This window comes from Lonchura striata, chromosome 8 (genome assembly GCF_046129695.1).
Source record: "Lonchura striata isolate bLonStr1 chromosome 8, bLonStr1.mat, whole genome shotgun sequence".
Taxonomy (NCBI): Eukaryota; Metazoa; Chordata; class Aves; order Passeriformes; family Estrildidae; genus Lonchura; species Lonchura striata.
This window is the reverse complement of record NC_134610.1, coordinates 38,158,960-38,230,227: the sequence shown is the minus strand read 5'-3', so window position 1 is coordinate 38,230,227 and position 71,268 is coordinate 38,158,960. Positions and strand designations below refer to the sequence as shown.

At 48.6% G+C, this 71,268-nt stretch overlaps 1 protein-coding gene across 2 annotated transcripts; it reads right to left on the bottom strand.

The window, feature by feature from the left end:
- Positions 1–50,665: 50,665 nt before the first annotated feature.
- On the bottom strand, positions 50,666–56,263 carry ACKR3 (atypical chemokine receptor 3). 2 transcript variants are annotated; one of them, XM_021536079.2, is made up of 2 exons: positions 56,186–56,263; positions 50,666–52,618 (listed from the first exon to the last, which is right to left on the bottom strand). In XM_021536079.2, exon 2 carries the CDS (start codon positions 52,589–52,591, stop codon positions 51,497–51,499), a length of 1,095 nt encoding a protein of 364 aa, XP_021391754.1. In that variant the 5' UTR covers positions 52,592–52,618; positions 56,186–56,263; the 3' UTR covers positions 50,666–51,496. The 2 variants fall into 2 exon arrangements, with proteins under 2 accessions (XP_021391754.1, XP_077641338.1); XM_077785212.1 differs by having other exon boundaries at positions 56,169–56,204.
- Positions 56,264–71,268: the final 15,005 nt, after the last annotated feature.

The window sequence follows — 71,268 nt, the reverse complement described above, 5'->3', positions numbered from 1 at the left end:
CGGCTGCCACATCCAAAGACGGTGACCCAGCCCTGAAAGCCTCTCTCACTCCCTCCATCCCCTCCAAGAGGAGTCTGCAGGAGTTTCAGCTCCATCCCAGAGCTGCAGGACCCTCACCAGGCCAGCATCCAGCACAACCACATCACCACTCCGCTGCAACCCAGCAAAGCAAATCCCTTTCATCAGGCATCCCAAATATTTTTGCCGGGGTAAATCCGTGTGATTTTAAGTGACAGTGGAATCATGGGGTCACACTGAACTGGTGACACAGCTTGTCCCAACCTTGTTTGTCTCTCTGGAACATCAGCAAGTCATGCTACAGCTCCTAGAGAGCAAACCATGGCTCCTCATCCATGTCCTTTTCCCAATGGGTTATTCACCACATCCCAACACTGCCCAGCAGGCAAAACTCCTCAACCATCTTTTAAAGGTTCATCTTTAAATCCTAAAAACCTCAGCTGAATTTCCACATCCATTGAGAATTATTTCAGCTGCCTCTTGTTCTGCAATCCCTTGTGGACAATGGATAAATGTTGCTCCCAAAACCTGGACACCATCTCTCCCAACATCATCACTCAAGGACAGCTGGAGCACTGACATACTTGAAAACCCCTCTTTTTTTCTTTTTTTATCCCTATTTTGAACATTTTATTTAATACTTTGTATCAATGTAAGTATTATTTAATATTCCACCCCTCCTTTCATGTATCCTATAAAACACAGGAGCTGGCAGACAGCAGTGGTTCCCTCACCTTCTCTGCATCACTCACTGTTTCAAAAACCCACTGTGGCCTCCCTTACTCTTCTTCTTCCTCAGTGCATTAAACATCCCTAATCTGTTTAACCCCCTGTGGAAGACTTTCCAAGCTCCTCATCCTTCCTGCCTCTCTTGGCTGGCCCTGCTCCAGGCATGTTCCCACCTGGCTTTGGGTGCAGGAATGCTCCCCAAGCTGACTGCACTCCTGTCAAGTCACAGGATGTCACTCAGATGCCCTCAGGGATGCTCTCCAATCCTTAAAGCTGTCCAACACCTCCTGGGATGGGACATGGAGCATCTGGGAACAACCACTGCCAGGGCTGAAGGTGGAAATCATTTCAAAGCTGGAAATGCCTGATATGGGAGGAAGAGGTGGAAGAGTCAAACCTGCCTGTAGGATGCTCCTTTTTGGGTTAAGAGTTAAAGGGTGATGGGGGAATGACCATCTCTCCTACATCCTCTGCCAGAGAGAGCAAATATCCCAGTTTCTCCTGTTTGAGGTTTCTTTCAGATGGTGTTCGGTGCAGCCTTACAGCTGAAATTGAAAATATTACCTCTGGAAGGGCAAGAACGCAGCACCAATGCACTTGGCAGCATCCACGAGGTCCTGGCATTCCTGGTACCTGGAAACATTCAGGGACTTCAGTTCCAGGAAAAGGATGGGTTTGGCAACCCTTCAGGATTGCCAAACCAACAGTAATTGGATTAGTCTTGATCAAAAGTATTTTGCCATGCAGCATCCCTACAGCTGGGGAGAATATTTTCCACTTCCACACTAATTTTATCAGGTTTTCCACTCAGAAAACAAACCATTTTTTAAGGAACGAAATGAAACCAAAAGCAAAACCATTTTCCCCTTTCTCTGGTGGGGAGTTGGAAAATTGTACGAGAGCTGGGAGGAAAAAGTATGATTAAGGAGAATAATTATTCCTCATGAAAAACTGGTAAAAACCAGCACAACTTCATCCAAAAGAGCTGAAATTCCATGCCTCTCCTGGGGTCACCTCCTCCTCTAGGCCTCCTGCCCTGCAGGGATCCGGATATTTGGGCTTTCCCGCAGCTCCACGATTTAGAGGCGAAAGGCAGAGGTTGCAGACGGAGGGAAGAGGGAATTGGATCCCTGCAAAGAGAACTCCTGCCTTGTGGAAACTCGGATGGCTGAGAGCCTCTCGCAGCTCACTGCACACAGCAGGCGAGCTCTGGTGGTCTCCAGCCGAGGGTGGGCAGATATCCAACGTGGAGACCCCCATTCCCGAGCGACGGCAGCTGCTGGGCGTGCTTGGGGCAGGGAGAACACCCAGGGATGGAACACCTGGAGATGGGACTCGAGGAAGGGTCAAGAGGTGGCCAGGGCTGTTTTGGCACTGCACAGTAGCCCAGGGTGCGCAGAAGACAGTCCCTGGATGAGATCCAGACGTTCCTGTAACAAACTGCTGGTTTTCTCTAAAGCTTCCCAAGAGAAGACCACACAAAAGAAATTAAGGATGGAGTCCAAGCCCAAGCAGGATCTAACTAGTCCAGTTTAAATTCTAATGCAGCATCCAACTGGCCTTCATCCCGAGATGGGACGTGCAACTAAATCTGCTAAAACTCCAGGACGTCCGTGGGTTGGGGTAAGGTGTCCCTTCTCAGACAAGGTGACACCACCAACAGATGGAATTCTGCTGCCCAAGGCTCTGGGGCCAAGCCAGAGAAAGCTGCTGGAAAACCAGAGGGATTTTCCTACCTGTTGCCAATCCCTTTCTTGGGGTTTTCCATAACTCTCCATGCATTGGAGGGGTTTTTCCCCCTTCTTTTTCAATTACATATCCCATTAACCACCTGCACCTCCTGATTTGCTGAAGATTTCCCAGCTGAAGAGGGAAATAAAGCAATGATCTATTGCTGCTTCCAGCTGCCACGGGATGATGCAAAACTTCATCAGTTGCTTGTGAAATGCTTTCACTAGCAGGGAAAAAAAAGACTGGGAAAAGAGCAATCCCTTGCTGAAGATAATTTCCACCCCATCACCTTCTTGATTTGCTTTTAAATAAGTGTGTGGGGAAGTAGAAGTCTTCAAAGCGTGTCCAGCTCTAAGCTTTCTGCTGGAGTTGGCTCCCAAACTCTTTCCAGCAATGCCAGTGCTGCTTTGGTCACCACAAACAACCCAACTGCAGGAAGGAAGAGCCACCCTTAGGAACCAGGAGATCTCCCTGTGGTGGGATCTCTGCAAGACGTGGTGGTTTGAATCAGAGACCTGAAGGTGATGCCCTCAGGCCTCCCTTGGCTCCAGCTCTAGAAGTCCTCTCAGGTCAGCTGTGCCCATGAGAAATGGGGCTCCTCAGGTGGCCTTTTCAGAGTTCATCAGCCCCATTCCTTCCAGTGATATTTGCTGCAATCCTGCCAGGAACAACAGCTCTCTGTGGCTACTCCTCAAAGGGATGGACTGAGTAAGGCACCCCCCTCCAGTCCACCTCTGCTGACCCAGGTGAGGAGGGGCTCCACGAGTCCATGAGGAATGTGGCCAGTTCCTCCCTGACCATAAAAATCTCTCCTCTCCCCACCCCAGCCCACGTGAGTCGCGTGTGACATCTCAGAGACCACCCAGCTTGAGCTGCAGAGCGTTCAGCGGCTGATAAAAACAACAACTGCATTAAGCGAGTCCGTGCTCCTTGCCAGGAAGATCAGCAGTGGGAAAATTCCTCCTTTAGGGAGTTCTGCAGCCAAGGATGGGTCCTCAGGGTTCATGACCGACAAGGTGCCCCACACACACTTAGCAGTTATGGGGGAAACGTGGGAAGAATGATGGGGCTGGGGAATTCCAGAAAATCCTGCTTGTGTCCTCGTTCCTCAAAGGGAGAGCGATCCGGGCAGTGATCCCAGTGGAATGGCCGCACCAAGTTATCACTCATCAAAGATGCACTCACTGGAGCACCTTCTGTCCCTCCAGTCCACTTGTTCTGCAAAACAAACCAACCTGGAGATGTAGGAGGAGGAGGGGGAGTCACCTCATTTGTCTGTCAAATGGATTTCCACCAGGGATCCCCAAGGACAGGGCCCTACGTGCCAAGTGAAGAGCGGGGTGGATAATGAAGAGCCATGAGCCCAACTGTGGATCATGGAGGGAAAAATTCCACGGAGGTGAAAGATGAGCAAGTATTTTCACTCTGCTGAAATGCAGAGAAAGGAAAAAAGAAGCTTGAGGCTTGTCCCTGCACAACTGCCAAGTGTTCAAATGCCCTGTGGGGCTTAAATGCCGTGTCCACCTTCCAAACCTTCCCAACATTTGCCCTCAGGAATGTCTGTGGTTTCATACCTGTTTTTGCTGGAAAGAGCACTTCAGCACTGGACCAGAGAGAGTGTTGTGATTTATGCACGGAATAGGATTTTTCTGGCAGTATTTCACCCTTGGAGTCTAATCAAATGTTACTCAAATAATTTTACAGAGTGAACACAACATTAATGCTACATAAAAAAAAGATTAGTCATATCAGAATCCCAGGAAGGGCTTGCACAGCCACTAGCTCAAGATGCAGAACTGATTGTTACATCAATTACTAAAATTTTTTGGTTTGTTTTCTCCTATTAAAGTTCCCTTTCCTCATCTCCAGCCAGTTTCTAATCCCTGCTCAGAAGCTGCCTTGATACCTGGTAAAAGAACAGCAAAGTGATGGGACAGGAGAGCAGGCAACAGCAATAATTAATGATTAAAATGATGTCTCTGCACCTCAGACTCTTAGGAACCTGCCAAAAATTCTTCCAAGTGAGTTTAGAACCACATGGGATGACAAGGGTGCACAAATAACCATAACAAAAAAGGCATCAGAACACTTTTGAAATTAATTAATTTGTTCAGCCACCATCAAAGCTTCTCCTAAGAGCCCCAGGGCCCAATTTTCCTGCTTTGGATCTTTTTTAATCACAAAGTTTATTTGTCCCTAGCAAGCACCCCAAATTGCATTGTTCTTGGCCTCCTTTGGATCCCTCTCATGAGATTCGGGGATGGTGCCACCCAGCCAGATGTTTCCAGCACCTTTTGACAAGAAATACATATTTTTCTTTTATTGGAAACCCTGGCCAGAGAACCCATGTGGAATGTAAACTCTGTGGGGAGAGATATATATTTTCTCTCTCTGTTTATAAACACAGAGTCCAGTTCTTCCCCCACCAGTGTTAGATGAGCCCAGAATTTATCAGCGTTGGAGAACATACTCCTGATTTACATAGGAGGAAGAAGGGAATTTTTTTTTCAGGAGAGTACAAAAAATAAATTAGGCAATTCCTATTTGCATATGGGTTTGAATACACATGTACCACAATATTTAGATTCTTTACAATAAACAAACTTGCCTCAACACCCACAAGAGCAAACCTGAAATCCAGAGGGGAAGTCGGGGAAAAATATTTTTGTGTTCCCCAGATGGAAGCAAGGCTGCTCGGACCTGGAAAATTCCCTTGGCAGCACCTTCCTTTGGCAGCTGCTCTGAGCTGAGCCAGTCCTCAAATCTTCTCTTGGAGTAAGCTGCTCACATGGAAGGGGTTGGAAGGGCAGGGGTTGGAATGAAATGGTCTTAAAGGGCCATTCCAACCCAAACCATTCTGGGATCTGTAACTCCAAGTTCCCTTTCCTTGCTGCTTCTCCTGCCTCGCTCCTGGACCTTGTTTTTCCCCATGGGTTGATCCCAAGAGTGACCAAAGGCAGATTTGTTAGGCTGGGCCTACCTTCTCCCACCCAGCTGCTGTCCAAGCCTTTGACACTTGCCAAAATCTCCTTGTGATTCCAACAGAATCAGGCATGTGGCTTCTGGTCATGGGCCTAAAACCAAAGCACATTCATTTTATAATTAACCCTCATATAGATGAGGCAGTAAGGATGGTTTGCATCAAGCATCCTTACAAGACATCAGAGAAGCCACCAATGTTTTGACATCCAGAAGATTATGGTATTTGTAGGGCTGAGCTCTCATAATGATGAATTTTAGGTCTGAGCTCTCGTAATGATGAATTTTCTGGCTCCAGTCCTGCTGTTATTGTTGAAATAACACAAACTCACTGGTAACAGATTAAAACTCTCCCCGTGTACATTTGTATGTATACATTTATAAATGTACAAACACAGAGAGGAGGGGAGAGATAAATATCTGCAGGTCACAAGGGAGCACTTTTAGGAAGCTTTGGGACATGAGGGAGGATTTTGTTTAGAGGAGGATTTCCCCCTTTGTCCCTCCAGGATGAGATCTCCAACATCTGTCCCCTGCTGCCTCCCGGTGAAGCCAAAGGGTGCTTCGAGCACAAAGCCATGCACAGAGGGGAATTCACCCCATTTGGGATGGGTGGGGGGCTCTAACTGAGCTCACCCCCTGCCTGGTGGGGCTGCAGAGCTCTGCCAGGGTGCTGCTCCTTTGCCACGTTGGTTTAAAGGGTTGGGGAGGACACCTGGCCAGAGACAAGGGCCATCAGTGGTGCTGCATCCCCCTCCCTCCTTCCTCACTGCTTCACAACTCTGTCTGCACATGGGTGGAGCTGCCTCACTCCTTTAAGCCATTTTTTAATTACTCTAATGAAGGGACTCTGGGATCATCGAGCCTAGTGAAGCTCAGCATTTTTAGAAGAGCAGTGGAGGGCAGAAAAGGATAAATACACACACAGTGAAGGCCCAGAATGGGGAGGAAGGACAAAGCAGACACTGCTGGGAGCAGGAGAAGGACCAAACGTGGCAATCCCAAGCAACTGAGTGCCAGGAGGGCACCCCTGCAAGGAGCAGGCAGAAAAACCCCAAATGTTTTAACAGCAGAACCAGAGTGAGATGGGTTCCAGGGGAGGACATGGAGGGAGTCTCCGTGGCCCAGGCTCAGCCTTTTCCCTACAAACAGCGCTGCCACCACATCCCTCACGTGCATCCACGTGGGTGATTCATCCTGGGACACCAACAGCCTGCAACATCCCAACATCTGGTGCCCTCAGGACAAGCAGCTGGCCCTCAACCAGAGATTAGGAAAGGTGCCCCAGGAAGGGAAAGCTGTGACAGCTCCACTTGGAGCCCAAGCACTCCTCTGGGAGATCAGGATCTGCCAGCAGCAGGAAAAGATTGATACCAACCACCTTCCCTTGCTCTGGAAGATTTCTTTGGGGATGCAGTGCCAAGCCACATGGAAGCACAAGCTTCCTGCATGCCAAGCCTCCCTTCAGGCCAGCCTCCAGCACGGCTGCTCCGAAATCCCTGCTGGGTTTGAGCAGCAATCCCAGCCGTGAATCACACAAATTCCTGTCATAAATGTCTGGCAGCCTGGCTTCCTCAGAATGACAAACGCCTGCCATTTTCCCAGGAACCAAGCACCAGGGCCCTCCTTCCTTCCATTCTCCCTTTGTGGGCTCCTCTCGCTGTTCCAGACTGGCTGGAAGCAAAGATGGGGCAAAGATGTGAGGATAAAAAACCCCAAACCACAACAGTATATCTATTGATGAAACTCCTTTGTTGCAGCTGACTCTCGATCCCAGCCCAAGGCCATTTTTCCCTTTAGCTCCAGAGAACAAGGAATTCACGTGGGCTGTTCAGGGACACTACAGCCCAGAGGATGAGCTGGACAATCATGGCAGTGGCTGTCACAAGCAGCCTGTCTGCAGGGCTTTGGGCAGACCTTCACAAGGGAAAGGCCAGATAAATTATCCCACAGGACTCAGGGATGCTCTAGGAGTCCCTGGCATCCAGTCTATGCTCCAGGGACAGGGTAGGGGTGCAGGCTGAGGGTTATTCCACAGTTTTTATGCTTTCCTGAGAGAGCCAGACCAATGTGAGGGACCAGGGGTGCAGCTCCCTGCAGTGATCCGAGCTCGGGGACAGTGCCAGGCACCCCCAGAGAGGTGGCAGGAGCAAACGTGCTGGGAAAGCCACTGGAAAGCTTCTGCAGGAAGAAGGTTCCCGACTTAAGAAGCATAAAATCAAAATCCTTCCCTGGACAATATCCCTTTTGTTTAAGGAGGAAAGTAGTCCTGAAAAAGCAAAGCTTTTCTGTTGGAAAACTTGAATAGCTGAGTCCTGGGAGCCTGCTGAACTCTCTTTCCACAGCCATCAGGAGGAAGGTGAAGCTGAAATTCTCCATCCAGGAAAGGAAAACAAAACCTATTTGTTCCCTGACGATTTTCCTGCTCTTTTTTTTTTTTTTTTTTTTTTTTTTTTAACCTCAGGAGGAGGGGACCCTCCTGCTGCAGTCATCCACATGGGGAGCAGGGCCTTTTCCTACTGGGCTCCACCCTTTCCCTGCCAACCTGGGAGCTGCACCATCCAGCCCTGTTCTTTTGGGGACACCTTTTCCCTGGAAAAGCCACCCAACAGGGACCACAAGTACAGCAAATGCACCTTTCCCAGTTTAATGGACACAACTGTCCTCATTCAAACCCTCTGACCAGGCAGGAGAAAGGGGAGAAGGGCCAGAACAATGGGATGAGCTCCCTGATCCCAAAGGAAAGCACAGCACCCTGGAGACATGCCCACATTCTGAGAACCACATGCAGGGCTTAGGGATATTTTTTCCACGGGGTCAAGTGAAATACACCACCCAAAAAAGTTATCTGTAAATAAATAAATAATTAGAATCTCTTTCCAGACCAGCTCGAGCTGAAGCTAGAGATGTTCCTAGAGGATGCTGGGGAAGAACCTGCATTTTTGTGAAGCCGATTATCACACAAATCCCTCATCTGCACATCACAAACACCCCAAGGCTAAACCTGCTTCCAAAGCAGGTGGGTTCCTCACTCCTTTATCCCCAAAAACCAGGGGGGAAAAGGGAAACAAACAGGAGGGGGTGCCATGGGAAGGGAGGGAGCAGAGCAAGGGACAGGAGCAGGGACCACCATGAACCCAGAAGGATTTTCCCCACCAAAGCTCCTACTTGGCAAATGGACCAGGACTCCACCTGGGCAATATCTACAAGTTTGGGAGAGCCAAAGGACTCATTCCCTTGGGAAGCCAGCAGGACTTCTACCATCACCACCAGCCACAGCAGACTCCAGAGCTGGGCTCCTCATCCAGCCACACAGAGCTGTTTTAACTCAGACACAGCAGGAAAAAGGAATAAAAGAAAAATCATTTGGTGTTTTTGTTGGCTCCCTCTTTTGCCAGGTTAGCGACTTAAATCAGGGGATGACAAGTGCTGAAGCCAGTTCTAGATAAACAGGGAGAGCAGGATTAGGGCAAAGATGATAAAAAAGGGAAATCTCCACCTTTTTTTTTTTTTTTTTTTTAAGACACTGCATTGTTAGATTGCTTCCAGCTGCCTTCCCCAACCCAAACCCTGGGAGCCAGGATGGCAAGAAACAGCCACCAAAGCCACCAGTCAGGAAATGCAGGGATTAAGAAAGACAAGAATCAGAGCCAAACACAACCTGCCCAAGGATCCAACTCTGGGCTGGGCAGCCTGAGAGCTTGATAAAACCAGCCAGGAGAGATAACCCATTCACAGAGCAAAAAGGGGCTGTCTGGAACCACTGTGTCTGGCCTCAAAATCCAAATTCCAGCCCCAAACTCTCCTCTGTGGGAGGAAGAAAGCAGCTGGCCAAAATCAGAGGGTGGAAGGCTCTTCACATTTTTCAGGTTGACCCTCAGAAACACAACCTGGGAAACCCAAAAATCCCCCTCTTGATACATCCCCAGACACCTTCTCAGATGATAGGGAGCTGATCCCTGATGGTGATGGAGAGGGCCTTGCACAGGCTCCTGGACCAAAAAGGGAACACAGAATCCAGCAGTTATCCCTCTTCTGGGTTCTGGCATGCACATGTGTGACAGATAAGAGTAAAATAAGTCTTTTCCAGGGGGCTGGAGACAGGAGGCTCTCCTGGAGTGCTTCTTCCCACCGTCAGATATTGCTCAGCTGGACTCAAAGCAGCAGCAGTGACATTTGGGGTGGGGGGAACAGGGGAGAGGCAAAATAAAAATGACTGAGAAATGGTGAAATACCTTCAAAAATAAAGCAGAAGAAAATAATTCTAGGAGCAGATCCAGGAGGTTGTGTCTCCTCCCTGACTCCTTCCAGCTTCACTGGGGAGGGACAGACCCACAGCTGCCTTCACTTCACAAAATCCCTTTTCTCTTCTCCAGACCAAGCAAATCCAACATTCCCAGTCCCTAACTTGACCCTTCCACCTGTGCCTACCCCCACCAGGCTCCTCCTCAGCAGCACTGCTTAAGGGGTGGGGAGCACCAAAGTTTTATTTATTGGCAGAAGGACCTCTTATCACAGGTTCTTAAAGCATCTGCTCCCCACATCTGAGGTGCCACTACTTGTGCTACTGCTGAGCATCTCTTGGGCCACCTGAGGCAGATCTTGGACACCACCAGCACCCAAAAGTACCATTATCGCTGCTTTGTAATAAAGGAATGGGGTTACTCTTGGGTTAAGAACGATTTATTGCTCAGCTAAACGTTAATTTCAGAGGTTGTGAGATTTTAAAGGAGTAATTAGTTGGCTATAGATTAAGGTAGTTGTAATTTCTTTGTTGCAAGGCAATATGTAACTTTCTAATACAACAGATAGTTGCTACAAGGTTTATTTTGCTTTTCTAACCTACCACTTTTACTTAATTTTTTTGCACTGTGGATACTTTAATCTAATGGTTTTCTGTTGCATACACACACATATGCTTCTATTATAACTTTTAAACTCTTAGCTTATTTTATATAACTACACTCTTATATTATCTTCACTATCTTATCAATACAGTTTTTTACTTACTTAAGGTATATTTTTACTTACAACTATAGAAACATAACTTTATGATTTTTTGCTTGATGTTTGTATATTGTATTTTTACATCTATTCAAGCTTTTACTAAGGCTACAGATTAAACTCTTGAGTGTCTGTAGAAGTTTCTGTTTTTCTGATTCCCATACAAAGGGATCTTTTCTTGGAGGTTTAAGGACTGTACAGGTTCTTCTAATCCCTAGAAAATCCCAAATTCTTAACACAGAACCCCCAGATCATTTTTCCATCCCCCTGTCTCCTGGAGAGGAAGATGTTGCCAGCGTGGGCTGTCACCTGGACCAGGCTGGAAGATGCCACTGGAGCCCAGCTTTCCTCACCCTGGGAATAATCTCCCTGTTGCGTCCCTAGGGGTGAAATGCCAGTAATTCACATTTCATCCAGGAGAAAAGTGAAAAGCTAAACATCTCCTCCCTTGGTAGGGAGATACACAGCCTTGGAATTCCTGTTTATAGAACTGCAATCAGTGCAAGCACAAATTATGTAGAATCAGTCAAGAGCAGGAAATTGCCATCAGAATTCCTTTTTTCCTTTTTTTTTTTTTTTTTTTTTTTTTAAGGCAATTTAAACCCACTGTGGCTGCTGAGCTTTCATAAAAGCTTTCCAAGCCTTCATTTCTGCGTTGTGTGTCACCACAGAAGACACACGAGCTGCAGTGAATTCCCCTGAGTTAATTTGAATTATGCCACAGAACAGATGTGTGCTCTGGTGCACGGAGAGCCTTTTTTTCCTCTTCCATCCCCAAACGACTCCTGCCTCATCCCATTATCTCTTCTTATCCCACTGCATCCCCTGACGTGACATAACCAGTCCTGACACCCTCATATATCACCAGGAGAGACAGCAGCAGCTCCACACGACTTGGGAAGAGCAGGAGCTGTGCTGCAGGTGTGGTGGGAAGCTGGAGCTACTGTCTTACATTTGGGAAAGGAGAGATTCCCCTTCCTGAGCCAATTAAGATTCTGCAATCAGGCAGATTACAGGAATGAAGGTGGAATTAATGGGTGAATCATCTGGAATTTCACCCTCTGGGCTTGGCTCCCAGCTTGTGGCAAGAGGCACAGATGGAAGCAGAAGCTTTGTAAGGAAGGAATCCTTACAAACACCCAGCCTGGCCTCCTGTGCTAGGGTGGAAATTCCTCCACCAAGCCAAACAAGCCAGGGCTGAGGAGGAATCTGCCACTGCAGGATGGATAGAAACTCAGGACAGAGCTGAGAAAAAGGCACAGGGTCCTTTGGAGACGCCTCTTGCAATGGTTAAACCCTTTCCTGTCTTTGGAAAGCAGCAATTTGGTGCCTTTTTCCTGACTTCAGTGCCTGGCTGGGCCTTCTCCTGCTCGGGTCATAGAACCCCAGAATGGTTTGGGTTGGAGAAATCCTGGGAGCTCATTCCACCTCTGCCATGAGCAGGGACACCTTCCATCAGCCCAGGTGGCTCCCAGCCCCATCCCAGCTGGCCTGGAACCCTTCCAGGGATGGGTTGAGGACTCCTCTGCACGGAGTTTTCCCTTCCCAGTCCTGCCACGCTGAGCTCAGGTGACCATGCTCACAACCTGGTGTTGATTTCCTCAGTTTTCCTCCACTAGAACATGTAAACCCTCCAGCTCAGCCCATCCCTCTCCATTTCTGTTGTTACCATGACTCAAACTAACCCCAAATACACAAGAGTACATTATGTACTCTTGTGGGGCAGCACACTCAGGGTCACCTTTGATGTGGCCTTTAGGTAAGCTGCTCTGGGAAGAGCTCACTGTAAGGTGAATTTTCCAGATGTGAGTCGCTCTCTGCATCACATACAAGGGAAAGGAAAAAAAAAACCCAGCCCAATTTTACAGCATTTCTGGAAAAGGAATGCAGGGAATGTGTCATAAACACTCCCCCCCACCAAGGAGGTGGTAAATTGAGCCCTGAGTGTTTGAAACACTGGGCTTGGGAGAACTGGTGGGAATTATTGGTGGGGGTGTGGAGCCTCTTTCTCAGATTTTTGTTCTTCCCCTTCCTCAGTTTCTTTTTGTTGTATTTGAGGTGAGCAGAGAGTTTTTTCTCTGCCTGACTCTCCTGCTGTACCCCAGAATGGGTAAGCAAGGAAAAACCTGTGGCTGTGTGTTTATTGTCACTGGCTCCAGGATGGCTCCACCCAGGAAATCCCAGCCCAAACCATTCCCAAGGGCCACTCTGCAGAGCACCTTTCCCACCTGGGGAAGATCTGTATCCAGAAACAAGGACACAAGCAAAAGCACCCAGCAATTTTTCTTCCCCTCGGTGAAAATATTTTAACGATGCCGGATGAAAGAGCCAAGCCTGACAGGGCACATTGCACGTGCTTTTCATGGCTTTGCTTTGAGTGAAGGAATGCACTTAGAATGCTGTTTTCCCTGGGTAAAAACACTGAATTAGCAGTTCTCCCTGCGTGCAGGACACTATGGGCTGAGCACAAACCCGTACAAAATGTTCCTATAAAACTGCACAGTGCTGGGTTTTCTTTCTTGGTTTTCCTCCCACAACCCCCCAGTTCAGCAGTTGTTCCATCTGCTGAGGGAGGCAAGGCTCTCCTCCACAGAGCCTTTGTCACAAACCTCTGCTCTGCACGATCCCAGTGGAATCAGCCAAAAACAGGGACCCCAAGGAGTGTCTGGAGATGCTTCAAGGCCAGGTTGGACGGGGCTTGGAACAACCTGGTCTAGGGGAAGGTGTCCCTGCCCATGGCAGAGGGTGGAATGAGACAAGCCCCTCCATCCCAAACCACTCTGGGATTCTGTGGCTGCCTGGTGTTCAATTTTTGGGATGATTTTCCTTAAGACTGGCTTTAAGGTGCAGCAGGAACAATGGAGGGTTAACAAGGTTAGGCTGCATTACGTCCAGATGAGCATTATCAGATGACCTGGAGCAAGGGTTGTATTAAAAAATGCCTTAATTAAAAAATACAGGTCAGAAGCAGTTTAAGCTCCCCACCCCGGGTTATATTCCTTAATTAGAAGGTTTGGACACATCCCTCAGAGTGATGGATGAGCTGTGGCTGCCTCATGGCACCGCAGGGAGAGACAGCACACGGCTCCCCAGGCTCGGGGTTGCACCAGTTTCCCTCATTCCATTTCTCCTCTCTTTTCTTCTTCCCCAGAAATTAACGGGCTGCAGGCATTCAGGGATGAGAAATCATCCATACACAGCTGCCCTGCCTGCACCCAGCCCCTCACCAAAACTGCCAAGCACAGTCCTGGGCCCTCTAAACCCCACAGCCCAATCCAGCACATGTCAGCAGGTGTTCCAGGTGAAACCAAACCCCTTCTTAGCAACACCATCACAATTCCCTGCTGGAGGAGATGAACCATCCCCGTTAACATCAGCAGAGTGGTCCTACTTGAAACATCCACCTGATGTTTGGGCAAAAGTGCTTTTCCACTAAAATAAACAAACAAACAAACAACAACAACAACAAAAAAAACCCAAACATAAAACCCTACCAAAAAAATGCACCAAAAAAAAAAAATCCAAAAAAACCAACCAACCAACCAACTAACCAAAAAACCCAAAGAAATAAAACCCAAACAAAACCAAACAAAAAAAAAAACCCAAAAAAAACCCCAAAACCAATCTCAATTCTTCTATAAAAGAACTGGAGAGGAGCATGTGGAAGGGTCAGGAAATAGGGTGAGGAGCTGGATCTCTCACCCTGGATGAATAAAGACCTTTGGCACTGTAAAGGAGGGAAAATGAGTTTTTTACATTGTAGTTTAGATGCCAGAAAACAGATTTCACCCTCAGTAAAAGTTTAAACTCTCCCCCCCAAAAAACCCATGCCACTAAACAAACAAGAAAACCAAAACCAAATAAACCCTTGAAAAAAACTCTTTTTATACTTTTTTTACTTCAGTATAGCCCACTGCACATTCAAATAACTTATATATTTAATTTATCTATTGCCCTAAATAGAGATTTTGCTACACAGTTTGCAATTCCTCTGGGAAAGCAAATCAGTAATCTGATGGAGAAAGCCACAAACAGGAGAGAGCTTCCAAAATTAGAGGAAAAACAAAAGCATTTCCTTCAAAACAAGGTTCCTTACTTGACTGTTTCAGTATGCAGGAAAATTTAGGAGGTGCTTGATGGGTATTTCTGATAAAACAGAACAGGGACGGTCCCAGGGACAGTTGGATTTTTTGGGATTTGTTTTGTTGTGCTCTATGTGATGCTTAAGAGATGACCTGGAACAGAGGCTGGACAGAGTTAAGGAATAAATTAGGGATTTATGAAAAGGATACACCCTGAGCTGTACAAGAATCTGGCCAAGGTTACACCCAAGATGGACCCCAAATTATGAGTTTTCACACTTTTATAAGCTTTGGTCCATTTCCATGTTGGGGTTCATTGTCCAGTTCCAGCTCCAGGCTGTGCAGTCCCATCCTCCCAGTCTGCTCCCCTCAATTCCCTGTTTTTACACTTTTTGGGCCTGAAGCTGCAATGGTTTTACAGCATTTCTGGAAAAGTAATGTTTTGTCCTTGTTCCCTCTGGCTGCCCTGGCAGGTCTGGGACCCTGGCAGGGCTCAGGAACCCCCTGGACAGAGCCCCCAGAGACACTGGCTGTGATCTCTGTCCAGGAAAAAGAGTTTTCAGTCTTACAGGATCAATTACCAGCTCTGAGTGTTTGATAGAAGTAATAATTAAGAGTGGCACGGGTGCAAAAGTAAAGTTTTAGGATTCTAGATGAGGGGTTCAAAGGGGACGAGATGGAGGAAATTGGGTGTGCCTTGTCCTTTTTCTCCTTCTTCATGCCCTCCATGTGTCACTGTGGTGTTGGCATTTTTCTGTTGGTTCAGGCTGGGGACACACTGTCCAACGTGGGTGACAGATATTGGCACGTTCTTGTAAATGCAGCCCAGGGAGTTTCTGGTATTGAATGTTTGTCACATCCCACTGAGGGCAGAGCCCCACACGCTGCCCTGCAGGACAGAGCTGGGCAGGGCAGCAGAACATGTTAGAGATAAACAGAATAAACAACCTGGAAACCAGCACAGACCAATTATGGCTTCTGCTTTGGCAGCGGGGCTGACAGAGACTTTTACAATCTGGGAATCATCAATAGCACGGATTCCGACAGTTTTGTGTGCCTGAGCTGTGAGGAGAACTTGCTAACACTTTCTGTGAAGTTCAGAGTCCCATACCAATGCAGTACAGAACCTGGAAAATACGAAAGCTGAAACAACATCATTTTTGGGTCTCCACTAAAAGCCATTATTACCATCCTCCTGCCTCGTTTGCATAATGAAAACAGATGAGTTCAAGGCCCTGCCAGAGGCACCCCAGCCCGCTTTCCTGCTGGAGAAAGGGGGAGAGGTGGTCTCCATCTCCTTGTGAGCCCACCCCGGTGAGCAGGACTCTGTTGGGACCAGCACCCCCTGCATCCATCCTGCCCCCATCCCCAGCAGCAGGGCCAGAGCCCCCACGGCGAGGTCAAGCAGGGTCAGCACGGCGCAGGGAACATCTCCATGGGAGCAATTTGTGCGGTGCTAATCGCTGATCAGAGCCCCGCTTGGCACACCCCGCCCGTCCCTGTAATCCCCGCTCCTCCTGCCGGGCGAGCGCTCAGGCGTCACCGGGATGGAGAATGGGCTTTGGGAGAGCGCAGTGTGCTCAGACACCTCCGGCCAGCATCCCCAAAAACACCAGCGTCCTGCGAGAAACAGATTTATGCTCGCAAAGTTCTCAAAATCCTCCAAATTCTCCAAGCCTGACAGAAGGCGCACATATTGTGCATCTGTATGCAAACCTTGAGCTAAGAAATGCTGACTTAGAAATGCCATGGAATAGGACAGACATTGCTGAGAGAGAAATAGGACTAAAAGCAGGTTTCAAAAAGTGGCCTTGCAAATAGGACTAGATACTTTGGGGAAATAGAACTATGAAAGATGCATTGAAGTAGGACCCATGAGGGTTAATTTTAATGATTGGCTTTAAGGCATCTACAGCGATGTGTGGCAAAAGCTGATAGGCCAAGGAACACTTAGAGGGTATTGTAATTAAAAAACAGCTTCTGATTGTCTTGGGTGAATTATAACATCTGTATTGTCTCACCCTTCTCATGAGACTGAAAACGGAATAAAAGTTTTTAAAACCCCTCTCAATCGCCCCATCTCTGGGTCAGAAAAGGGTATAATCCAACAGCAGCCCAAAAAAATCCCCAAATCAGGGGGAAAAGCAGTGAAGAGGCAGCACCTCCTTTCGGAGAGCATCAGCCGGGTGCTGGCAGGGATCAGGGCGGGTTTTCCTCCCTGACTTAAATTCTTTTGTTCTTGTGGGTGACAAGCTCTGTTAAAGGAGGGGGAAATAAACTTTCTAGACTGCCTCTTAAAAACTGGGAACTGAAGAGGAAGAACCCAAACACATTCATATTTAAAATCCTGGGATTTTAAACACTGTTCCTAAGCTAAGGGAGACCAGGATAGTGCCCCAAGGGGAAGCTGATTCCTGGGGCTTCATGACTCAGCTTGAGCATTCGGAAAATTAAAATATATAAAATAATATGAAATGATGCTGAAGCCCAAAGGGAATTCCCAAGAGCTTCACTGGAGCATTTGCACTCCAAGTGCCACCCAAGGGAGCGGAAGGACTGACATGCCCAGGATTTGCCCCACAACACCAGCTCTTCCCCAAGCAGAAGATCCTCCAGCTTCTCCCCGGTCTCATATCTTCTCTTCACCTCACACTCTGGCTTTCCTGGGACTGCTTGTCCCCTGGAGCAGCAGACAGGAGGAATGTGGCACACCAGGTTTGTTTGGATAAAGCAAGAAGGGGGGATTACCGTGAGCTCCCTGCTGGAAAACCGGCCCCACCGCCAGCTCTGAGAGTGCTACGGGGCTCTGCAAGGCAAAATAGGACACAGGAGAGGGAAAAACTCAAATTCCCCAAACAAATCAAAGTGCTGGTGCTTCAGGAGCGGTGATTAGGCAGGGTGCCAATCCATAGCTATGTGTCCAAAAATAACTGAGTCAAAAATCCCTCAATATCAGGAATTTCAGTCCATGTCCTCCAACACCCAGCGAGGAGCCTGGAGTGATGGTGGGACTCGTGTCCCTGGCTCTGGTGGCCTTGGGAGCCATCCCCAGGGAGCATGGCCTGTGTCACAGCCCAAGCAATCCTGCTGTCCTTCTGCAAATATTTTTCCTGCTGGTGAAGAGCAAACCAAGGGAGAGAGAAGGTTTGAAAGGCACTAGAGGTTAAGTTCAGCTGGTGAATCCGCTGATTCAGCTGGCCTTGAGCATGCCACCATGGAAAACAGGTGGAGAGGGATAAATCCTCACCCATCAAACCCCCCATGCAGGCTCCTTGTGCTGACAAATGCTGTTCCCCACTGAGAGTGGCTTTAGGTTGTTGTGCTGCCTGACAAGGAGGGGCAGCTCCAATCTCTGCTCCCTGGGACAGGGACAGCACCCAGGGAATGGCTGGGGCTGTGTCAGGGCAGGCTCAGGCTGGATTTTGGGAAAGGTTCTTCCCCAGAGGGTGCTGGCACTGCCCAGGCTCCCCAGGGAATGGGCACAGCCCCAGGCTGACAGAGCCCAAGGAGGGTTTGGACAGCACTGCCAGGGATGCTCAGGGAGGATTGTTGGGTGTCTGTGCAGGGCCAGGGCTTGGATTAATGATCCTTGTGGGTCCCTTCCAGCTCAGGAGATTCCAAAATCTATGATCTCTCTCTCCACAGCATCACTGCTCTGTCAGCAGAGGATTTTATAGGAAACAGAGGTAAAGAAATTCAATGGCAAAACTACTCTTAAAACTCACCAGAAACAGGCACAGAGCTGTAAAAGCACTTCCCATCCCTTAGCCCTCCTTGGGATTCCAGTGCCTGGAGAGTGGGAGATGCCAGAGGTGCAGAGGTGGGGAGACAGGGGTGGATTCTGCAGCTCTTCCTACAGATGTGCACAGCCTCAGCCAGCATAAAAATTCTGGAAACGTTTCCTTCCTGAAGATAACTACTGTGGAGGTTTTCCTCCTCTGCCTGCCATGTGTTCCCACTGCCCCACACCTGGCTGTGCACTTAGGGAGCAGCATTTTGGGGAAAATCCCAAGGATATTCCATGGTGCAGCAGGCACAGCTTAGGCAGCTGGGGAAAACCAATCTGTGATGTGTCACATTTAAAATTTGCCTGACTCTGCTCAGCCTTGGTAAAACCCAGGGTACAAAATGACTCCAGTTTGTTTTTTTTGGCTTGGAGATGCAGAGTCACCTGTGTAGAAACACTTGCAAGGCTCAGTGCTTTCCCCTGAACAGCCCCAGGAGGAGAGCCCAGTGATCAAACCCAGGCTTTAGCACAATTCCCACAGAAATCTTGTTCCTCCAACAGCAGGGCTTTATTTCTCGAGGTGATAACCCATAATCTCATTAGGCTGGCTCCTTCAGTGATGCAGAATATCTGACTGGAAAAGGAGGCAGGGATTCAGGAAGCAAGCCTGCACCCTCATTAAACACGGGCAGAGTTTTTTCCAGCCTTCTCCTGTTCCAACAAGACATCAGTATGTACAACGTGTGCTCTGGAACTGCTTTGGTCTAATCTTCCTTTTTGTTTGCCTTTCAGCTTTTAAACCAGTCTGGGATTAGCCCTGCTGAGGAAAGTGGCAGGCTGGCTTGTGCCAAGTCAGGGACAAGAGCCACAGCCTTTGGTTATGTATGGCAGCTCTTCCAGAAGCAAGCCCTGTACTGAGCCAGGTCCAGGAGAAGAGCTCTGGGCTGAGTGTCCATCACCAGTGGCAGGTTTCCATCACCAGACACAAGACAGGTTGGAGAGAACCAACAAGAAGCCAGGATAAATAAGCCCCTTCCCAAAACCTGATTATTTTAAATTAAGCATCCAGAAAAAAAAAAAAAAAATTTGACAGCCTTTCACAGATATTTTACAGCTTTCAAAGCATCAGTTTTTCAAGTCCAAAAGTCTCATTATCAATAATGTCAAGATTCTGCTAAAAAAAAAAAAAAAAAAAAGGCAGTTAAAATTTACTTTAACATTAACACAGACGAAAAACACTTTTAAAATGACACCTATTTTACCTTGGGGAAAAACTCCAAACTCCACATTTTGAAGCCAAGTTTGAATTCAAATTATTCTCCTTTTCATATGTAGAAAATACTGGTGATTGACACCAGAGTTATTGAAACCAGAGTTTCAAATGAATCTTTTATAAGGCAAAGTGCAGACAAAAAAAAAAAAAAAAAAAAAAAAAAAAAAAAAAAAAAAGGACTTTTGGAAGATACTATTTTTAACAGATAAAAACAACACCATAAAATGGGTATCATAACATGAAACCAGCAAAGTGAGTTCTGGAGGATATAAAATAGTGAGACAGAGCTCAGAAGACATAAAAAGAGAACTGGCATTTATCTGGAAAATCAGGATATCTGTAACTCTGGAGTGACCCAATTCAGGTCCCTGCTGTGCTGTGGGAGTGCAGAGCAGAGTCACCACGGAATAACTCCCCCAGCTCAGCTGCAGAGAGCAGGAACATGTGAATTCCCCCTCTCCTGACAAGCTGTGCTGGGATTTTCAGCCTGGAGTGAAGGTGTGTGAGGATGAGCAGGAGTGGGAAGGGAATCCAGCATCTGCCAGGTGCCCGGGGTTTGCCATCCCAACCTCGCTTGTTCCCAGCAGGGAATGCCAGGAGCATTCCTAGAGCACCAGGGCTGTAAAACACTCTGCTTGAGGGCTTTATTCAAGGTTTTCCTCCTCAGCAAACCGTGCAGACTTTCTGTCTCTTTGCCTCCAAAATCTGCCATCCTGGAAAGGAGTCAAAGGCGAGGCAGAGCTGTTCATGAAGGTGGGCTGGTGGGACCAAAGGAGATGCAAATCAGCCCCAGGGAGTGCCAGGAATTGCTGGCCAGGCCCTGGGGGCTGCTCTGGGAGCCCCCAGCCCCTGCCCAGCCAGCAATGAGCCCTGGGTTCAGGGAGGGGCTGCCAAGTGGGCAGAGACCCAAGGGCTGCAGGAGCTGCTGCTGTTCCCAGCGTGGAGCGATTCCCTGCGGCTCCGTCGCTGCTGGTTCCTGCCCAAGGAGGGTGGCACGGAGGGAGGGAGCCTTCAGATGTCCTCACATCCAACAGATCAGGCCAGAAGCTCAGACAGGCTCTCAGGGAATTCAGAATCCCTCAGTGGGTTGGGCTTGGAAGGGACCTTGAAGCTGACCCAGTGCCACCCCCAGCCATGAGTAGGAACACCTCCCACTGTCCCAGGCTGCTCCAAACCCTGTCCAGCCTGGCCTTGGACACTTCCAGGGATCCAGGGGCAGCCACAGCTGCTCTGACCCTGTGCCAGGGCCTCCCCACCCTCACAGGGAAGAGTTTCTTCCCAATATCCCATCTATCCTGCCTTCTTGCCGTTTGAAGCCATTCCCCCTTTTCCTGGCACTCCAGGGTTTTGACAAAATTCACTGAGCAGCTTCTGGGCAATTTTTTACTGTGGGGAAGTGTGGCAGTGATACAGCAGTCAAAGGCCTACAGACTGAATCCTGACTTGGGCTGACAGAAGCAAGGAGAAACCTGACAGCTTTTTGTGAGAACAGAGTTCTGCAGCAGTGAAAAATAACTTGCTTTCCTTGAGAAAGAGCTCTAGGACTGTGGAGAACAACTTGCTTTCCCTGAGAAAGAGCTCTAGGACTGTGCTAAACACTAGCCACCTGTATAAACTGTTTTTACACCATTAGAGAGAAGAATGAAAACTACCTTTCACAAAACACTGGGGGTTTGAGTGACCGATCAATAGAGTAACAATCTTACTGACCAACTGGGGGTATATAGGGAATGTTCTTTAAAAACCCTATAAAAAGGGACATGTGAAATAAACCAGGATTGATCTTTTTTTTCTTTTTTTTTTTTTTTCACCATAAAACATGTCCTGCATCCAGGACAGGGAAGGAAAAAAGGAAAAAAAAAAAAAAAAAGAAAAAAGAAAAAAAAAGGAAAATTACACAGGTGCAACATTCCAGGTCTTGTAAGAAGTACAGATCTGTGACCACTTTTGTGCCTCACTCACACATTTCTGCAGCTTTGGGCTGTGTGACACATCCAGCAGCAGAGATAGGAGCTCCTCCATTTGCTCTGCATGGAAGTTTTTGCCTTTCAGAAAACCACAAAATAACCCAAAGCAACTATTGGCACCAGATGTCATTTGGGCTGGAGGGCCAGACTACCCAGAGCTGGGGTAGGGGAGGGATCTGTACATGATATTAAACACATTCCCAGGTTTCAGGTATCATCTGCTGGGTTTTGAAAGTCGAGTCTCCACCCAGCAGCATCCCAGCCCAATTCCAGAGGCGCTGCATCCATCCCCAGCTGACACAAACCAGAGCTCTGCTCAAGTCAGGGCCATTGCAACCACTCTCTTCAACCACAGGACATAATCCCTCCAAATTTCCAGCTCGGCATCCTGTGATCCTGACAGCACTCTGCTCACTCCAAGGCAATCCAATCTTGGCAGGAACGCCCCTCTGTTCAAGCAGAATCTTTCCCAGTGTTGTGATTTTCCATCTCTAATTAGCGGGAGATTAAATTCCTCTGGGCATGGGGGTGATTGCTGCCTCCAGACTTGCTGAGGTGCTCTCAGGCAGGGGGAGAGTGAAGGCCAGGGAAAGGAGAGGAGGAAGGAGGTTCTGCAGACACAGAATCATGGAATTTCTTAGGTTGGGAAAGACCTTGAAGATCACCAAGTCCAGCCTTCAGCCCAGCACTGCCACCGTGTTCTAAAGTGCCACATCCACACGTTTTTTGAACACTTTCAGCAGTGGTGACTCCACCATTTCCCTGGACAGCCTGTTTCCATTCCTGACCACCCTTTCCATGAGGAATTTCCCCTAATATCCCTCTTCCCAACGCTCAGCTAGCACAAAGCAGCACCCTTTCCCTCAGGGATCCAGCCTGCCCAGGGGTCCAACAGACCTTCAGAAGTGGTCCAGATGCTTCTGTTTCAGCAGCCCAGTGGGAAAATTCACAAGGGAATTGTTCCTCATCCTCCTGCCCTCCACTTCCAACAAGTGCACGTGAAGGCACGCAGACTTAAGTTTCATTCCCATTCTCCCACCCTGGATGCTGCAGGACTTCCTCCAAGGATGAGTTTAAGCCTCCAGCCTAAGCTCTGAGGTAAAGCATGGCTATTTACCAATTTATTTTGGTTTTTAATCTCCTTTGCTGATAGCTCTGTGTATTGGGGTGTGACTTGGAGCCAGCTGCTATCATGAGCTCACAGGATCACACACCTGGGGAGAGAGCACTGGAATTTGGGACACAGAAGCTCACTTCAGGCAAAGGGGAGGTTTGCTGATGAAGGGGTTTGAGGGACAGTTTGGATTCAAGCAGACCAACACACCGAGCCTTCCACACACCGTAGATTTTTTTTTTTTCCCTATTCTTTCCACAGACAATTCCTGCCAGGATTTTTCAGAGGTTTAATCAGTGCTCAGCATCTTTAAGGGGCTGTTTCTGAGGGAGCAGATTCATCGGAGTGATAATTTTGGCTGCTTAATCTGGGTTGATTAATTTTAACAATCTGCTTAACAATAGATACCATGAGGCCACGGCCAAAGGAGTTTCATGGCCTCACCGAGATTTAAAGTAGGTGTGAAACGCTTTAAAAATGTGTCATTACTGCAGGAGAGGAGAAAGTTCATTGTCCTAATGAGGGAATGGACTGGCCCAGGTTCCAGAGGGATTATTGCCCTTCTCTGAAAGGTCACTCGGCATCACCAGATCCCTGGGTTTCTTTTAGAAAGCTGCAGAGGAAAGGACAAGGTGATCCAAGAGGATCTGGATCTGCTTCTGAACCTCTTCACCGCCTTAAGGAGAACAAATTTATGTCCTTCTCCCAGCCTCAGTACACAACCTCTGTGAGCTGTTCATCTAAAGGAGTTCCCAAACTGCGAGAGAGAGAGAGCTCTTAATCAGAGAATTCCAGACTGGTTTGGGTTGGGAGTGACCTTAAAGCCCATCTTATTCCCCTCCTGCCACGGGCAGGGACACCTTCCCCTATCCCAGGCTGCTCCAAGCTCCATCCAACCTGGCCTTGGACAATTCCAGGGATGGGGAATCCACACTGTTTGTGATGTTTTAATGTTTTTGAGAAAAACAACCCCCATGGAATGTCTTCCCTCACATTGCATGACACAACAAGGGCGTTTCTGGAGTACATTTTGTGATTCAGAATTGCAGACGGTCGAGGAAAGGTTTTGAGATGAGATAGTAACAAAATCATTTTGCATTCCTAAATCAATGCGTGTGCAGGTTTTAAATTACATTTTTTCAAGTGATCTTTACTCCCATAGTACAGTGGATTATTTATGAGTAACCGAAGGTCCGAGACCAGAGCTGGCACAGGTGTTGAGTCTTCAAGCCACAGTAATGGCAATATTTTTGGAAAACACTGTCATATTTTGTCCAGCTAAAAAGCAAAGAATTCCAGAACTGAACTCACATGTGGGAATTTGGAATTTGGTTTTGAAACAATACTGATTTTTTCCACATTGAGCAAGCTGGTCTAGTGAAAGGTGTCCCTGACCTTGGCCAGGGGTGGAATGAGATGGTTTTTATGATGCCTTCCAACCCAAACCACTCTGAGATTTACTGGAGCATTTCCATTTTTTTTTTTTACAGCACTATTTAGATCTGAACACCAGAGCTGGACTTCACATCCCTGGTGCTCACCCACCTACAGTCATCCAAGTTTTATACATAATTTTTAATATTTTATACATAAAATCAGCATTGCTCCAAAGGCATGAGCCAGGTCAGCCTCTCTCCACCAAGGGATTTGTTCCAGTCCAGCCTGCCCATTGTGCTTCTGTGCACTTATTTTCCATAATTTCTTAGAAAACACAGGCAGAGTGCAGGCTCACGTGTTAGGAGAGGAGAACAGGACGAGGGAATGGAGGAAGCCCATCTCCAAGAAATTGCTGATTAAAATTGCTCCCAAGTTCCCGTTTCCTCCACAAACAAAACAGCCTGTGAAAGTCCAGGCTGGGGTGGATAAAATATCAGCCACGTGCCTGACTTACAGCACTGGGACTGAGGTTTGGGCACCATTTCAAGACTTTCCCCTAGGAGCCTATCCAAACCCTCATTGCTTCTGATGTGGAATAATTTGGAAGTGTTTTTAGGCTGCCGGCTGGGATAACACAAGGGCTATTGTAAACACACACGCAGCTGATCAGCAGCAAACCCACACAAATATGGGCTGTACACACATAAATAACCGGCGAGGAAAAAATTCAAAATTAATCAAAAGGCTCAGCTAAAGGAAAAGATGAAATTGCTGAGCAGGTCTTGAAAAAAAAACAAATATTGTTTATGGGAAGAGTTATGTTTCACCTAATTTTAATAAATGAAACTTATTTAAATGCAGGCCACTAGATTTGAAGAGCTCCAGCCAGACCCAGCTGTCATCCAAGTGTGGGCAGCGAAGCAAAACCGTAATTTCCATGGATGCTGTTTCAAAAACACTGCTGCCAGCCAAAAAAATTGGGAAATTTAAGAGAGCGTAACCAGGGCAGGGAGAATAACCTGCTGGAGATCCAGGACCCAGCCTGGAGCTCCAACCTGATGCTTCCTCTTCTCTGATTTGAGTGGGAAATGAGAGGATTGCTCGTTTGGAGTCAGGGTTCTCTGGGATACTTTGGGGCTCTCCTCTATGGTAGCCAGGAAGAAGTTCCTCTCACCTGTGAGAACTTTCCCAGCTGGTTTCAGTGTGGTGTTTTGGACCTGCCCAGCTTCCAGGGCAGGCTGACGGGAGCCTGAAAATGGGTGTCTTCAAGGGAAGTCACAGGCAGACGTTGGCATCATTCACACTAGGGGATGGAGAGGCCCTTTTCCAGGATTTCCAGGTGGCTCTGGTCTGCCTCATGGCATTACGTCCTTTATTATTTCTTCCAAGTTTTTTTGGCAAGTGGATGAAACAACTAATGCCAGTGGGTGAGTAAAGAAGTCAGAGGCACCTGCAGCAAGTCACCTTCCTGCTGGAATGCTGAGCATTTTTCCATCTCCTCTGAGAGGTGAGATGGGACAGAGGATCTCACACCAAGGCAGAAATCCTCCATGATATCTGCTTTTCCTTTAAGGAATGGAATCTCTCCCTGTCTGACCCCAAAAGGACTCCAGGCCTTTCTGTCCATCCTGCCAAGCCCAGGCTGGGATTTAAAGGAAACAACAGCAAACCAGTCTGTCAGGGTTATGGATGTGGAGTTTTTACATCTTGGCACTGGACAGATCTTGAGCAGAACCATTCCATGTGTGAGCCTTGTTCCCAAAATGAGACAGCAGAAAGGTTTCCCGGCAGCAATAAATCCATCTGGATAATAACAGAGTGGTACTTGATGGTTTTGTGACTGCACCATCTGCAAACAATATTTGCCTGAGTAGGAAGTAGCTGGAAAATGAAGTAACATTCCATGTGGAGAGGCTCAGGTTCTTCGCTCTTCCACCACCGGCGCTACTTTGACCAGGCTCATACTCAAAGCAAGTCTTAAAATAAATAAAAGGAATTGTCCAGGCCTTACGTGGGCCTTTGGTATCCCCTGCAATCACAGAGCTGGTGGGCTGGGTCCCACTAACAGGCCAGAAGGACTGATTAGAGCCCTCTGGATGGGATCCCTACTCCAGGCCAGGCTGATTTTCAGCAGCACGTTGACACCCCTCATTAGGACAGACTCCATCCAAAGCCTGTTGAAGTCTAATCACAGACTTCCTCTGCTGCAGAAACCTCTGGGCAGAGCAATGTCATCAGCTCCTTCTGGCCCATTCACAGGGGCATTTCCCAAAGGAGAAGACTCGTGCCAAGACTTCTCCAGTCAAAATCCATCACCAACTATTGTAGAAAGGAAAACAAAGTTCAGCACATCTAAGGCAAAGTGTAGAAAAGGGTGTGAAACAATTAAAGCACCTAATAAAGCATGGAGGGAAGTGGAGAGCAGGAATTTTATGTGAGGTCATCGTGTACAAGGCTTAATTTAATCAAGATAGCAACCAAAGTCTGACCCTCCAGAGGAAAGTCCTCACATTTTTGTCTTTGGCCTTGTCTGAAAAGCTTTGCTTAAGCCTTGGAGACAGTGGGCTGAGACAAAAGAGAATCTGAATCACCCTCTGGTTGGTGACCTGTCCTGATAACCTTGTCAGTCCATTTCAAGCACTACTTTTATCCAGAATAAATGTATAGGTTTGCGTGAAACAATCAGGATCTTGCCTTTATTCCCCCAGATTCTCTGCTACACAGGAAACCCTCTAACCTGGACTGGGAACAGGTTCAAAATTAAGCTTCCTTTAAACCTAAGATCCTGTCCTAACTCAAGGTGCAGCAGGCTTCCCAGAGCAGCTGGGGCTGCCCCTGGATCCCTGGAAGTGTCCAAGGCCAGGTTGGACTTTGGGGCTTGGAGCAGCCTGGGACAGTGGAAGGTGTCCCTGCCTATGGCAGGGGTGGCACTGGATGAGCTTTAAGGTCCCTTCCAACCCACAGCTGAGAACGAACACAGAGGCTGGAGCTGGGATCATTTCAGGAAGCAAGGATCTCCCCAGGCCTAGAAACAGAAATATTAAGGAGACTCTCTCCAGACTCCAGAGACTTCTCTTTTTTTTTTTTTCTTTTTTTTTTTTTTTTTCATATGAGAAACTTTAGGCATACATGGGCTGCAAAGTCATTATCATCATCCACAGGAAGACAAGGAACATTGATTCAGCTCAGGGCTCAGGAAAGTGGAGAACTGGACAATCATCCTTCACCAAGCCAAGGTTTAGAGGCAGTGGGAGCAGGGATGAGGCTTCATGCACATCTTTTGAAGGGGGGTGATTAGAAGAAGAGCCTAAGAATATTCTCAAAGCAGGAATAAATGAAGACACACATTTTCCTGGGATGCCCTGCAACTTGATGGCATCCAAAGGGCTAAGAAAAGCAAGGTCCTGCCAAGATGGCATTGCTGGATAATTTAGACTGGAGACTAGGAAAAATATCTTGAAAGGGTTGTCCAGCCCTGGCACAGCTGCCCAGGGCAGTGGTGGAGCTGCAGTCCCTGGAGGGATTTAAAATCCACATGGATGTGGCACTTGGGGACATGGGTTGGTGGTGGCCTTGGCAGTGGTGGGGGAATGGTTGGATTCAATGATCTCAGAGGGCTTTTCCAACCTTAATGATTCCCTGATTCCATGAAATTCCAGCACGAGAGAAACCACCTCACTGACAGCCAGGAGTCAGCACAGAGGAGGAACTGAGAGAAGCTTTTAGGACCACAAGATGTAAAAATACTTTTCTAATTTCCTTCAGATCGTGACACAGAGCAGCAGAGAGGACAGCTGGATTCCTACTGTTCCCATCAGAGATCCAGCTGAAAAATCACCAACAGGAGGCAGGAATGGATGTGGTTGCAGTCTCATTTTCCTGTGATGACCACTTAGCATGGTCCTAGCTCCATTTCTTCCAGTTCCATTTGTGCTGGTGAGGGCACAAAAAACACTGACCCCGCTCCCTCGAAGCCAAGCTCTGGCTGAGGTCAATCCCAGCTGGAACAAGCAATCCCATAACTCCAGATGCGTGTCCAAGGTAAAGAAAAGCAGCACTCCTACTCCTCACCCTTCCAAAACTCCTAGTGGGACCTTGGGAATGTCACTAGGGGGAATGTGGCAAAGCCAGGCTAGGTGTGTGCCAAAAGGGGTTTGAAAAGGTTGTTTGGCTTTTTTGTTGTTGTTGTTGTTGTGGTGTTTTGTTTCTTTTCAGGACTTTTTTTTTTTTCCTTTTGGCAAAAATTAACATTCTTTCAGCACTCTTTCCTCTGGAAAATTCAACCTGCAAAAATCATTGCATATCAACATTGGGAAATGCCTGGTCAGGTCTAATTAATATTATAATTCCAAGACAAGGGACTTGGCTCCACGGACCTCGGCACATGTTCTTTCACATGGGATACCACTCCCTCTGAAACACTCAGAAATTCCCTCTGCCCTTTTCCAGCATCTTCCATGATACTTTGGATCACAAGACTTGAGGCCAGCTGTGGATTACAAGTCCTGACCCCACTGCCAGGTCTTTGCACAGCATGAATGGGAGGGAGCTCTACCAGCAGGAATTTAGTGAAAAAACTTGTGCTTGGGGAGAAAAAATGGAAAAAGGGATAAAGTACATGTTTGCTGCAGGGTGGAAAACTCAAATGTTTGAGCTACCATTGTGTATTTTTTACTGCAAAGTGAAACACATGTCCCAGGAAGCAAGAAATTGTTTCCTGTGAGGGTGGCAGGCCCTGGCCCAGAGCAGCTGTGGCTGCCCCTGGATCCCTGGAAGTGTCCAAGGTCAGATTTGGATGGGACTTGGAGCAACCTGGGATAGTGGAAGGTGTCCCTGGCCATGGCAGGGGTGGAGCTGGATGGGGTTTAAGGTCCCACCTGATGCTAAACCCCCCAGTTTGAGCCCAGGCTGCTCAGAAACACCTACCTGAAGGACCTTGGGTGCTCAGCCAGCTTTCCCCACATTGTGATGACAGCACTGGCAGCCCTCCAGGGTCATTAGCAGTTAATTACCCCAGCATTTCTGGGCTCAGTGTCACAGTGTCTGAGGGCTTTTCAAGAGTTCAGAACTATTCAAGAGTTTGGTTTGCTTTGGCTCTGAAGAGTCCAAGCTGGAAACCTGTTTGATCCCAGACACTCCTGATAGGGAGAGAGGGATGGTTGTGGGTGATGGAAAGGCAGAACCTGAGGAAACTTTAATGGCTCCAAGATGAAGCAGGTTGAGCAGACGTGGGAGGTAAGCAGGGAGGCCTGCACAGTCTCCAGTCTTGGACTTTGGCTCCTCATTTTGTGATGTGTCTCTAGGGAGGATCTGTGCTGAACCACTGCATCCTGCAGGGAGTTCACTGGAGCCTCTACTTCCATGAATCATAGAGGTGTTAAGGTTGGAAAAGCCCTCTGACATCACGGAGTCCAGCACTGAACCCAGCACTGCCCAGGGACCACCAGCCCACGTCCCCAGGTGCCACATCCACACAGCTTTTACATCCCTCCAGGGCTGGGGACACCCCAGCTTTTCTGAGCAGCCTGCACCAGGGCTGGTCAACCCTTTCAGTGAGGAAACTTTCCCAAATACACAATCTAAACCTCCCCTGGCCCAGCCTGAGCCCGTTCCCTCTCCTCCTGTCCCTGTTCCCTGGAGCAGATCCCACCCCACCCTGGCTGTCCCCTCCTGTCAGGAGCTGTGCAGAGCCACAGGGTCCCCCTGAGCCTCCTTTGCTCCAGGCTGAGCCCCTTCCCAGCTCCCTCAGCCCCTCCCCAGCTCGGTTCCCTGCCCTGGACACGCTCCAGCCCCTCGGTGTCCCTCTGGCCGGAGGGGCCTCAGCAGGGCCAGCCCCGGGGCCATTGGTCTTCTTGGCCACCTGGGAACACCACTTTGGTGGTGGTGTCACCTGAAGAACAGCTCAGGGGTTACCTGCCAGCTGTCCCAGCTCCAGAGGGGTGTCATCAGCTGTGCCTGGATGGAATGTGAGGGTCCTCGGTGCTGCATCAAAGCTTCGTCCCCTTTCCCTTTCTGGCAGAACCAGCACCAGCACCATTCACAACATTCATCTCCATCCCAGTTATGGTCCCAGAGCTCCTGCACATCTGGAAAAGCACAAAACACCCCATGAAACAACTGCCCTGAAGTCAGATGCCTTCGACCTGAGTCACCGAGCAGAACGAAGAGGAAAAGGCGGAGGGCGTTGTTCCAAGGAATTTTGCAATGAGGAAAGCAAACCCAAACAAACAAAAAAATCACACCCACCAGGGAAGCTGCCTGCCTCGAGGAACCCCAGGAGTCAAAACCGCCCACAGCAGCTCAGCTGTCTCTCAGCATCCCTGCAACTGCAGAGCCAAGACATCCGAGCACACTTGGAGCTCCTGGAAGAAACCCAAGGCTCAGTGGTGAGTTAAAGTCACGTCTGAACATGCTTTCATCTCCACAGCTCCAAAGCAGCTCACAGTGCTCTCCTGTTGGCTTCCCACTGGGAGATGTGAGTCTTGGGAATGGAATGACAGTGCAGCCCTTCCAAAGGTGACCATCAGCCCACATCGAGGGGACAGAGTACAGCTGCCATCACTTTGGACAGTGTTTCTCCCAATTGTCCCCCAAAATCCTTCAAAAGGATGAACCAAAATAGCTCTGTAATTTCTTTTAATTTTTATTTCTAAGTTACTCCAGTCAACCAACAAACACTTCAACTGTATACTTCGACTTCCCTGAATCCCCATTTTTTTGGCAAGCTGCATGGTCCTCAAGAGGTATCCTAGAGATATCCAGTCGCTGTGCTCTGCAGCCCAGCCACCTCTGAATCCTCAATGTTAAAAAGATTTGTCAGACACTATCTGCTTTTGCTGGATATTGCCCTCAGCCCAAGGGGACTCTTCTCTTCTCTTTGAATCTGGCAGCACAAGTCCTGCTGCCTGTAGATTTATATGGAGGTACATCAAGTTCTCCTTCCAGTAAATAGGACTGGATAATCAATTCCGAATGAAGGTTTGGGAAAAAACCGTTCTCAGACAGTCCCTCTCAGGGAAGACTTTTTAAACTGCTTCCAAGTTGCTAATCAAAAAAAAAAAATTTTAAGAAGCAAATAATGATGTGCTAACAGTGTTTCCAATACTTGGTGTCTTCCCAAAGCCACAGCTCACGAGGGTTAACAGACAAACCCAAGGAATTGTGGGAGCTGCTGGGCCTCCTGTTTGCAAAAAAAGAACATTTCAGCAGTCCCAGAAACAGGCCAAACATTTCCCAAGAATCACACAGGTGATTGCTGAGCTCGCCTTGGAATGACAGGAATCCGCTGGAAGAGGTCTCTGGTGCCTATTCCAGGACTATTTCCTCCAATTCTTTTTTAAGTCAGTGCTTCCAAGAGTTAAAACCCTACTAGTTTTAGCTAAGTTCTCATTTTATTTAAGGCATGAGGGGAACAATATTTATCATTCAAAGGAGCCAATTCTGTTTCGTCCCTGCTCCTATTTTGTCCTCTGCCTCTAGACAGGAGCGTCCCTTCTCTCTGCTAATTAATAGAGGGGATAAAGGCACACCTTGGGGTTGAGAGCTCTATAGAAAATTTAATTACAGATCCTGACTTTCTAATTACCAGGCGAGACTCTCCCATTATCTGCCACAAGATCCCTGCAGGCTTTACCTGGCTGGAAAGAAGCAGGAGATGACTTTAAAGCTGGGGTGGAAGCTGATCTATAGACAAAGTGTAAGACAAAGGAAGAGCCACCAAAAAGCTCCATAACGATGGCAGCAGGGGGGACATCACCAGGTCAGAAGGAGGGAGAAGCCCTGAAAGCCCTGATAGGTCACAGACATCATAATGGACTTGCCAGGGTGGAAGGGAATGGAGGCTAAGAACATAAGGAGATAACAAACCTACAGCATTGTCAACACGAGTTCAGCTGGGCAGCTCTAAGCCCATTAACAGGCTGAGACTAATTAGGAGGAGATGCAAGACCAGAGCAGAAGGAAAACTCTCCTTAGACAAGCTGAGAATGTTCCTGTGCAACCCGTGCTGCACATTCTCAGCTCGGCCCTTGGACCTGGGAACACAGAGTGGCTGAAGATGATCAAGACCACTTGTGTGCTTCCATCTCTGACCTGTGAGCACTTACATACTCACTCTGGTATGTGCTGAGCTGGTGCCTCATGCTCCCCATTCCATAAATCCTCTCCCCTTCCAGGCTCAAGTGATGGAAAACGCTCTCTGAGCAGACAACGAGCTCGCTGAGGTCAGAGGAGGACTGCAGATGGAGAGGTACAGCACGAAGCTGCAGCCTAGCTCCTCAGCTACAAACCCAGATTTTACTAACCAGAAGCTCTCCACAGAACATCCCAGTGGCACTGTGCACCATGACTGAATTCCATGGGTTTTACCAGCACAAGTCCCAGTTTAAAGAGGAACCATTAATTAATGATGCACTGGTCCATTGTAGGAGTCTGAGTATTTCTCAATGCATTCAAGGCTTTGCCAGCCAACTCCATAAATCAACTTGCTGGAAAAATTGCCTTAAAAAAAAGGAAAAATAAAAAAAGAAGCAATTAAATGTTGTGTCAGCAACACAACCATGCAAACTGGAATCCCTCACCTCATGTATTTACTCCCAGGGCATTTTATAACCTGTATTACAGAGGCACTGCTCTGCTCCTTGGAAATTGTCTTTAAAAATACCCAATGAGATTAAAAAAAAAAATTCCTGAGTGACTGTCACGGGGAAACAAAGCAAGAAAAGGGGAGGAAATGGCGATTTGTGGGCCACTGTTGGTGGGCACTTGAATGGGAGCCCCATGCTTGACACCAGCGTGACTCTGAACAAAACCAGAGCCAAGAGCTATTTGTCAAGGGGCACCAATGCACACAAGTGGTGAGAACCTGGCCCTGCTGTAAAAACGTGTCAGGCACTTTTCTGTGGGGCCGTGCCGAGCCCCCTGATGGATCGCTGTGCCGGGAGAGCCGCATTGTGAGCCGCGAGAATGAGACATCTGCTCCCTTCTCCCTCTCCTGAAAGGAGATCCTGGCCCTGGGCAGCCCCTCGCACACAGCACGGATGTGGGGGACAGCAGGGATGTGGGGACAGCACGGATGTGGGGACAGCATGGATGTGGGGGACAGCATGGATGTGGGGACAGCATGGATGTGGGGACAGCATGGATGTGGGGGACAGCAGGGATGTGGGGGCAGAGCTGGCTCTGGCCTCCCTCATGCCAGCCCTGAGGGCTCAGCCCCGGCATTCAGGATCTGGGATGTGCAGCCGGCACCCGGCACGGCCTCTCTCCTCTCTGTCTGCCCCAGCTCTGCATCCCCCCTGTCCAAGGTGCCCCTGCTCAGGTCCCCAAGCTCGCAAACACACACACACACACACACACACAGAAACACACACACACACAAACACAAACAGGTTCACACAGCACAACCTCTTTTCCCTAAATCCGCTGTGTGGGCTTGGGAATGCTGCATGCAGCACCATGGAATGGTTTGGGTTGGAAAGGACCTTGAAGATCATCCCCTGCCATGGGCAGGGACACCTTCCACTATCCCAGGTTGCTCCAAGCTCCATCCAACCTGGCCTTGGACACACTTCCACAGTTTCTCTGGCAACCAAGTGCCTCATTTTTCCCAAATTTTTTCCTTATTTTTCCCAATACCCCATCTAACCCTGCCGATTTGAATCCACTGCCCCTTTTCCTGAACATCCACTTGCCAAAAGGACCCTCCCATCATCTCCTCAGCCAGAGAGGGAAGGATTGCAGCAGGATGTGAGGATTTTCAGAATTTTATGGAGCTGCCAATGCAAGCAGGCTCTCTATTCCCAGGTAAGCCAGCAGCTCCTGGGGTGCCATCCCTTTTCCTTCCCATGCAAGGCAGGACCCAAGGCTCACAGGCACAGCCTCAGGAAAGCAGGAATAATTTATAAGGCCCGATTTATGGAAAAAGCAGAAAGTTTCTTCAGAGAGTTTCAGTTGTGAGCACATTTTACCCACAAGAAAATGGAAAATAACGGGATTTAACACAGTGGACAACCCTTCAGCAGCCCTCTCCTGAAACCCAACATGTCACAGGGGGAGCTGAGAGCTGCTTGAAATGGACTCGAGACATGAAGAAAACAGGGGAAATAGAAGCAAAGAAAAGAACAGCAAAGCGGAAGGAGCCGAAAGAAGGACATCTGTGTGCTTCAGATATCTCAAAACAGAGGCCCCACTTTGCAAACACTGCTTCACTGGGGGAGGGAGGGGGAAGGCTGGTTTCCATTTCATTTTCACTTTGAAAACACCATTTTTCCGCACATCCACTGAAGTGCAAATTTCCTCGGAAGCCATCTGAAGAGCCAGCGTGCCTCAAAGCTGAACTTTTCTAAGCCACATCTGCTGGCATTTACAAAGGCCTGCCTGAGGGAGCCCCCAGAGCAGCACCTGGAATGTCCCCAGCACCCAGCCGGGCACAGCGGGGTGACAGAGCAGCCAAGGGTGGCACAGACAGGTTTCTCCAGCCCCAGAGCTGGGAACAGAGATAAGGAGTGGCTGCTGGGTGTGCAAGGGGTGATAAAAATGGGGTGATGAGCAGCACCTCCCCAGCTGCTGGGGGAGAGCTGCCCATCTTCCCAGCCTTCTGTGAGGAGCTGAGCAGTGCAGCCAGCCACAGGCAGGACGTGGGGATGACACTGAGGGCGAAGGCTGAGCACAAGGATGAGGGGTGCTCATGTGGGAGCAATCTCGCCTGGAGAGCCACACATAAATCACTGGGTGGGTGGGAAAACCGCATTTGGAGCAGGGTTTGGAGCAAAGCTTGTAATCACATCCTTAGTGACATCCCAAGCTACCTGCCATCACCCACGGCTGTGTCTTTCCAGCTCCACCAGATCCCAGCTCAGTGCCCGGGCCAGGCAGATGGTTTGTACAAACAGCTCCGGGGGAGAGGGCTGGAAAGCTCTCCAGATTAAATTCCCAGGAGCACACAGCAGCCTCCCCCTTCCCAGCTGGCACCAACAGCACTGCCCAGCCCCTTTGCCTGCAGCTGGAGGGGGCTCAGGGGGCAGGACAGGCTCCAGGCTGGGGACAGCCCCAGGCTGGCAGCTGCAGCTCTGGCAGGGATGCCCGGGGGAAGCAGCTGTCCCTTCCCAGGGCTGGGTGGGCATGCTGGCACCCAGGGCTGGCGGGGCCTTTGCAGAGGGGTGACCCCCTGGCTGCGTGCCCAGGGCCGGCGTTTGATGTGACAAAGGAGCTGTGCAGCCCCAGTGGCACCAGCTGGGATGGCTCAGCCCGGGACACCCATCAGACTCCTGCACCCACCAGGAGCCAAAAGGGGGGACACAAAGCACGGCCCCAGATCTGCTCCTACAGAAGGAGGCACGCCAGGCACCGAGCTGCTCCCTGCTGCTGCCCCTCTTCCTGAACACTGTCTGCAACAGGACAAGGACATGCACACCATCCCAATTTCCCCTACTCCTCCACATTCTACCTTCCCACAGTATTCCCATCAGCAGCTGTGGGGATCTCCTTCCCAAGGCCATCCCAATTGATAAACCCATGCAATTAGGGTAAGACAGAGCTCAGCTCAGTGCCATAGGAGCTGCTCCTTTCCTGGAAATGTTAAGGTCCGTGGGTTTTGCAGTGCAAAGGAGCCCTTTGGCACTCAGTTGAATATGTTTAATGCAGCCTGTAGAGCAAACAGACCATGGTTAATGCATCCAGAATGTCTGACAACTCTCTGCTGGGCAGACGTGAAGAGGGCAGTAATTCATCCCAGTCCACTATGCTGTGCACATTCCCACTGTTCCAAGGAAGAGGTCATGCCCTATTTTTCCTTCTCAGCAGCACCCTGTGCCTCTGGTCTCCCTCTCTGCTCTTTGCCAGGTGCTGGGAATGGCCCACTAAGCCCTTTTACTTGATTTTTCTCCCTTTTTCCCCCCAAAGCTCCCTGCAGCTGCTGCACTGCAAACTCACTGCACTGAGCTGAGCAAGCCACAGCTCCCCTACCCCGTGCCCTTGACAACAGATGGCAGGCACAAGTTTCCCTGACAAGCAAAGGAATGAGAAGTGACGTGGTTGGAAAAAACAAGCTCAATTCCTCTTGGCAGGATATTAATTTAGAAATCTCTGGTGTCGTTGCCCCGATTCACAATGAATTTGAATCCGAGCTCTCCCAGTGCCAGACAACACAGAGGTTTGACAGAGAAGGTAATTGGAGGAAATGGCTTTGTAATCCAGCTATTGTGCTGGCAAGATCCAGCTCTCCTCAAGAACAAGGTTCACTTCCTGGCATGGCTGATTCAGCAGCATTTATTTGTCCCCAGTGCCTCTTGTCTTTCCCCTGCCTAGCAGGGGTAGCACAGACCCTTCAAAGCAGTGCCAGAGGTGTGCTGGGCATCCAGGCTTTCTGCAGCCTGGGGAGAGGCAGGAATGGGGTGGTGAAAGCTGCAGGGTCAATCATTTCAAGTGTCCAAGTGGTGGGGAGAAGAGCAGGACTGGGCAGGCCTTGTGCTCCACACACCCCTGGGCAGAACACACTGCAAACACCAGCCGTGGTAGGTGCCTGTGCCATGCCAGATGCAGGAACAGGGATGGGGGATGTTCATGTGGCAGCACTCCCACCTGGAGAGCCCCACAGCCTCCCTCTACTCCACATAAATCACTGGCTGGGTGGGTGGGTGGGAAAACTGGTTTTGGAGCAAAGCTTGTAATCACATCCTTAGTGACATCCCAAGCAGCACATCCCTCAGGAAAACCCTGTGGAGTTACCTGCCATCACTGGATCACAGAATCACAGAATTATTTGGGTTGGAAGGGACCTGAAAAGCCTCATTCCAATCACCTGCCATGGGCAGGGACATCTTCCACTACACCGGGCTGCTCCAAACCCCATCCATTCTTCTCCTTCTTCACAAAAAGACACTTTAAAAAAAAAAAAAAAAGAAAAAAAAAACTGCATTAAGTGAGTGAAAAGCAGCATCAAAGGGCCAAAGAGTCTGTCCTGGTCCCACCTGGAAAAAGGGAGAAAGAAAAGGGGGAAACAGTCCAAAATACAGTGTGAGTTGAGCTGCACTTGCCTAAAAATGCTCATGCATGACTCTATATACACAGTTCCTGGGTCATCACATGCAGAATCTTCCCACTGCTCCAATAATCACTAATAATATTAATAATAATAATAGCCATTTAAGTGACCTCTGTGTTCATGCCATTCCACTGATCACTCTGTTTTCCCAAGGGCCCCTGTCTGGGCTGGAAGGTGAGGTGCTGGATGTGGGATCCACTCCCAGGCTGAGATGGGATCATTTGGCAGCTGAGGCAGTGTGAAACCCTACCCCTGCTGGCTCCATCAACCCCACTGCTGCCCTGACAGCCCCTTTGGGAGCCCTGGTGAAATGAGCTCTTGCTCTCCAGAAGGTTCCTCTATATTTAAATAAAAAGCTTGGAGGTGGAGCACAGCAGCACTAAGGTACCCCATTATCTGAATATATCCTTTAGCTCCAAGGCCAGATTCCCTGAGTGCACACCAAGATGGTTTTGTGGAGGAGAAGAAAGGGAAAAGCTCTTTTTTTTTTTCTTAATCTGCTAGCAAAAAAATATTGGAATAGTAAACAGGCAGCAATCACCCAGGAATGCCTGGAGAGCTCCTGCCTATGGGCATGCAGAGCTGTCATCTGGAATTCATTTATTCCTGGTCACTACTGATGCTGCTCAGCTACAGAGGTGCTTGGGGAAGGGCACAGTCAAGAGACCTGCAGATCCTAAAGAGGCCAGTGCCAGCTATGGGAATAACAAATCCTGCAGCATATATTAGGAAAAAATCCTTCCCTGGGAGGATGGGCAGGTCCTGGCACAGGGTGCCCAGAGCAGCTGTGGCTGCCCCTGGATCCCTGGAAGTGTCCCAGGCCAGGCTGGACAGGGCTTGGAGCACCCTGGGCTGGTGGAAGGGTGTGGAACAAAATGGTCCCTAAGGTCCCCTCCAACTTCAACCATTCTGTGAGTTTCTGATCCAGTATTTGCTCCATGGATTTTATTCTGCATCCTATTTTGCTGCTAATTCTCTCAGAAATCTCTCTTAGTGCCGATGATGGCCTGCACCTCATTTAATTACATCCAGCAACTTCAATTGCTGAGCAAAGCCACTTTAGGTATAACCATTTTGAGCTCTAAAGAAATCCCACAGCCTGGTGAAAAATGTAGATTTAACTTGTATATTCCCCTTAAGTGCTTACTTACACACCTTGCAATGACCCATCCATAGATTCACAGAGTCCTTCATTTTGCTTATACTGAACACAGGTCCTACAGGGTCAAAAAAGCACAAGATGTGCTGCCTAACCTCTGGTTTTGGTGGGGAAATCCAGGAGAAAAGCAGATGCCTCCCGGGAGCCCCTCCATCACAGCTTTCCACAGGCAGGCTCCCGCTCAGCCTTCCTCTGGGAAGGGACCACACAGGCTCAGGTTGGAGGGGAAAAAAAGCACATGAAGATCATGGAAGTCTCAGGGCAAGTAAATTACTGTTAATTGTGAGATATTTGATTGCAAGAAGCACCAGATGGCCGGCCATCTGGTTTTTATTATAAAATTAAACAAGATTAACCCAAACAGGATTTCCTCAGCATTCTTCTCTGACTGGCTCACAAATACATCTTTAACACCTATGCTACAGATAGAGCACAATCAGAAGCCCTTCCTGCCTTTCCCTAATCTGCTTGGGCTAAATGCTCTGCTGAGCAATGCCCTTGCACCTAAAGATTTCCAGCAGGATTGAAAAGAAGCAGGGGATGGAGTCGTGGAGAGAGGAGGGAAATGTCAGCTCCAAGAGAAGCAGCCCCAGCAGAAGCCCTTCCTTTCCCACTGCCTAAAAGGCACAAGCAGAGTTGCCAAGGGCAACAGGTTGCCAGGGGCTACTGGGGTACCAAACTCTCCTGGTCAGTGCTGGGATGGGAAGGGATAAAACAGCAAAACTGGGAAGAGTGGCCAGACCCTCCAGCCTCTGGTCTTCTCCTCTGAAAGGCAGCAGTCAAAACCACCTCTCACTCCACGGGAATTTTCTTTGCCTTTTTGCACCTTAACCTAAATCCTCGGGAAGCTTGTCCTGGTGCTGGCACTCCCTGCATCGCCCAGCCAGCAGCCCTGCCTGTGTGCCTGGAAGGGCAGCACTGCAGAAGCTCATTTTTCTGTGCATGGTGAGGGATAACAGTGCCTTGCACAGGCTTTGGTAGTTCTTTGCCCCAAAACATAAACGCTGAGGCCAAACCCTGCAGAATCAGCTCAGATTTTGCTGAGCAGGGCTTGCTGGACCAGTTAATCCAGTGAGTCTTCCTCTCTCAGCTCCCCCAGCAGCTCTGGGAGCTGTGAGAAATGCTACTCACTTCCAAAAATGTAAAAAGTTTATTAAAACCTTATCAAAAATACAGCAGAAGACCAAATAGAGAAAATATTACAGCGCCGGGAGCAGAGGATTTTTCCCACCTTGTGCTCATCCACACAATGGAGGTTTTGCTTTTTAACCCTTTAGTCCCTCCCAAAGTTCTGTCCATTGACTCTTCCTTTGCTGTCCAGTGCTGGAGATCACTTCCTGACATCCTGATTGGGGGTCAGCTGTTTGCCATGGGGACGAACTGACCCTCCCAAATGTTCCAAACCCAAGGCACCCCTGATAACAACACAAGGGGTAAAATATAACTATAAATGTATAAAACTTCTAACATATACACATGATATTTGCCTTTCAACTGTGAGAGTCAGCCATGGCATCACTGCTCTACCACAGAGCCGCCCAGCTGCCTCTGCTGCTCTCCCTGGAAGCTGGGCTGCCACCAAGGTGGCCCCCCCAGCCCACCCAGGCACCCTGCAGCAGGCAGGGGAAGCAGAGGGACCCTGCAGCTGGAGCCCCCGGCCCTCTCTGAGCTTTTCTCATGCAGATCACACTCGTTTGTTCACAGCAAATCGCTCATGAATGGAACATAAAGCTCTTCCAGGGGAGATGTCCCCTTGCATCAGTCCCCAGGGTAAATCCCTGGGATATGATGCAGCCAGAAATTATCCATAATACCCCACTCACACCCTCCTGTCTGATCAGGAAAACCTGGTGGGAGATTGCAGCTGGGAAACAACAGGCTGGGGCTTTAGCTCATGTAAACATGATAAATTTTTTTTTGTTTATCTTTTTTTGTTTATCTTTGAATATCTTCACTTTCAGAGCTACCCTGAAGAGAAAAACACCATGGATCCCTTTCTGGGAGAGCAGCCAGCAGCTCCCTGAACCCCAGGCTGTTTGTGCCCCATGTCAGTGCTGTGAGAGGCTGGGGAACAGCACACAATTCCACATTTGCAATGTGACAGGGTGACAGGCTCCTCAGCAGAACGTTCCCACAGCCACTGCCCCTTTGGCACATTCTGCAGGCCCTGGGCTGGAGGTGGCCCAAAAGTCCAAGCTGCCCATCACCCACCAAACTGGGATGCTCCTTTCCCAGCAGCCACACCAGCTGCCCTCTGGTGCTGCTCTGTGCCAGGCTGCCACCACTGGAGGTCCTGAAGGAAGTCAGCTCTGTCCTTCTTGTGGGCAGCTCCAGGTTCTGGTGGTTTTATGATCACAGGATTAGGTTGGGAAAGATCTCCAAGATCATAGAGTCCAACCTTTGGCTGTCACCCAGCCCACAGCACTGAGTCCTGCCTCCAGTTGTTCCCTGGACACTTCCAGGGAAAAGGACTCCAAACCTCCCTGGGCAGCCCCTTCAAGCCCTAAGCCCCCTTCCCATGGGGAAATTCCTGCTGCTGTCCACCCTGGGCCTGCCCTGGCCCAGCCTGAGGCCGTTCCCTCTCCTCCTGTCCCTGTTCCCTGGAGGGAGCCCCGGCTGTCCCCTCCTGTCAGGAGCTGTGCAGAGCCACAGGGTCCCCCTGAGCCTCCTTTGCTCCAGGCTGAGCCCCTTCCCAGCTCCCTCAGCCCCTCCTGGGGCTCCAGCCCCTTCCCAGCTCTGTTCCCTGCCCTGGACACATTCCAGCCCCTCAGTGTCCTTCTGGTGAGGGGCCCAGAGCTGGAGACAAAGTTGATGATGGTTTTAGGTGTGCCCAAGGGACACCTCAGTGTGATTAATTCATCCAGATTTTAACATGTTCTGGAAATCATACCACTTCTTTCATTTTGGGATATGGTCTGTCTTTAAAAAGTAAAGAAATTATATTAAAGATGGTCTTAAATTTTATAAAAGCATGAACTGCAAACTCCTCATGTTTCCAGCCAGTTCAGTGTCCCTTTTCATCCTGCTGGAAGCCACCAAAAGGAGATAAAGTTCCCCCAAGGACAGGCTACCTATCTCCTTGTGGCCAAAGCCCTCAGGCTTGCACAAACTAAGGACAGCTCAGAGGAAAGGTCAAACATGACCCAGGTAGAGGCATATTCAGGGATTAACTGGAAATCTCTAATAGAAGCTCCCTTCTTTCCCCTTTGCCTTTTCCACAAGAGTCAGGCTTGCTTTAGCATGGAAAATTATTTGGTTTGTCGCAATTTTAATCTCAGGAGTGGCTTTTCTACTCTAAGCTGGTGTTTCTCCAGAAGAACTTGGTCCAAGGCAGACACCTCAGCTGGAAAACTCCCATCCCAACAAGCAGAGGTGTTTGGAGCTGAGAGGACATCCTATCCTATTTTTAGAAGGATCAGGGAATTACTAGATCAGTAATATGCTGTACTAAACATTTACAAAGCACAGCTCCAAAAGCTGGGTTATAAACAAAGGGAACAGATGCTCTGAGAAGAACCCTGCACAAAATATTTCCTTTGCCAAGTGAGTAAAGGAAACCGATTTATCTTAGCTGAAGAATCAGTTTTTAAAGGCAATCCCTAGTAAATGAGGTATAAAACTGAATTCAGGACATTCCCACTACTTTCCTGCCTTCCCAGCAGAGCATCCTCTGGGCTAGGCTTTCACTGCCAGCCAGCTGGGGAGATGCCCCCAAGGTGGAAGCACACACACAAGAAAAAATAAAGCAATTTAACAAGCAGTTAAAATTTGTAAGCTTTTTAAACATGATTTATCCATGCTGGGTACTTCTCTATCTCACCAGATGCTTCCAAGTGTCTGGCACTGGAGAAAAACCCATAACTTTATTCCATGATGTATGACTAGCCTGTATTACACTTGCACAGAAACAACTGGCTGCTGGTGGTGGAGGAATAAAAAGTCAGTGGATTGCACTGTAAACCAAAAGAGACTTCAATTACCTCGGAGGGGTTCCACAAGAAGCTGCTTCAGTCTGTCAATCATGGATTGGAAGGGGCTGGGGGCAGCCTCTCCCTCAGGAGCCACAAGGAAAAGGCACTTCCAGCCAAGAGAAGAGACCTCCATGTCTTTGTGAACAGCTGGGTGTGGATGGGAACCCCCACCTGGGCTGGGATCACCCCCCAAAGGGGCTTCCAGGCAGAGGGAGCAGGAATTGCAGCCCAGCAGCCCAAGGCTGGTTGCCAAAGCAAGCACATCCCTCTGGGGAGCACGTGGCTTTTATCTGGAAAAACTAGCACGGGCACAACTGGGGAAAAACAGACCTGCTTTTAGCCTGAGGAGTGGCTTGTCTGGTTTCTCCCAAATCCATTGGATTATCTAACAGGAGATATTGCTCCCTACAAACCCACGCTGCTGCCAGCAGGACCCCCAGAGTGCCAGGAAGGCCTGAGGCACTTCTCAGCTACAAAATGGCTCTTACAAAGCATCACCCCTTGTCACCTGCATCAGGGGGCCCAGAGAAACATCCCTCAGCAGGGAAGGACCTGGGAAAGATGAGCAGAGAGCCTGGAGCTCGTTCCAGCCCTGCTGGATTTCAGGAGCCTGCAGCACCAGGTGGGACAGGGCCCTGCTCCTGGCTGTAAGGCAGAGATAAGGCTCCTGCAATTGGGGGAAAAACAGTTTTCCCAGCCTCAGGTTTGCAGGAGGATGGAAAGAAGAGCACAGGAGGCAGAGAACAGTGAAGTCAATCCAGGAAAACACCTTATCTGTTTTATCCATCCCAATGAATGCACCGCTGGCTATCAAGCAGATGTTGCTGCTAAAAACAGCCTTTCACTTCAATGTGGGCTTCAATGTTCTCCCAAATCCAAGCTCTCACCTTCATTCCTTGCAAATGAACAACAGGAGCACCCAGAGAGGCTGCACACTATGACAAAGCTCAAACAACACCTCAGCTGACTCAAAATCAGAACTGAATGTGTTTCTGGTTAAGAGGGAAGCTTAATTTATATCTTAGAGTAGCAAAGGGGAAAAAAAAACCTTCCTTAGCTGAGAACCACAGGTCCTGGAAACAGTCAACAGCTTTGCTCTTCCCCCAGCAGTTGTGTCCATCCCTCTCCTACAAGGAATGGGTTGATGGGTTACCTCAGAGCCTTGTTTTGAACTGTTCTCCTTTATAACCTTCCTCTAATGCACAACTCCAGCTGTCAGTGGAAGGGGAAAGGTGATTAAATCAGCTTGTGAGGACTCCCTGCAGGAAGGTACAACGTGTGCAACATGTGTAACACAAACCTGCAGTTCATTTAAAGTTGCCTTTTCCATCACCCTGCAAGCTGACACAGCTTTAGCTCTGCAGCAACATGGACATATTCCAACTGCTTGGAAAGTGGAAAAGGTTGGTCACTTCCCAAAGGAAAGGAGAAGGGATTTGTGAGATCCCAAGCAACACTTCTGGTGCTGCACAATTGCTTCCTTTCACAGTCTGTGTGACAACAATTCATCTTTGGGGTTGTACCACCCCCAAAGGCATCTTTTCCTGCCTAGACATTCCTTGGCACAAATGGGAATCAGCCTCTCTCCTTCCCAACAGGCACCAAGCTGTGGGCTCACAGCACACAGGGGAATCAAGAAACTTCCTAGGAAGAAATCCATGCTGAGATGTGTCTGGGAATTTCTCACTGACTTCAGGGAAAAGAGGTTGTCACCAGATCTATAGGAAGTTCAGGCAGAAGGCCATGTGTAAAGGGGCACTTACCCACCCTGCAAGTCAATCCCCTTTACTTCCCCAAACTGCTTGGACCAACCAGACTTTCCAGCCACACAAAGGAGTGTGAGACATAGATGCCAGCAGACACTGGAAATTTTACACCTGGAGACATTCCTAACTCTTATACAAACAGCACCTGGAAGTGAATGCAGAGTGAAAAACAGATTTCCAGCTCTCCAAGAGCAAACCTACCTGAGGAAATCACGCGACTAGTGCAAGCCCACTATTTCAGAGCTGTTGTGGAGCTGAACCTGTCTCAGGGTCTGTTTTTTTTCCTTATTAATCACTTTCACGAGCCTTTGCACTTTTGGATTCTAGCCTGACTGGAAGCAGCAGACACTGGAAAGCTCAGAAAGCTTTTCCAAGTGTGAACACCCCCCACTCCCCACTCTTGGAGAAGGTTTAATGCACTTCAGGTTTGCATCCAGACTTCCAGGGGCTGAGCCAAGCAGACACCCCTCTCAGACACACAGGGTGTTCACCTGTCTGTGAGTTTCCACACTGAAATCCAGGCTTTCATCCTGAAGTATCTTTGGCAGAAGCAGGGACAAGATATCACCAGGTGCAAAGGAGCTGAGATGATGCCCAAGGAAGACAGTGAACTACCAGGGCTGCTGATGGAAAAAAATCACTTTCCATCCTTCCCCAGGGATCTCCTAGGCTCCATTACCATCATCCCAAAATTAGGTTGAGCAAAGAATGCCTGGCATTTACTCCACAACGCAGGAAAGGTTTAGAAAGCCTCCAATAATGCCAAAAATCAAACGTGGGTGAGAGAAGCTGCCTCTCAGCCAAGGGAGCCGGAGCGTGCGTGGGGAAGTGTCTCCCTCTCCCTCTCCTATTTTATTCTCCAGGAGTACAATGAGGGCTATTCTCTCCTGGAAGCAGGAATCCAAAACACTCTGGTGTTTTATGGATGGAGTGCAAAGGGAAGGTATGGATTCTCCTGTGCCAGCCAGCTTCCCATAAAGCAGCCATGAGGAAGCACTGGAGCTGAACTGAGGGGAAGCTGCGGGATCAGCCTTTCCAACTGACTGCTTCCCTTCCTCTCTCAAACCCCTCAACCAAAACATGGCATTCACCAGGCCAGACAGGATGGGGAATGGGAAGAAAACCTCTCTCCCCACCACCACTCCTCTTTATAAAACTGCCACCCACCAAAGGCACAACCTTGAGGTTCCAGCCAGCCCTGGAACAGGGTGGCTGATTTGGGGACAAGAGCTCCAGATTGTGTCATCAAGGCCCAGCCGCCTCCACACAATGCAGCATTCCCAAACTTTTGAATCCTGCCACAAAGGAAAGGAGAGCCAGGAGGGAGCAGGGCCATACCACAGAGGGCTCCTGGGCTGCTCCATGGAGGCACATCCTGCATTCAGGTGGTCTGGTCTCAGATATGTCACCAGGAGCCAAAACTGATTAAAATACTCTCTGGAGTAACTCCATGTGGTTGTCACGGATAACCCTGAGCTGAACAGTCTTTGCCCAGGACAGTGACAACAAGGTTGTGACGGGATGCCTGGAAGAAGGGAGAAGCCAGCTCGCTGCTTGGGAGACCAGAAATGTGCCTTTCCTTCCTTTTCTCACCTTGGGGTCACTTTGTGGTGACCAGTGACAGGAGGGAACGCCATGGAGCTGTGTCAGGGGAGGGTCAGGCTGGAGATCAGGGAAAGCACCTAGAGGGTGCTGGGCACTGCCCAGGCTTCCCAGGGAATGGGCACAAGCCCAAGGCTGCCAGAGCTCCTGGAGGGTTTGGACAGCACCACCAGGGATGCCCAGGGTGGGAAGCACAGCCCTGCCCAGTGGCTTCACTGCCCTGGGACTCCCAGAGCCCAGGCCCCAGATGATGACATCGGTGTGCCTGCTGGATGAAGATCCAGGGAGTGACCCCAGCGGACACGGAGCTGATGGGAACGGATCCCGGCGAGCTGGTGACCATGGGAGCTGCAGCAAGACCCACCCTGACACACAACCATGACTGTGCCTTATTGTGCATCCCGATTCCCCGCTGCAGGAGACGCAAATGTGCCTGTAGGTGGCCCACAAACACTGGCTTATTAAAAAGAAAAAGGGAGGGAAAAAACCCCCCCAGAATGAATGCAGCGTCTGTCACCCTTTTGCAGAATTGTTATGTTTTTTGTGTGTAGTTGGTGCTTGTTTTCCAAAGATTTACATTTTTATGTGTGTGTCATTCGCTTTTCATGCATTTGGAGACCTCGGAGCTTAGAAATTCAAAACACTTGTCAGTCACGTCAATCCTTTTGGACAAAACAGAGCTGCCACTTGGATGGATTAAAAAAAACCACAACAAAACAACAAACAAAACACACTTTTCTCTCAAGCTGTGACCCGGTCACCCTGCTCAATGCAGGCAAGATAATGTTCAGAGAAAGCAAAAAGAAAGATCTGAGTTTTCATACACATCGGTGGAACTAAATTGATTAAGGTCATTTCCTAGGTAGGTCTGAAATCTTCTGCAACAATTTTTTTCTTTTTTGAAAAGAAAAAGAAAAGCGTTGCCCCCACCCCCCAAAAAAAAAAAAAAAAAAAAAGTGAAAAGTCACCACTGCAAAAACATTAAATCTGCTTGGGTAACTCAGAATATATGTTGGCAAGGCAACATATCTCAGCTTGAACAGTAAACCTGCTATGTCAGAGGCTCTGCCACATATGAAAGAAGCTTGGGTTTCAGTATCTCATGCTGAATTTACTGCTTTTCAGCCTTTCACGGCCAAGTATTTGATGTCTCTCCTTTCACTGCTGCAATCGATAGGGTGACCTTACGTAAAAGTTTTCTGACCTTTGCTGTTGTCTGTATTGTTCTGCTAAAATGTAACTTAACTCTTTTTCTTTAGTCTGGAAATAGCACTGTACAGACAGCAAACACGAGAGGGGCTTGGGGTTTTTTTCCACCCTTAACCTAAAGGCAAGAGGCACCATCCATCATCAGAGTTGGCTTCAAACCAGAGGATGACAAGGAGCATCATCTGCAGAGGGTCTGGTTGGTTTCCCAGTGCTTTCTTGTACGTTTTCAGTAAGATAAAAACCCCAAAAAAGCCTTACTCTGATGCTCATTCCAGTGCCATCCTGCACAGTATTTTAGGATTGAGGGGTCTCCCTGGATTCACATCACTGGGATGTTGGTATCTCCTTGGCATTATGAAGTTACAGCATTTCCATTACCTAAGGCCTTGCATGTATTTCACATAATAAAAACAAAGAGATCAAGACTTCTATGGAAAAAAAAAATGCTTTCAAACAGCAGCTACCAAAGGGGAAGGAGGCTGATTTTTCTTGTGACAGTGGATGTTGGAGAGTCAGCCACATGTTTTAAACTTACAGCTGGCTTATCCATGCCAGGATCATTGGGAGCCTGGCATGAATCCCATTATAACCCTGTAATGCAAGTACTTTTGTGGGAGCAAACAGCCATGGTCATCCTCTGCTGTGCTGCTGTGATTTCATCTCTGAGTTCTGGCTGGATGTGGGTATTACTCTGCATTAGCCATGCAGATACACACGTTGCCACTCACACCCATACATTTGCACAGGATTATGGCTGAAATTCCTGATCCTGCTTATAAAAAGCCCTATAAATCCCAGAGAGCTCCTTTTAAATCAGCAGCATTATCCTACTGTAAATCCGGGGTGTAAGTCGGAGCAGACTCTGGCTCAGATGCTCTCAGCCACACATCCTAATGGAGCAGGGAGGCTAAAAGCAAACCCTGGGCTCTGCACACATACCAATTCCCCCCAAAACCCACCCCCATCACATCATGCCCTGCTCAGCCCCACACCCCTTCACTTTTTAAAGTACCAGCTCCACTCTTGTCACGGAGAAACTCTCAGAAAGAGAATTAAGAGCTGGGCTTTGGCAGCACTGCCCCCGCCCCCACGTGCTTCAATATTGCTCACAGCTGAGTTATTTCTTGCTTCTTAGGAATTTTAACTGGCTTTTATGCTCAGTGAACTCATGAAAGGAGAGTACCTTAAGTCAGCAGCACTGAAACCATGAATTAGCACAAGGAGAAAGGGGCCAGTTGGGTGTTTCTTGCAGTACATTATCTGCATAATGCCAGAGGAGCTGATTTAAGTCACTGTGCTACACCTGAATGTCATTTATGGCTCATAAAAGGAAAGCTGTGTTTAAGGAACAATAAAGCAGCACTAAACTTTCTATGGAAGAAGAGAAATAAAGCCTTTCTCACGGAGCAGATGCATTTTTATTTGCTCAGTGCCTGCCTCTGAGGCACACGGAGATGCTTTACCAGAAAACCCAAGAGTTAAGCAGGAGAACTCGCTCCAGGTTATGGATTATGTTTGATTTGTGCTCATTTTTCCAGCCAAGCCTTAACACTGTGAATTTGACCTTCTGGAAGAGGTAAGATCTGAATTCCCATGGGCACCTATAGCTGTCAGAGGAGCAAGGGAGATCCCCAGGCACAGCAAGCCACAAAGCCACAGCAGGGAGAAGCAGGGAGCCTTCATAAAACAGAACCACAGAATCATTTTGATGGTCTGGGAGGTCTTTTCATAGACCAGCCTGTGATTTATGCCCACTTGTCACCTAGCCCAGAGCACTAAGTGCCACATCCAGTCTTTCCTTGAACACCTCCAGGGATGGGGACTCCATCACTCCCCTGGGCAGTCCTCTTCCAATGCTTAACAACCTTTTCCATGAAGAAATTCTTCCTGAACACCCCAAGTTGGGACGTTTGGCCGAAGTGACAGCATCCATCACATCCATCACTCTAAGTCACAATCACATCACAGAAGACACCTATATTCACTCACATGCTATCTGCTGATAAATTCCCTCATTTCAGTCTCCAAGGAGTCCAGACCCACACTTAGGTCTCAGTGCAAACACCAGCTGGGGTATTGTGTCACAGAGGAGAAAAGCTTCCTAGAACACAGACAAGTTTTTAGCTTGATTTTTGAGAATTTTGACCATGAAACCAAAGTCCCAATGAGAAATGCACAATTACACACTCCATCCCTCCCGTTCTGCTCTCTACCCACTTTCCATCCTTTGCCCACTACCACCTTTCCCACAGAGTCGTGGGACCCTGGGTCCACTCAGCAGTGCCAATCCCTGGAGAAGACAGTGTTCCCACTTCCCAAACTGCTGGTGTGGTGTGTGCTGCCTCCCAGCTCCACTTGTCCTTTCAAGGGACAAGGTGAGTCCTCAGCTCCAGGTTTTCCCATCAAGGAGCTGGAAAGGATCCATGTGTGCACAGTACTGACAGCAAGGGTCCTGACCTTTCCCTGCTCCCTGTGTGACCCTGCTTTTGGAAAAGGCACCATCACACCACGATTCACCTCCCCGAGGAAGAGGCCTGGAGACTTTATCAGTGTGGTTTAAGCAGCAGGTCTGCAGGATCTCCCCAACACTCAGCACCGCCCAGGCTCTGTGCAGGGCTGACGCCACTCTGTGAATACCAAACTGCAGAGGGAAAGGAAAAAAAGAAATTCTGTGAATTTGTGCCAGCATAAAGCTACAGCAACACATGAGAACAACCCACTGCCTGAGAGGCAACCTGAAGTGAAACAGTTCTGCTGCTCTAAAATGAGCAACACCCCACAGAGGGACAGGAGCAGGATGCCAGAACTTTATGCAGCACCTTGGGGAGGACACACAGCTGCACACAGGGATGCTGAGGGAAGGGAAGCAATGTCCAGCAAAAGCAGGAGATTGATTTCTCAGCATTAACTCACTTCAAGTGTCAGCACGAGGGGGAACTTTGCTCAGCAGCAGCTTAAGGTTACAGGAAACTCAAAATACCCACAGTGCGTAAGAAGCATCAGCACAAAAAGCAACGCCTGCTCTCCATCCTCTCAGCTTCTCTGCAGCCAGAAATCCTTTTTCTTTTGGGATTTATCCCCATTTGGGAATGGACTGGTGCTTTTTTAACAACACCAGTACAAGGAGGGGATGGCAGACATAACATCTGTTTTTACAGGATGACCTCTGAGGAGGCAGTAATGGAACGTGTAGAAAGAAACAAAATACACTCATTCCCAAATTATTTGGCTGCTGGGATCGCAGAGGGATGAGGGCATGCTTGGATTGAACAGGAATTTAAGCGCAGCACTGCCCTGGAGCAGCAAACACGGCTGGGAGACATCATTGATTTGACATTAAATACCTTGTCCTGAGGTGAACACCACGATTCAAATCCTTTGCTGGTTTAAAGCTCCACTTGAGGCATCCCAGAGCGCCTGGATCCTGCCCCACTCGGACACTACGGCACTGCAAATCCCCAACAAGGGGGAGAAGAGATAAAAAGGGATTTAGTGCTGTCAGGACCGCTAACCCCCAATTCCATCGCCAGCAAAAACCACAGAGGGCTGAACCTGGATTAGTCCAAATATCCGCTCCATCTGCACGCTTCCGAATTTTCCTTCCCTGTGTTTATTTCTAAGCTACAAACACAGCTTTTCATCATTCCTACCAGCTTTTATCTCATAAAGGCATCACTTTCACCTTCCCCACCAGCAAAGACCCATTCCTCCCGCCCCTTCCCTGCTCACCATGCTCCAGTGCCAACTCCCATTCCTCCATCAGTCCTTTCTGGCCACCAAACACCAGAAAACACTGACTGATCTGTCTGCTTCTGCACCAAAGGACTGAGATGGCCTTGAGATTTCTCCTTTTTGACTTTTTTTTTTTTTAACCTGAGGAGAAGACTGGCAAGTCAAACCACTGGGAGGCACAGGTTTTGGATTTTTTTCCTCGGATCTTTATTTTACAAAAATAACTTACAAATAGAGACAACTCTCAGCAGTAAGATCACTCACTCTGTGCAGGAGGATACAGCCTGGTGAAGCAGGGGTGTAGGAGTTAAGGACTCTGACAATACTGTTAATTTTAACATGATGGCAGCTATATTACACTACATATATTTCATGCTCCAGCATGTGGGTGTGACACCACATAAAGCCATGGTCCATAAAGTGTGCCAGCCAGGGAGGATGCTCTCAAGAGATCATTTCTATCCTATTTATCAGCATCCTCTTGGAGCCAAACGGCCACCTAACACTCAGACTACAGCACTCTGGATACACTCATCAGCAATATATTTCAAATACATGATAAAAATATATTTAACTTTCAAATACACTTGTATAAGGTACATCAAGAGGCAGAAAATAAAGTCTTGAGCTTTTAAATACAACACACTATATATATAAACATATACAAGGAGACAAGAGGGAATCAAGACGTGGAAGGAGAAGCTTATTCATGTTATCTATGGTACACAATGGCTTTGTCTGCTAGGAAGTTATTTCCATTTGCATAGCGTTGTTGAGGAGTCCACACTGGTCTAGGAGGAGAAAAGGTCTTCATTTTGGTACCACTTCCACTTTGCAACTGATCCTACTCTTAAATTACACTTTGTCCTCTCTCTTTTGTAGGCTGGAATTCACGCCGCGTTCGTAACAAGCACATTGAAAGGAAGGGGTCAAAAAAAAAAATAAACAACAAACTGTAACACACAAAAAAACCCCATCAGGTCAGAGAGTCAAAGATGTTTCTTTCTGGGGCAGTCATTTGGCGTTTTGTTCCAGAGCTGAGTATTCTGCTTCTGACACTCTGGAGGCGTCGATGAGTTTAGTGAGGCCAGTTTTGGCAGAGTACTTGAAAATAAAGGCTTTCATGAGCTCGTATCTGTAGTTGCGGTTGATGAAGCTGTACAGGATGGGGTTGACGCAGCAGTGGACCAGGGAGAAACACTGAGTGATGTGGAGGGTGGCATAGAGGAAGTTCTCCATCTGGCAGCTGAAGGGGATGAAATGAAGGCTGTAGAAGATGTCCAGCAGGACAGCCACATGATAGGGCAGCCAGCACACCAGGAACACCACGACATAGGAGAAGATGATCTTCCCGTTGCTTTTCCGCTCCTGATCGCTGGAGGTGGAGATGCTCTTGGCAAGGAGGAAATAAAACACGGCGATGATGGGAAAGGGGATGAGGAAGCCCAGCACCACAGAGATGAGCTCCATGCCAATCAACCACTCCTTGAAGCTATCTTCGGGGTAAACGGGCCTGCAGTAGGTCTCGTTGTTGGAAGAGACCGTCTTGAGGTAGTAAGTGTCCGGGAGGGACGCGGAGAAGGCCAGGAGCCACACCAGGATGCAGATGCAGCGGCGGATGATCTTCTTCTTGCGGCTGCTGGAGTTGGTGAAATAGGCGACCGAGAGGTAGCGGTCCACGCTCATGCACGCCAGGAAGAAGATGCTGCTGTACAAGTTGATGGAAAATATCAGGTGAGTTATCTTGCACGTGATTTCCCCCATGTGCCACTGGTTGTGCTGGACGAGCGAGACGACCCACACAGGCAGGGTGATCACAACGCACAGGTCGGCGATGGCCAGGTTGAAGATGTACAGGTGTGTTTCATAGCCGGTCATTTTGGCCTGGAGGTTGACCCACACCACCACCGAGTTGGCCACCAGGCCTATGACGAAAATGAAGATGTAGAAGAAGGACAGGGTGTAGAGCAGGGCGCTCTTGTTGAGCGTGCCAGGGCATGTTGTCGCATCCACCGTGATGCACTCGCCGTTGTTGCACGTCCAGTTGATCTCTGTCAAGTTGGCCGTCTCCAGGAAATCCAGGATGGAAGTCAAGTCAAGCGCGCTCATGGTTGCTCGGACTGGAATTCAAATGACCTAAAGGCAAAACAGGATTGAAAGAAATGATGTCAATTATGGAGCTATTTCTGCTGCCGTGTCATACCAGGACGCTCTGCTTTAGTAACATCCCGCTCTTGCCAGGCACCTTCCACTAAAGCACTCCATGGAGTAAAACAACCAAAACACTTAGCAAAACTCATCTGCTTGACAGAAGAGGAGCAGCATTAGATTTTCTGTGATTTTTCCTTCTCTTCCAGCTCACATCTGACATCATCAGGTTGGCTATCGTCCCCGGGTGTGAAATCTGCAAAGTACACTGTGGCCAAATAAATGTCAGGCAACTAAATCTGTCTCCTCTGGCATAAATGATGCTCCTATTGCTTTCAGCAGGGGAATCTTTAAGCCATTTTATCTGCACTCCCTCAAGCACGGTAGAATTGATCTGGCTGATACATGGTACAGTAAAACATTTACCACAGGCTCTGGTCAGCATCTTGTCAAGTCATACAGACGCATAAAGTAGAAGTGGGGAACTGAGGGGCTTTGTACTCCTATCCAAACTTGAATTCTGCTCTGTCCTCCCTTCCCCTCTTCCCTCAAATTCTATTTTACAAAGTATTCCCTGCATTTAACAATTATTACACAGTGTATAGAAAAGAAAAAAAAAAAAAAACAAACTTGGAGCTTGACTGCTGAGAAGATTTGCTGGTCTTAAGTTTTCTTTTTTGAAGAGTGCTTTGATTTCAAAACACTCCCCCATCATGGTTAGCTCCACAACTGCCTCTCTTACACCCTTTTGCTTTTATAAATCTATTTTTGCTGCCTCTTCAGTGCTTTCTTCTACCTGCAGGCAGTGGACAAAGCAACTTGTTAACTTCCTCACCAGCAGAAAGAAAAGGCCTTTAATGGCTCACACAAAACCCCAAGTGGGGCTGCTAATTGCCCTTGTGCTTTTGGGGAGGTATAAAAATGCTGTCCCCCTCCCTGGGACCTTCAGTACCACCCCCAGCCACAGGCCTGTGCCCACCACACTTGGGCCAGGCCAGTTTTGGAGCGGAGGATCCAGCCTGGGACATGCCAAAATAAAGTTGCACAGGTGGGTTTCCAGGAGATGGATTCTTGTTCCCTCATGAGGATCCATTGTGCCCCTCACCTGAGCTAGACCATCAGGGCAGCCAGCCCACCCATGAACGCATCCACCATCCCCAACAAATGCTCTTCCCATGACCACAGCCCCAGAAGGAAAGGGACCAGTCTGGGGCAAAGCCAGTATGGCCAAGTGACCAGAGAGCAACAGGGGATCTCCAAATACCCCTGACCCCACTACAGGATCTCTTGGTAGAGTTTCCAGGGGCACAGAGGGGAAGTAAGCCGGGAAGAGCTCGGATGTGTTGAATACCCTCTCCCCAAAAAGGGACGTTGGTTGACACAGCACTTCTCCTTCTGCATAATCAGCTCGTCCCAAAGCTCCCACCCTCCTGCCTGGCAGGGACAGAGGCTACGGAAGAGAAGGGAGATAAGGGGGGAGATTACCTGAGAGGACTCAAGGCACTATTGTCCCAACAGAGGGGAAGCTGGTGGCACTAACAATGAGGGGGGCCCTGCACACATTCAGGGGAGATCAAATCTCTCCACAAACAGGCCCAAATTGGCCCTGCGAGGAGATCTGGCCTATGGCTTTCATCTTGCTAGCCTGATGAAAGACAGAGCTGAGATTCGAACCAAATTAAGCAGGGATTTTGCTAAAACACTGGCTAAATAGGGAGCTGAGCCAGTGGCAGCTCTCCATCCTGGGATAGCTGATCCTGTGCTGCTCTCTGGAAACCAGAGAGCAATTTAACTCACACTATGCAGGGCAGAAGGGCTGATCCACCCCCCCCAGAGCTGCCAGCACCACCCTGGTGATGCAGGCAGCAAAGGTGGATACATCCCCTGGGATGTTCACTTCATCCCAGGGCTGCAAGTGGGACAGAGGGATGGGGCTCCCAAACGCTTTCTAACCCTCTCACACGCAGGAGATGCAGCACCATCCCCAAGTCCCTGTACTTCAAAATTCAGCAGCAATTAAAGCAAACTCCCTAAAAGCCACAAAACTTCCAGCTCCATGGCAAAGGCCACCAGCTCCTGCTGGTATCTGGGGGCAGGAAGAGGAGCACAGCAGGAGGAATACCCTGCTACCCCCCTGACACCCCACAGAAGTAGCATGGGTGGGCCTGGGCTTCTCTGGACAGGCACATCGTCTAAAACAAGAGGAACAGGCTCACTCCACATCCCAAGACCCCAATTCAGGACAGTACTGTGACCACCCAGCACCAGCAAGCCTCCAGCACGTACCTCGGGGAGAAGAAACTCAAACCTGGCTGAGGGGTGTCAGATTCCGACAAGAGAGGCAGCAACAGGGCAGCAGAGAGCCCTTGAAGCTGGAGACACCACGGCCACCACAATCGCAGCTGCTGGCTCAGAGCCACCCCGGGGATGTTAGGGAGCACTCAGGATGCTCAGCCCGCCGGCACGCCGAGAGCACGGCGGCTGCACACACGTGCATCCATCTGCCTGCGCCTTGCGCATCCCCAGCGCGGCAATAAAAACCCGAAACCGAGCCGGCCTCCCAGGCTCCAGGTCCCGCCGGGGAGGAGGGCTGTGCTCACGGATTACAGCCCCACAAACCGGGCTGTAGTCTGGGATTAGCTGCTGTAACCTGAGCTCCGACTCCCACCCAGATTAGCTGGGAGGTAACGTGGGGGGACCCACCAGACAAACTCAATAAAGCCACGCCGTGCTCCTACAAAAACACCTTCAGCGCTCTCTGCAGACAGCACAGCATGCGAAAAACTCGTGGAGGAAGCTGGGACTGCAATTCGCATCCACGACACTGCAAAACTCCTGCAGGCCATCACCCCTTCACCTGGCATCCACTGAGTCCAGTCGCTGCTGGTTTACAGGAGTTAGGACAAGAAGGAAAGGAGACGCACCCAAAATCCTGCTCCAGACACCCAGAGCTGTCCCTGGAGCTGATGCAGGCTGCAGGATCGCACCCTCCCCATCCCACCTCCTGCCCAGGACCCTCTGCAGGCTGTGACCAGCATCCCCGCCCAGGAGCGCAGCACGGCCGGGCAGTGTCCAAGCCCTCAGCAATCTGGGGAGCTTCCCAGAGCATCCCACAGCTCCTGCCCGCACTCGGACCTGCCTCCCGACTGCTCGGGGCTGTGGGCACTTCCCGAATGAAGAGGGAAGGAGGCACGGCAGGAAAAGCCAGGACCGCTGGCCGGGCTGTCACTCGCACATCTTCACCCCTCCCGTGTCCCGGCTCTTCAGCACGCGGGGGTGGCCACCGCAAGAGGACAGCCGTGCCCGCAAGGCGCTGTGCGAGACCGAGCCCGGCACATTCAAACTCCGCGGCAGCTCCGGGCTGAACAAACGATCAACAGCCGCAGGGGAAGGAACGGAGCCGAGCAGCGCGCCGGGGCGCCCACAGGGGAGCCGCCCCGAGCTCCCCCAGCCCCTCCCCGCGGGAAAGGCGCGTGGGGACCAGCCGGAGAGGCTCCCCGAGCCGTGCGAGCGCTCGGGGGACCGGGGCCGCCCTTACCTCGGGGCCGCCCTTACCTCGGGGCCTGGCGGCGGCGCTGCCACAGCCGGTGAGCGCGGCCGCGCCGCCGCCGCCGCCTTATAGCGGCCGTGAGGGGAGCCCGCCTCCCGGGGGCGGCTCCGCCCGGCACGGCCCCGCGGGCGGGCAGCCCGGCCCCATCGGCCCCGCCCGGCCCAGCCCAGATCGGCCCCGATCGGCCCCGATCGGCCCCGATCGGCCCAGCCCCGCCCGGCCCCGGCTCGGCCCCGGCTCGGCCCCAGCCGGGTCTCCGGGAACGGGAGCGAGGGGTGATGCCGGCACGGGGGAGAGATGAGGAGGGGAGAAGAAGGGAGGAAAAAGAGAGAGGGAAAAGCGGGGGAAACAGTGAAAATAAGGAGAGGAAAAAAGAGAGGGAAAAGCGGGGGAAAGAGAGAGGTGGAAGCCAGGGAAGGAGAGAAAAAGAGAGAGCTAGAGAAAGAGAGAGGAAAAAGGGACATAAAAAGGGGAGGAGAGAAATAGAGAGAGGAAAAAGGAGAGAAGGAGGGAAAAAGAGAGAAATAAGGAAAAAAGGAGAGAAGGAGAGAAAAATAAGGAAAAAAGGAGAGGAAAAAGGAGAGAAGGAGAGAAAAATAAGGAAAAAAGGAGAGAAGGAGAGAAAAATGAGGAAAAAGGAGAGAAGGAGAGAGAAATAAGGAAAAAAGGAGAGAAGGAGAGAAAAATAAGGAAAAAAGGAGAGGAAAAAGGAGAGAAGGAGAGGAAAATAAGGAAAAAAGGAGAGGAAAAAGGAGAGAAGGAGAGAGAAATAAGGAAAAAAGGAGAGAAGGAGAGAAAAATAAGGAAAAAAGGAGAGGAAAAAGGAGAGAAGGAGAGAAAAATAAGGAAAAAAGGAGAGGAAAAAGGAGAGAAGGAGAGAAAAATAAGGAAAAAAGGAGAGGAAAAAGGAGAGAAGGAGAGAAAAATAAGGAAAAAAGGAGAGGAAAAAGGAGAGAAGGAGAGAAAAATAAGGAAAAAAGGAGAGGAAAAAGGAGAGAAGGAGAGAAAAATAAGGAAAAAAGGAGAGGAAAAAATGTGAGAAGGAGAGAAAAATAAGGAAAAAAGGAGAGGAAAAAGGAGAGAAGGAGAGAAAAATAAGGAAAAAATGAGAGGAAGAAGGAGAGAAAAAGAGAGAAATAAGGAAAAAAGGAGAGGAAAAAGGGCAAATGAGAACAAAAGCAGAAGAAAAGAGGAAAAAGAAAAAGGAGAAAAAGAGAAATAGTGGGAAGAAAAAAGGGGAAAGGAGAGAAAAAGCAGAAGAGGAAAAAGAAACAGGAAAAAAGAAATAGAGGGAGGAAAAAAGAAAATAAAAGGAGGAAAAATGAGAAAAAGGGAAAGATGAAAATAGAGGAAAAATGAGAGGAAAGACAAAAGAGGAAAATAGAAAACGAGGGAAAAGAAGAAAGAAGAAAAGTAGAGAAATGAGAAAGCAGAAGAAGAGGGGCAAAGAGAGAAAAAGTGAAAAAAAGAAAAAATGAAAAGTGAAAAAAGAGAAAATGTGGGAAAATAGAAAAAAGGAGAGAAAAGGAAAAAAAAGGTGAGAAAAAATACAGAAGAAGAGAGGGGAGGGGAAAAGATGATGAAAGAGAAGGGGAGGAAGAGAAAATAGAGGAAACGGGGAAAGCAAAAGTATTTTTAAAGGTGAAAAAGCAGAAAAAAAAAACATGTAAGGGGAAAAAATTAATCAGCATGTCTGTAGTTGTTTTCTATTTTCATTTGTTTTTTTCCCTGCCACAATAAAGTATTGAAGTAGACAAGGCAAGGGGAGGCAGCAAAGCCTCACCTCTGCTCCCTCCCCAAGGGCATGAAAAACTGAGGCCAAGGAAAAGCAACAAAAAGCCAAGGAGTCACTGAGTCCAAGTGAAAATCCTCTTCCTTGCACGGCTCCTGCGGTGTGGGAATCAAAAAAATAGAAAATTCCTGAGATACTGAAGAGTTTGATCTGCAATCTTAGAAGAAGCTTAGATTAATGTAAAAACGCAATACACAGTCATTAAGCAGGAAAATCGTAAACTTATGTTTCTATAGTTGTAAGTGAAAATATGCCTTAAGTGAGAAATTGTCTGGATAAGATAGTGAAGGGTTATAATGTAGGGGTGTCATTGTGTACAGTAACTGATTTTAGAAGTTATGATAGAAGCATATGTGTGTATGTGAGTTAGAAGCCCACTAGATAAAAGTATCCACAGTGCAGTAGAAATAAGTAGAAGTGATAGGTTGGAAAAGCAATATAAACCCTATGACAAGTGTGTTAGTTTAGTAAGTTATGCATTGTCTTGTAATGAAGAACTTGTGACTGCTCTTGAGCTATGGCCGACTGCTTGCTTGTTTACAATCTCACGGCCTCTGAGACTGATGTTTATCTGAGCAATAAATCGTTCTTAGCCCAGAAATAGTCCCATCCCTCAATTACAAGCAGCAACAATAATTCTGAGGGAAAGGGGGGGTCAGGCAGGCTGTCTGTCCCAGGGAAATGCTGGGATTAGTTATCCATCCACCTGCCCAGCCCTGCCAGCTCCCAGGGGTCTCCACCTGCCTGCTCCCAAAACACCAGGTGAGCTCAGCCCCAAACCCCACCCCTGCACCCACACCAACCTACAGCTCCTAAATCACCTCAGCAGGGCTGAGCCACTGCCCAGCCAGGACATGCAGCTCAGCTGATACCTTTGAACCACGACTTTTTTAAAGATACAGGGCTAAAGTTTAGCCCCTGAAAGCACGTCTTTTGTTTCCCAAAAAACACATACTCACATACTCCTATATCCACAGGCAATTAACAGGACAAAGAGGAATGGCTTCAAACTGAGAGTAGATTTAGATGGGATATTGGGAAAAACATCTTCCCTGGGAGGGTGGTGAGGCCTTGGCACAGAAAAGCTGTGGCTGCCCCATCCCTGGAAGTGCTCCAGACCTGGCTGGATGTGGTTTGGAGCAACCTGGGGTATTGGAAGGTGTCCCTGCCCATGGCAGGGGGTGGCACTGGATGGGCTTTGGGGTCCTTTTTTGGTTTGGGTGCCAGGGAACAAAAACAGAGGGAGGAGTCTCCCACCATCCCATGGATGGAAAGGGTGGGATGTGAAGTGTCTCATCTCCCTTCCTGGCCCCTGCTCTCCTGGGTGAGGTCTTCCCAACTTCACAGCTGTTGGTGAGCGAAATGTTTCAGCATCCGCTTGAATTCTGAGTGCTTGCACAAGTCCATGGATGTTGGTGGGATCAAAGCACGGTGATGTCAGAGAGCGACGGGATTAGGTTTAAAAATAAGCAGGGATGGAAGAACTTGGCTAAATCAGGCTCTGAAAATCCTAGGGGAAAAAAAAAACCAAAACCAAAACTAAAGGCACTCTAGCGGCACTCTGATCACTTGGCCAAAAAAGCAAGTGCAGTGGTTTTGCCTTACTTGGTGTGCCAGAAAATAACATCAGAAAGTCCAAAGTCTTCCACAGCTCTTCAAAAATACCAGCCAGCACCTGGAACCACAAAGCTGCTGGAAGTCCAGGAGTCACAGGCAACCTTCCCTCTCCTGCATTTTGCCAAGGGCAGAGCCCTCGCTGCCCTCTCCGGGTTCCCCTGTCAGGTGTCATTTTATAGGGAGCACTTTCCTCACAGGAGAGCCAGGGCCAATTCCCTTTCAGCTACAAAAGCTAGCTAAAAGGTTAGCTAGGTTTTGTAGCTAAATTTTAATGCCAGGCATTAAAATTCAGGCATTAAAAATCTGCACAATACAAAACCACCTCCCTAGAACAGAGCAAGCAGAGCTGGGAACCTCAGATCAAATGAGCAGAAGGTCGAGGTGCTGCCTGCTTGCCATGATTAATTGGTATCTGACACCAATCCAAGCAGGTGATCCAAGAGATGTGATTGCAGATTGCAGTTGCCATGGCCAGCAACTCCTTGGAGATGCAGCTGTCCAGGTGATCCATCACTCACTGAAATGAGACAGGCTGGGAGAACTGGGATTGTTCAGCCTGGAAAACAGAATGTTCTGGGGAGACCTTAAAGCACCTTCCAGTGCCTGAAGGGGTTCCGAGAGTGCTGAAGGACTGGATAAGGAGAAATAGCTTCCCACTGCCAGAGGGTGGGGTTAGATGGAAGAAATCCATCCCTGTGAGGATGGGAAGGCCCTGGGACAGGGTGGCTGCCCCTAGATCCCTAGAAATGTCTAAGGCCAGGTTGGACAGGGCTTGGAGCAACCTGGGATAGTGGAAAGTGTCCCTGCCCATGGAAGGGGTGGAATGGGATGAGCTTTAAGGTCCCTTCCAACCCAAAGCATTTTATGATTTAGGAAAGCAAAGCTTTGTAGTTTTTACCCTGGCAACATGTCAGTGTTGGGCAAATGCAGCACTGAAAGCCAGATCATTTTTTAACTGCTTTGGTTTGCATTTATATTTTGTTTAACTGCCTGAACTACAGCAATATGTTCTTTTTTTTTTTTTTCCCAAAAGCACAAGTTTTTACTAATGGGGGTAGGGGAGATAAAAAATCCTGAATCTCTCCCAGTCCTCACAGCCTTTCCCTACTGACTTTGGGAAAACAGGCTGAAAGCACCCTCCCTTTCTCTTAAGGCTTCCCTTTCCAGCTGTGAGGCAGATGGAAGCTGACACCCAGCTCTGCCTACTCAAATCAACAGAGAAATTAAAAAGTAAAAAACTCCAGTCTGCAGCTTTAAGTGCTGATATGACACAGGCTTGGGAATGAGAGAGAAGGCCAGGAAGGTAACGTGCACATTGTATGGGGTGGGGGAGAATTTTGATTGCACAGCAAGTATCAGAATGGGACAAAGGGAAACATTTCTCCAATTGCACAAGAGTTGGTTTGCGTGCAGCAGGAGCGAGGTGGGAGCAGCCTCACGCACACACAGAGAACAGTGCCAGGAGCTCAAACACCCACCCAGCCACGCCACAGCCCAGGAAGGAAGGCAGGAAGGGATCCATGAAGTGTCCGAAGGGGAAGCCGAGCTTCCTGCAGGATGAACGGGCAGCGCTCGCTTCCTCCCTCCCTCTGCCAAGACAGCCCGTCCCAGTCATGTTCCTGGCTGCATCGCTGGGATGAGGGAGGGATGGGTGGATGGACGGATGGATGGATGGATGGACGGACGGATGGATGGAGGAACGAGCCCCTGTGCTAGCAAAAGGAATAAATAGATGGCTGCATCAGGAGTCACCTCTGAAAGGGCAGCAGAAAGGAAATGAGCGGCACATTTCCAGCAGGCAGCAGCCGCCGTGCTGCCTGGCTTCACTTCCCCCAGCAGCAGGGAACAATCAGGTCATTTAATGCCAAACCCTGCCTCCAGCAGCGTCAGCAGCCTCAGGGAAGCCCCAGGCCTGCTCTCTGTCCAGCTCTGTCCTGTCCAGTCTGGAACAGACACACGATGAGGAAGAGAGCAGGGAGAAGCAGCCTCCCACTGCAGGGCAGGAAAGATTCTCGTGCTACAGGCAGCTCCAGAAAACCAGAATCCTCCTCTGCACAAGGATGGAGTGAGCCAGAGGTGCTCTGAGATGAGGAAGCTGCTCAGGGGGTAGGACAGCCAGCGCTAGAGAAACTGTGGCAGAAAAAAAGCTGACCTCATAAAAGTGGAGAAAAAAGGAAGAGAAGTACATGGAGAGGCTGCCAGGGCAACCACAGCCCATCCTAGGGCAAGGCTCCTGCTTCCCCTAGCCTAGCCTAAATCACTAAACCAAACAATAAAAGAGAAATCACAACTCAGGACTTCCCTTCCTCCTCCACAGCACCCACCTGTTAGTTCAGAGGTTCATGAGATATATTTTTATTGTAAAAAACCACTCAGGCATTGGCTTCCATTTCTGCTGCAGCTCCAAAGCTGCATTTTCAGCTTCAGCACCACAGGAGTAAGGACCAAATTGAAGAGGAAGGTTTTCCAGCATAAAGTTAAACTTCTTGGGCTGTCACAGGCCTCCAGCATCTGTGGTTTGAGGCAGCACACACTGAAAGCTTAGTGAAAAGCTGCCCAGAGGGATCTGTGTTTTCCAGGCCCTGTCCAGCACAGGGACACTGCCATCAGCTCTCGCCTCCTGACAAGTGATGGTGAGCAGCTCTGATTCAGAGAGACAACTCAAAGCACACAGTGCTTCACATGGCCTTCTTCAGCTGGGCCACCCAGGCTTTTAACCATTCTCAGCCTTTGTCCACCCAAAGACAGAATCACGGAGTCATTTAGGATGGAAAATGCTTCTGAGATCATCGAGTCCAACCTGTGACCGATCCCCACCTTGTCACCCAGAGCACTGAGTGCAACATCCAAGCATTCCTTGGACAGTCCCAGGGATGAAGGAGAGAGACACAACAGGAGAAAGGTTTAAGGTCCCATCCACCTGCATGGCAGGGTATTTTCTGTCAATCCCAGCAAGCTTTCCCAAAGCCAAGCAATAATACGGCAACAGCTCCAGCAGGATCTAGAGGAAAAGGCTGGCAGAACAATCAATTTGCTATTTTCAATGCAATGAGAGGTTTCAGGAGAAATCAATTGGAGGTGGAATTAGGAATATGACCTGTGTAGCCAGTAATTATAGAAGATAAGTCTCCCCTTCACAGTTCATTTCCATCTTACCCTTTCCACTAAATAAAGGTGTTACCCATGGATGTTATTTGCTGCTTCTTAATCTGCTGTCAGAGACATTACTGCCATTTATTTGACAGTGTTCCAGAATGTGACCATGAGGAGGATAACGTCAAACTCTGAGCCAGAAATCCTGCCTGGAGCAGCTAAGCAGGCAGCAGAGAAGATTTCTTCAGAGACACTGATTTTTACATAAACATTATTCCAAAACTTCTCCTGTCCTCACAGTGCACTCTCAAATTAGCAGTGAGACGTGAACATGGCAAGGGTAGGTTTTGACAGGAGCCATGCTATGGAAATCTGCACCAGCAGCAAGTGGCAGGCTGGGGACAGAGAGAGGAAAGCAAGGAGATAGAATTAGGATGATGGGATCCCCTCCCACCTTTGTTTGCTTCCATGGGAAAGAGCCCTGCTGGGTGTAAAACAACTAAATGTTACAGGCCGGTAAGAAATAAAAAATTCATTAAATCATAAATCTTTTGGAAAAGGGATCTACTGGGGAGATTATATTCACTTCTCATGGACATATTAATTCAACGGTGGCATATCATATTGTTCTCTGCAGGGGAAAAAAAAGACATATTGTTTTAAAGTCTGATATTTAGAGCAGTCCTTGAGGAAGGAAAGCAAATATAATCTTGGCAAGGAAAACCGAGTGCATGAGCACCGAGGAAGGGACATTAAACGCAGGGCCCAGGTCCCAGCTGCTGAAAGTCAGCGTGGTTTGACTGCAGTTCTTGGAGCTGAGCCCGTGCATGGGAGCTGAGAGTGAAGGTCACCTCCATTTAGCCACAACTCCTTGAAAATGTTAAGTGAACACAAAGGGCAGTTTTTTACTGTGAACAGTCACTGTTTGCCCACCATCAAACAGGTGAGAAGACAAAGACATTACAGCTGCTTTCATTTGATGTTTGGTTGTAGGGAACTGTCTGGTCAACTCCTTCTGGATTCCTTCTGGCTCAGCAGGTGAAATTGCCAAGCTCTCCTGGCTCTCAGTCCAGCCAGACACTCAGGATTTGAGGAGAACTCAGTAGCCACCTGCAGAACATGGGCTCCCCAAAGACCTGCTCCAGCTTCTTCCCACCCTAGGCTTCCTAGGTGCCTGGTCTCCATTCTCCAGGAGGCTCCAGTGGCACGTGCCAGATGCTCCTGCTGCAGATCCAGCCCCATCTCCTGCCTAAATTGCATCATATGGAGGCAAATAAAGCTCTGCCTCCCTGGAGACACCTTTCCTGGCAGACACCTTGCACACAGCAAGGTCTCCTCATGGAGGCAGCTTCCACAGTGTGGGACTGGCCACAGGCACCCTTCCACAGGTATGGTCACACTCCACATTTGGCTTCCCACCAGTCTCCTGATCACACAAATTTTGTGTTCCTTTGAAAGAGGAACATCCCTGCTCTCTTTTTTCCTCCCTGCCTGTCTCCTGGAGTATATCTTTCCTCAGGAGAAACCTGTGGATTGTAAAAAAACCTCAGGGAATAGCTACACGAAGATCTTCAGCAGGCACACAACTCAGTGTACAGTAACTGCTTGTGCCCATGGCCTTCCCCCATGCTAACTCACCATCCAAAGGAGTTTATTCCAGGAGAACAAGGGGAGAGCACAGCTTAAGCTTCCCACACAAGATAACAGGGACCGCTGAGCGGCTGTTGCGCCATAAAACAATCGGTGCCTGTTTGACCCGTCACACTCTCAGCCAGCTCAGGCACAGATAACCCAACCTGAGCCATCAGAAAAGATGGGATTTGCTTATCACTCAGACTGCATAGACCACTCTGCCCAGGAGAGCTCACACATACATGCTCCTGCTGGACTTCCAGCTCTCCTCCTTCCCTTTGCCTGGCTCTCTCACAGACAGCTTTCCCAGCATCCACGCCAACGAGGTGTGAAATTTGAAGCATCACCAAAGTGCACACGGTGCTGTTCCTAGGTAATTACATGAGCAGATAAAGTAAAAAAAGGCTAATGAAACATTAACCATGAGCAGGCAGAACAACAAAGGCAGCGCACCTGAACCACAAAGACTCTTAATGCAGCATTAAGTCAGCTGGACCTTAGTTGTGTATTTCCCATGTGGATTCAATACCTCCTTGAGATGCAAAACAGGAATAAGGCCCCATTTTTTTCCACACCTGGGCCAGGCTCCTAGTTGAAACAGGCAGCTCATACCAGTCAAACACTTGGACATTTAACTTCTGTTGCTGAGGTCCTGAGCAATGGCTTTAGGTTCAAGGCATGCTGGCAGCAGCTCATAGCCCAAAACCATAGGAAGCCAGAGAGTTTTTAACTACTCAAATTATCCAATGTGAGCATGAGAAGGAGGTAATGTGGACTTTAGCTTCTGTCCAGGGCCCCTGGAAACTTAATCCTAGCTGATTACACCATTGCTTTTCTTTTTTTTTTTTTTTTCCACAGAAGAAATAAACAGTCTTTTGTACCAAACATAAGGCTGCCTTATTTTGAAGGAAGATTTATCACCCAGCCTAAATCCATGAGTTCATTCTGGTTTTGTCCCAAATCTTCAAAGCAGTGTTTTACACTTCATGACACAGTATCAGCTGGTTCTGCCTCTGTGCCAGGCAGTCCCAAAAGACATGCCTTTTTCATTATTAAAAATAATAAAAGAATGCAGACCATCTCATCAGTTGCTTAAAGCCTGCACAGCAAATTCCACAGAGGCATGTTAGAGCCATACAAACACATCCGTAAGGACTGGCTTCCCTGCAGACCACAAACACCAGCAGTGTGTTGGGGCTTGGAGCGACCTGGTCTAGTCAAAGATGTCACTGCTTATGGCAGGGGGGTGGAACAAGATGAGCTTTAAGGTCCCTTCCAGTCCAAATCATCCTGGGGTTCCATGGTGACACTGCTCAGTGAAGGGAGGTGACCGATGGGTGACAAAATCTGCTGAAATAAGGATTGCTCAGTGCCTTCCCTGCACCAACAGGGGCTCTGTTGTACTGAGCTGAAACCTTGAACTCATTACAATGTCACTCTGTCTCTGGATCCCATATCCTGTGGGGGAATCTTCTGGGAATGTATTTTGGTTCAGACTTGGGTCAAGGAGAGTTGACTTGACCTGAAAATAAATCCAGGCGATCTCAAGCTGAAGAGCCATTGACTACTGTTTGCAATACAATAAAGTGAGCAGATCAAACTCGGCTGAAAGCCAGGCTTAACATAAATCCAGGCAAAAAGGGGAACAAGAAGATTCATTCACCACCACGACAAAGGGGACTTTTTTTACATTGGCACAGTTCAGAGCAGTGACTGAAAAGCACTTCCCAGGCAGCATTTTTAGTGTCCCATATGGTGTGTGCTGTTTAGCTGTGCTGGTATCTCCAACAGACTGGCAGCGAGATAAGAGTTACACCACTTGGATGTGTGTGAAAAAGGGGTTGTTGGAATTTTTTTTTATTTTTTTATTTTTTTACCATTTTTAACGTCACTAGCAGGAGTTCCTCTGCTTGCACACAGGGCAGCTTTTGTGAGAGGTATTTTATATGGATCCCCAAGGAAGGTTCTCAGTGGCCAGGCTCTGAGCTCTATTGTGTGCACGTGTGTGTAATAACTCTCTGCAGCTTTTGGTTCGCAGTCCAGGTTGTACTCACTGCAGCTCCAAAATGAAATATTCTCCTGGCTCGCTGTACCACTGCCTTCACTGAAGTTGGCCTCTCTCCTCTTCCAGAAGCTGTCAAAATGTTTGTTGGACAAAGCAAGTTTGATCCAGCTGATAATTCCCAGATCCCTACCCACACTGCAATATATCCTCAGAAAAAGTGGACAGCCCCCAGCTCTCCTCCTTCCCAGGGCTCAGCTCCAGAAGCAGCAGCTCGATCCACCAGCTCTTTGCCCACAGCACAAACCCCACTCAGCAAATTTTCCAGCTCCTCAGCGAGGCTGGTTGTCCAGGAATCACTGAGGAGGATCCTCTGCCCAGCCAACAGCCCAAGCACAGTAATTTGGCCATTCTCCCAAAGTTCTAACTTTACCAGCAAAGCTCTCCCAAAAGGATCTAATGAATACATCCTCCAGAACAAGCTGTGGGTGATGACAACATCTAGTGATGCTTGGACATCACATTTTTCTGTCCCTGCTAAGCCTCCTCAGAGCTCTCCGACCCCAAGCTTTTACACATTTCCAACCTAGAGCAGCTGGTTCATCTCTGGATAAATATCAAATGGAGTTTAGTCCTTCTGCTGGCATTCATTATCCACTCCATTTTACAATAAGGAGCTGGTCAAATCCCTGCAGCCTCCCAGACAAAACCAGCCAGGGTAGCTGCTTTCAGGAGATGAAGGCAGCCTCTGTGGGAAGACATGGGTGCTGCATTCCTCATCTGAGTGAAACCATTTCTAAACACACCTCAGGGAAAGCTGCCTATTTATTTTTTTTATTGCATTAAAACCCATTTTATTAACTAACTGGTGCTTTAATGTGGATGATGCCTTTGTTTATAAAATAAATTATGCTGTTTCCTTGCATCTCCCACTGTGATTGTGTGATTCCTGGTCGGATTGTATAATGTTTGATCTAAGAATGTATAAACTCCACTAAACAAAGCTGCAATAGAAAGCTGAATAATATTTTTTTCCCCGAGAGACTCCAACCTCTCTCAGGGAAAAAAAAAAAAGGTGAGTTTGACAAAGTAACATGCTGAGAGAGCCTGGGAATCTTTCTGATGGAATAAAGTATTTTAAGAGGGGCTGAATATTCCAACTCAGCATTTCCCATCTGCATCTTCTAAAAGCGACAGAAACTTCACCCCTGACTCAAGCAAAATCTTCACAAATTGGGATTTCTTTTACAACTGTGTGAAAATTAACACTTTCACTTGCAATTAGCAGCATCACAGCCCTGCTCACACTTTTGCTGCAGAAACAAGCTGCACATGAATATTCACAGCCAAGCAATGCCATCTTGAAGAAACCAGTGATGGGAAGGACTTTTCTCTCCTTCAGACAGAGGAAAGGCACAGATCAGTCTCTCCACAGGGGCTTTGCAGGTAGTTGCCACTGCTCATCTTGGAGAGCTCTGGGACAATCGTGGAATGGTTGGAAGGGACGTTAAAGCCCATCCAGTGCCACCCCTGCCATTCCAGGGACACCTTCCACTATCCCAGGGTGCTTCAAACCCCATCCAACCTGGCCCTGGACACTTCCAGGGATCCAGGGGCAGCCACAGCTGCTCTGGGCACCCTGTGCCAGGGCCTGCCCACCCTCACAGGGAACAATTCCATCCCAGTATCCCATTTAACCCTGCCCTCTGGCAGTAGGAAGCTGTTCCTCCTGTCCTTGTAAAATCACTTCTCACCTGAGAAGAATTTGCTCTGCTGAGGCAGGTCTAGGCATTATGTATGTGGAAACTCAAGTATTTTTTAATGGACACATCTTTCCTTCACAAAAAATACCCATCACACAGTAGCTGAACTTCTCAACATCTCTGTGTTTGTTTGCAGGACTATCTTAACACTCCTTTTTATAAGTCAGTTCCACTTAGAACAGCAAAAACATGAGCAAAAAACAGCCCTGGAGATTTCCCAGCCATCAGGAGAGGTCCCAGCAAAGAGAAGACCTGCCCAGTCTTTATCCACCACCTGCCCCTTCTCTGCTCAGGTGCCAAGTGCATTGCAGTCACAGTATGAGAGTCCTTTCTGCACAGCTCACACCACTAAAACCAGTTGGAAAAGAGGGAGAATTATTGATTTTCATATCATAAGCTTGACATAAAGGGAGTTAAGCAGCTCTATTTAATGTATCAGTTTTCAAAGTAAAGCTGTGGCTATTTCAACTCCATCTTTCCTGGCCAGTACAATAAAGCCTGAAGAAGCACAAGAAATGCAGGAAAGGGAAGGCCCTAAAGAGAAGGAGGTGGGAAAAACTCCAGTACTGCCTCATGGATAGTCCCTTTCTAAGCTTACTCCTTGTGGCCAAGCAGTGAAAGCCAAAAATATGAACTCAGTTACCAACAAGACCTGGAGCAAAAGTTCTGCCTAGAACTTTAAAAATCCAAGTGAAATGTCATTCCCTGGTGGTGTTCCATCCTCAAGCCAGTCTGAAGTCACCCCCAGGATCTGGTGGGTGGCGTTCCATGATGTCCTGAAGAGCCAGAGGCCACCCTGCTCCACCCTTTCCAGGAAGGATGGGCCCATCCTCCTCTTTCTGCAGGACCTTCCCTTTCCAGGGCCTGCTCCAGCACCTTTCAGCTGCACCAAGGCACATAAGATAAAGAAAGTGCCTGTTTTCCACTGTCAGAGAGAAAAGGGAGATTCCCTGAGGCTCCTTTCCACTCTCTAAACAGCCAAAAACTTCTCCACCCGAAAAGAAACCTGGAACTGATCTGCAGCCCATCAGTGGAAACTGGTGGAGCCCTTGCTGTCCTCAAGGAAGCCAGGAGAGCGGAAAGCGGAGAACCACACACCTCAGAGCTTAAAATATTTACTTAAAACTGGATGCCATGAAGGTGAACCAAAATAATGCGTGAAAAGACAGAGTGGCTATTTAAGGGATGGAAAGACAGATTGTAATTGCAGGGTCATGGGATAAATTTAACATGGCTCATCTGAAACAAATTGAGAACTGATTAGGCACCCAAAATGAAACAAACACCTCCAAGTCCTTTATTAACTCTTGCTTGGAGTAGCAGAGGAAATTCAGTTTTAAAAGCAAATGCCTTCTCACTTTGCAGAGAATTTTATAGGGATGAATCAGGTACTAAAGTTCTTGCCAGCAGTTGTTTTGCTTGGCTGCCTTAAAAGTAAACAAATAAACAAATCAAAAACCCCCAAACAACTCCTTGATTGAAACTTCAGGCTAGTCCTGGAAAACTCCCAGCCCACCAGTAGAGCTGGTGGGGAGTGTTCCAACAGGCAGACTTTGGGCAGAATAAAGGTTTTCTGCCAAAGAAAAAGTGGAGTTTCATGGAAATATCATCATGGAAATATTTTCAGTTTTCCAGCAGGATAAAAATTGAAGGAACAACATCTTAATTTTCAAGGTTAAGTCATCATTTGGTCTAGATCAGCTGCTGCTCCCCACCCTTTGTGGGTGAAACTTTTTGCTGGAGTTCCCTTAACATGATTCATCCAGCCCTCTCCCAGGAGAGACATTGCTTCCTTGGCATCCCTCCTGTATCCTGAGAAACAGTCCAGCCAGAGGAGAATGGAGGCAGCTGCTCCAGGCTCTTGCACAGAAACAGGAGGACTTAATCATGCTCTTGACACGAAAAAGAAAAGGATCCATTTGGTTTTGAAGCCAAGCTCAATGATGAGTCAAGCACTGCGCTGTAATCAGCACACACCCACCGCAGGCTCCAGAAGCGAGGGAGGGTAATTTATGGGTTATTACAGGGAACCAGGGGACAGCAGGATTGCCACCAGGCCAGCTGCCACTTCTGCCAGTCCCTCTAAATTCTCTGGATCCCCCAACAAACAATGAATGGCCAGATGGATGAAGGAGAGGGCAAAAGGCACTTCCAACCATTCTGGAAGACCTTCACCGAGCAGCCTGCAGTTGAGCAAGAGGCCCACACATGATGATTGGTCTCACAAAACAGACATTACACACACTCTTGGGGCTTTCCCAGGCTATCAAGACATTTTGGCTCATCCTTCAGGATCTGGCATGAAGTACTTACCAGCAGACAGGTGTCTGGGTAGCAGGGATGGCCAGCCATGGCAGGGCAAACACCTGGTGCCCATGACCAGTCTCTCCAGAACAGCTCCTCATGCTTTGGACATGCTGGGAAACCAGAGAAAAACCAAGATGGATTTAGGGCAGTTCCTGGGACTTGGCATTGGTCTCACAGTGTGTTTGCACAGAGGAAAAAGTGCTGCTCACTGTGTTTGGGCTGTAACCATCAGTAACTCTCGGGACTGTCCAGGAGTTCAGGGTAGGTCAACACGCCATGAACAATTCCTGTGCTCCAGAGATCAACATTCAGCAGTGACTGGTATTTACTTCATACCCTGAGTCACAGGCCACTGTTAGTTCTGCATCAGCTAATTTAAGCAGACAGGGGTATGCTGATGGCATCTCAACCCCTCAAGACTTGTTTTGTCAAAGGACCCCCACGCCCTGCCTTACCTTTAAGGATTTGCTGGCATTCAGCCTGGAGAAGCAGTGAGCTAGAAATCCCAAAGTGGAGCCAGATATAAATATTCCTCTCTGTTTACTCACTGAACTGCAGTCTATTGGCCTTCCCACTCAAGAAAAACTTATCTTTGTAAGATTTCAGCCAGCATTTACATCCCCATAACAAATCCACACAGAACTTGAATGAACCAGATTAAATGGCTACAAGTGTTTTTCAGGTCACTGAAGTCACCAGAGCAAATTTCCTGTTGGGCTTCTCTCAAATAATGTAAAACAAAGCCATTTATTTACTCTCAAAAGGTATCTGGGATGACATAAGCCTGCTTTCACCAGCAAGAGGCAAGTGGGGCTTGTAATCCCTTGCATACATTTGGTCATTGTGGTCTTCTCTGAGTTACAAGTGGAACTTCACACTCTG

Coding starts and splice junctions, on each gene's coding strand:
- ACKR3 (XM_021536079.2), bottom strand. CDS start 52,591: ATGAGCGCGCTTGACTTGACTTCCATCCTGGATTTCCTGGAGACGGCC.